Source organism: Humulus lupulus, chromosome 6 (genome assembly GCF_963169125.1).
Source record: "Humulus lupulus chromosome 6, drHumLupu1.1, whole genome shotgun sequence".
Taxonomy (NCBI): domain Eukaryota; kingdom Viridiplantae; phylum Streptophyta; class Magnoliopsida; order Rosales; family Cannabaceae; genus Humulus; species Humulus lupulus.
In genome coordinates, this window is record NC_084798.1 from 90439115 (window position 1) to 90511203 (window position 72089).

The 72089-nt window shown below is 40.2% G+C and overlaps 1 protein-coding gene and 1 non-coding gene across 2 annotated transcripts; one reads left to right on the forward strand and one right to left on the reverse strand.

Moving 5' to 3' along the window:
• Positions 1-9579: 9579 nt before the first annotated feature.
• LOC133787343 (small nucleolar RNA R71) lies at positions 9580-9686 on the reverse strand. Its single transcript, XR_009872371.1, has one exon. It is a non-coding gene; the product is annotated as a small nucleolar RNA R71 (small nucleolar RNA).
• Positions 9687-10350: 664 nt separating this feature from the next.
• LOC133785289 (uncharacterized) lies at positions 10351-14094 on the forward strand. Its single transcript, XM_062224540.1, has 3 exons — positions 10351-10614; positions 10798-11367; positions 14002-14094. Exons 1-3 carry the CDS (start codon positions 10351-10353, stop codon positions 14092-14094), a joined length of 927 nt encoding a protein of 308 aa, XP_062080524.1.
• The last annotated feature ends 57995 nt before the right edge of the window (positions 14095-72089 follow it).

The window sequence follows — 72089 nt, forward strand, 5'->3', positions numbered from 1 at the left end:
TTTCAGGAAATGTGCCCACCTGTTACACCCAAGTATGGACACGTGTCGTCTTGGGATTGCATGTTAAGAATACTAAAGTATCAATTTTCTGCACATGAATTTTCACATTCTCCTTTTTGCTGCCATTTTTTGAAAGCAAACATGGCCCATTGGATCACACTTGTTTCAAAGGCCTAGATTAACCTCCCAATGCCACCTTTTTGCCTATTTAATCCTCCAGTCGTCTCCTCCAACCTCAGTTTTACACCTTCATCTTTCATAAAAGAAACTTAAACTAGAGCCCAAACTTTTGCATGCTTTCTGAGAAGAAATGAAGGGAAATTTCAAGAATCTCCCAATTCCCCACTCAATCTCCTTTCAAAAACAAGTTTATGAGGATCTCCTTGCATCGATACTACCAGTCGGCTCTTCGATTTCCTCATCAACCTCATACATGTAAGTTCTCTGATCTTTTCTTTGTGCTTTTATAAAACTTTAACTGGTTCTTGAAAATTTCTAGGAAGAAAAAGTGTTCTAATCCATTAATTTAGCATAAAAATTGTAAAAAAAGAGATTTTTAGGTAAACTTTTAGGAAAAATGGTACATTTTTCTATGTTTTGAAAGGGTTACGTGAAAGTTTCGTATAGAGTAAGGAATAGGGTTCAGAAATAGGGTTTAGGTGCATGTTTCCCAATGACAGTCCCTATTTGGGTAACTTCCCCCCTTCCCTTGAAAATCAGGATTAGTCTTATTAGAATTAACTTCCCACTCCGCACATAGGACTACCCTTGATGCCCGAACTTGTAACAGCTGGGTTTGGTCATTCGAGTTTTCTCGCTCATTTTGATTCTTCAGTCTTGAATTTTTGAGCTTTGACAATTTTTATTTCTTTTATCTCGAGCTTTCAAGCTCAGGTTTTCAAAACTTTCCTTATCCTCATTATTTTCCAAGTAAAGGTTCCTCACCTTTTCTTTCTTGTTAGATGTCGCAGCCTTCAGTGAATTAGTGGGGACCTGAGCTTGCAATCCTATACCACCCACATTTTCCTCGAGTTGAATCTCCATTCACTCGAAACCAGCACCTAATATAGGAGCATGAGGGACGTCTCCATCAAGAAGACATTCGAACACACTTTCGACGTCAAATCATCGAGGTCGAAGAGAGCAAATGAAGGATATTGCAATTTGCCGCATACCCAGGTCTAGACCTCGAGTTCCGTCCAATCCCTTTAGATCCACACCAAAAAGTTACCATAGCCTATACCCCAGGTCAACTTTCTTTCAAGTTCATGGCTAACTCATCGAGCCAAAATCCTTCAAATGTGTAACGTCCCTAAAATGCTAAAAGGCTTAGTGCTTTGACTAGTGTGCGGGAGGGCATATTTGTAATTTTGGCCCGTTGAGGTCATGAATGTGATTATATGTGTTAAATGAGTAAGACCACATTATTATGTGGATATATTTGTAGTATTCAGCTTGAGGCGATCCTGGTGAGCAAATTAGTGGAATAGTCACAACTGGGTCTAATACCCGGCTCAGGGTGAGCCTAGGGGTATTTTGGGAAACTTAACGTATATTTGGGATTTATCGGGTAACGGGTAATTATTTGGTGATTAATTGGGCGTGCCAGGATTAGTTGGGAATCTATAGGGCTACTTGAGGTTTAGTGGGAAAATGGTGGTAAAGACGGTTTTTCCTTTGGTGGTGTTAGAAAGGTTGAGGATAAGTTTAAAGGCATTTTTGTCTTTTGTGTTGAGGGATAAACCTAAGGAAGACACTAGAAGCCACTTAGTTTTTTCCTCTGAAGTCTCTCAGCTCTCTCTCTTTCTCGTTTTCTCTCCTCTTCTTAGTGCCTTGGTCAGTTTGATTTTATGGGAAGGAAAGAGCTTGGGAATATGTGGATTCAAGCTAGAATTAGAGCAAGGATCTGCTCAAGGTCATGATTCATAGCTGGGGTAAGATCTAAACCATGATTTCATCAAGTTCTTGGTCTGGTTTCTTGAGTGTTTTGGTGTTGAGCTCAAGGAGTTAAGGTTGAATTGAGATGATGATTTTGGGTTTATGTACTGCTCTCAGTGTAGTAAAGATGTTTTGGGGCTTAATTTTGGGTATAGCTATTATTTAGGATGGATTTTTGGTGAATTGGGTTTAGGGAAAACATAGGAAATGCCCCAGAATTTCTGGGTTTTGGGCTTGAGCCGCGACCCTTTTTTTTAGACGCAACGTCTCATGTGTGCCAGGAGGCTGGGGGCCTCTGAAGTTTTGCCCAGGCACTGCGATGCAGGCAGGGCGCGCTGTGGCTCATGTTCCCCAGGAGAGAGCCGTGAGGCTCTCTGACTTGTAGCGCACCATTAGGGGCTGGGCCACGACTTAAATATGGATTAAGGGCTAGAACAAGGTTTTATGCTCAAGGATCCTACTACCCGATTTAGTAAATTCGAAGTCCCGGAGGCTAGTATATTATTATAAAGCTTTTAATTGGTTTAGGTTTTAATGGTTATCCATTATCGCTGTGTGACTAGGGTTACCGTTAACGCTCAGAATTAAGGATCGTGCTCGAGACCGTCTCACACCTTCATCTCGGGACTCGAGGTAAGAAAATTGCACTCGGGTTGTGAATGGGGTTTAGACCCTTGTTAATGAGTATGTTATGGTTGTGAATATATCTATATATGAGAATATCTAGATAGGCATGCTTGTATAGGTTGCCTCTGATTGCTTGATGTGCATTGCATATATGTGATTATATCTATTTTGAAGGTCGGCCTAAGGGTGCAGGGAGCCGATAGCAAGCGTGCAGAACGCAGCCTGGCCTAAGCATGCCGGGGTCGGCTATATGACCAGAGGACTCGGCCTAAAGGCATCAGGCCTAAATATTATACAATAAACATAATTGTTGTTTGTACTTAACTAATCTATTGATTGATACGAATGGTCTATGCGTTTTTTTGAGCTGAACATTACCATTAAGCTTATTGCTTATATTTTGCTATTGATTGAACTTATTGATCTAAGTTTAGTGTGCATATACTGTTGCTTATTTGTACTTGTTGAATTAAGTTTTCTTGCTGAGCCTTGGCTCACAGGTGCTATGTGGTACAAGTAAGGGAAAGGGAAAGTTGGACCAGCCGTGAGTTGGAGAGCTTTAGGGGTGGTGTGTACATCAGCAACTGCTCGATTGCCACACTCGAGGGATTGACAGAAACTAGAGCCAAGTGTATTTTGCCACTTAGGCTAGCTTCAGCTGTAATTATTTTGAGGGTTGTAATTGCCTTGTAAACACCCTTTTAGGATCCCGTGTACAAACTCTTACATTTTAATGAAAACAACTATTCTACGATCAAAATCTTTTAACCCTAATCCTATAGTTGACCTTAGTAACACATTTATGTCCAAATGACTTGATTAGCAAGTCTTGCACTATTTAAAATACACAGTGTAATGGTCTTGCCCATCCAGGGCGTTACAAAATGCCCCTCCTCTCTCTTTTATCCCCACTCTCCCAGGCGAGTTCTTCGAGGTAGATTTGTACAAGAGTACCATTTGTACCACATGACATATATCAGATATTCTGTCTTGTCACGACTTAAAACTATCCGGGGAGCTCATTTGTTGAGCCCCTAAAGTTGATGAAAAAAGCTGCTACGCTCTGAGTGAGGATGACCCTAAGAGAAAGGTTAAGCTCGTGACCTGGAGTCGCGAGCTGGGGCACTCCTGCCCGTGAATGCATATTTTAGGAAATTCACCAACTATGTCGGTATAGCCCCCTTCCAACTCCAAACCAACTCCTACAGAGTTCTAGCGACAGTGAAGCCACTCTATCACGAGATGAAATGGGAAGACCCTTCCCCATAAGAGATCATGTACCTCTTCTGCCTGAAGAGTAACCCCACACGGGCAAAACGGGGAGACAGATTCTACTATCTCTCCAATTGGGCTCAGGAAAAGAGGTTGTTCGAAGATATTCCCAACCATCCTCCTAACTTCAAGAGGCTATTCTTCTGGAAAAGCCGCTTGAAAAATCCAAATTTCTCTCATTCCATTGACCTCGTAAGTTTTCTATCTAAAACAGTTTTTACTTCTCTTACTTTTAAAGGTCGAACGCTCACACCTTTTTGTCCTTTTCATCTAACTATGATTGGCCCAAACGTACTCAAGACATGGTCGATCGAAGGGAAAAGATGCTGAAGCTCCCTTATGGCCAACGATTCCTCCTCTATCTCTTGCGCGAGGATAAGCTGTGCCTTTACAAGCTCATTGATGAGAACGAGTCCACTGATGACTCCTCCATCCGCAAGTATGCTCGATGGGACAACGTCCCTCTACGTCGGCCTCCTCATCCTTCGAAGAAAAAGAAGGATTCGAGCTTGAGGCTAGCAGAGCCTTCTAGGTCAGGTAGCGAAGCCCAAGACGAAGTGTCTCCAAGCTCATTAGGAGGTAAAGTTATGTTAGATATGTCCATGTGGTCTCCAACCCTCTTAAAATACAAGCCCTATGTCCCCGATCTCTTTAAAAATTCCCAAAACAACTTTTTTACTTGGTCGAGTGTAGATTTTAGGATTCATAGAGATGATAATTGGCTAGGTAAATTCCAAACCATGTATATTTTAAACGAGGTGTGGGAAGGGATGGCGGTCCAATACAAAACCAACGAATATAGGAATTTGTCTAGGTTATCCCCCACCTATTGAGAGGGTACTCCCTTAGAATCTTCAGAAGACAAGGGAATTTCCCGGTCCCTAAGCTCAAGCTTGAAGGAATCTTCCAGTTAGCTTTCCATACTAATCGTTCTTGATCTCGTTGCGGTAACCAGTTACTAATAAATTTTTTCTTGTTTTTCAGGTGATATGGACACATATCTCAACTGTATCCTCGAGATGCCACCCAAGGCCCAAGGTAGCAAGTGGGGCCGCAGATCCTCGAAGAAGGATGCTCCTTCTTCTAAAGCCGCAAAGGTTACTAAGGACCCTCCTTTGGAGACCTTGAAGGCTACCCCCAGCGAGCTAAAGACCAGGACACCTTCTCCCCAAAGAAGAAAAATCCACCTCCTCCTCCCCTCCCCAGTAATGTCCTTACTAGGGATAAAGGTAAAAAAATTATGGAGGACATATGCAAGATTACCCTTTGGAAAATGAGGCTGGAGCCTTAGGAGCCAACCTGTGCTCCGACTTGCTGTCGCGGATTGGCCAGTCATGCAGTAACCTCGACAATAATGTGTGGAAGTTCCTGAGGGGAGACAACACCACGAATCTCTTCAACCAATCTCTGGAGTCTGCTCTACATACTTACCTTTTTATTTTAACAGTTATTTTTCTATTGGCTAACTGTTATTGTTTTACCTTTTAGGCTTTCCTTGGATTTATGCGTCAGTGCTCCCTCTGTCTTCGAAGGTCGCGAGCGGCGAGAAATTGATCAATGATGCCCACCAAGCTCGAATACAAGCTGAGGACAACCTGAAAGAAGCTAAGGGAGCCCAGCCCCAAGTTGAAAATTCACTCAAAGAGGCCATGGTCGAGGACGTTCTCAAGGACATGCAGGACAGGCTTACCTCGTTCGAGGCTGAAGCCAACCATTTGAAGGCAGAGCTTGATACAAAGATAGCCGATTTCGATGTTGCCAAGGCTGAGCTTGCCAACAACACCGTAGAGATCGAGCGCCTTAAAGAGGAGAAGAGTGTCGCATACGAAATCCTTAAGGATGAGAAGAAACATATTCTCAAGGAATTCATTGCCAAGAAAGAGTGGGCCACCGACGGAGCCATGTACTGAATGTGGTCACTTAACCATGAGATTGACACCTTATTTGTGATGGACAAGGAAGAGGAGTTTTTGACCAAGTGGAAGGCTCAGTTGGCTGAAGAAGAGGCGATCGTGGGCACCACCATGGAGGCAGAAGGCTGGGAAGAAAAAGGGGAATAGGCCGAGGCTGCTCCTGCCAACCAAGAATGATTTATCTGTTTTACAAGGGTTGCGTCCCTTATCAATTTTTTGTAATATACTTTTAATTAAGGCCATTTGGGCCGAGACAATTTATATTGTGGCTCAAGCTTGAGCTATTTTATTATCTTATTTGAATGCTCGTGTATTTTAATAGTAGTTTTATGCTTAAATTTCTTTCTCGAAATCTTTATGAACATTATCTACATGTAACCTCCGCCCTGTCATTATGCATCATATTCTAGGATTAAAATATTTCGAGCATATTATTGAGTACTTGCAGTCGTATTTGTTTTTCTGTGCAAATACCCTTTCGTGCTTAGGTTTGAACTTCTATATATTCATAAATAGTTCATTCAACTGCACAATTTCGACCTCATTATATTCAAGTTTGAATACTACTTTTACCATGTATTTTTGCGTTAAAAATGCTTATCAGCGTGTAGTCTTGTTAGCCTAGTTATTTCTTGCTTAAATATAGTAACTTTTTCTCTTCCTCAAGTATGGCCTCAAGGTTGTGAGGTTGAAAATTTTTGCAAAAAATTCTAGCCCTGTATCGACTTATGAATTTCGTTGGTTTATCTAGAGTTCCAACTATTAATTGTGTCAAATAGTTTTTGCTGGTTTGTTCTAGACTTGTTGAATTCGTGTTTGGTTAGTAATCCATCCACTGTAATTTTATTTTTATTGATGTTATATTTTCAAGCCAATGGTATGATTGTATACCACTTATGCCCCCTTAATCTCCAATGATTGTAAAATCATAGGTTATTGAATTTTGTGAGCTTACATAAAATATAACAATTAAAGAAAATAAGAAATAACACTTTATTAACGAAAAGCACAATGTAAATACAAGCTTGGTTACAAATAAATAAACATCATTCCTACATTACTGGTAATAAGGTTGTAGATGTTCACCATTCACAGCTCTTGGAACCAATTCTCCATTCATTCTTGCTAGTTTATACACACCAGGTCGAATGATGGATTCAATTTGGTAAGGTCCATCCCACTTAGGCTCGAGCACGCCTATAGAGGGGTCTCGTGTGGCCAAAAACACACGCCTAAGCACCAAATCTCCCAATCCAAAGTGTCTTTCTTGAACCCTCTTATTGAAGTATTGTGTGGCCCTTTGTTAGCATGCAACATTTATAAGCCGGGCTTCTTCTCGTTTTTCTTCAATTAGACCTAGGGTTTCCTCGAGCTGAGATTGGTTTGAGGTTGGATGTATGCTTCGCATCTGATTGTCACAATTTTGACCTCAATGGGCAACATTGCTTCACAGCCGTAAGCTAGGGAGAAGGGGGTATGTCTAGTTGAGGTTCGAGCTGTTGTTCTGTAAGCCCATAGGACTTGTGGTATTTCTTCTGGCCATTTTCCTTTAGCTTCTTCGAGCCTTTTATTAATGGAGCTCTTTAAATTCCTTTTCATGGCTTCAATTTGGCCATTTTCTTGTGGATGAGCCACTGAGGAGAAACTCTTAATTATCCCATTTTTCTTGCAGAACTGTGTAAAAATCTCGCTATCGAACCGGGTTCCATTGTCTAAGAAAATTTTCCTTGGTATCTGTTGAGTCTAGTTTTTGTCATGTTTAGGTGTTGTTTTAAGTAGTCTTTTATTTCGTTTTTCTTTCATTTAGTGCGGGTTTATGCTTTGTTTGTTTGTCTTTTTTAATATCAAGAAGAATTGAGAACTTGGAGGAAAATGTCAAAGAAAGGGAAGAAATAACCAAGTTTTTCAACATATTTTGAGAAAGGATGGATCTCAACATAAATTGGAAGTGTTGGTGAATTTTTGGGATGAAAACTTGAAAAATTGAGAAATCCCTTAAGAGCCACGGCATGAGCAAAGTAGAGCCGCGGCTAGGTGGTGAAACAGAACCACTGTTTTGAAGGAGATCCATAGGCTGCGGCATGGCTAGAGAAGGCCACGGCATAGATGGGCATCAACCCAGAATTCGTCGACACGGGCCGCGGCATGGTTGACTAGGGCCGCGGCATGGAAAGAACAATTCGCCCAGGAATTTAGACACGGGCCGCGGCATGGTGTACGTAGAGCCGCGGCCCGCCTCTCTTAAAAATTGAATCCTAGGTTTTTATAAGGCGAAAAAAGAGAGAGAAGAGAGGACCGTACGAACTGGGGAGAAGTTCTTGCTTGAAGGCTGAAGGCTTGGAGTATTTTTACATGTTTTTCTTCAACTTCCTGATGTTATCTTTAATTTTTGTTGGGATTAGCATTATGATTATGAACTAATTTTCTGTTTAGGATGTTTAATTGAATCACTTGAATCCCTATTATGAACTAATGCAATTTCAATTCTCTTCTTCTTCAATCTTCTTCAATTCCATATAACCTGTTCTTATAGACTGATTATTGATTGGCCATCTATAGTCATATATATATATATGTTTTTAAGTCAAAATCTGAGAAGTGAGATTTGAATCTGCTGTGGTTATATTGGACATAATTCTAATTTGGAACGAAAGTATCTGAATTAATTGTGTAACTGTTTATTAAGTTGTCAAGATTAATGCTACCTTTGTGGTTCAATTTACCATAGAAATATAGGAAATTGTCACCTAGGTTGAGTTTATAATTCATAGTATGATTATAGGCTGCTGTATCAACTTGTTAATTGAATTAGGAAAAAAGAAGAAGAACTCATACTCTGCATTAGGGAATAATAGGGAGGATAGTTGATGAGATTAAATATCCTAATTATTTCTTCAGTGGTTAATTTAAAAGTTTTACTATTAGTTGTTATTCCATTTAATTTTCAATTATTGTTTTCGCACTTTATAGTTTCTTTTGCTGTGTTTACAAAAATCAAGAATTTTAATTTATCAAATAGAAAGAAATTAATTGACTGGTAATTGATAAATCAGTCCTTGAGGACGATACTTGGTTTTTACCATTTTATTACAAATTGCGACTGTGTGCACTTGCCTAGCAAAAATATCGCAACAAGTTTTTGGCGTCGTTGCCGGGGACTGAAAATAATTATCAATATCAGTCTAATTAATTTTTGTTCTAATTTGATTTTAATTTCTCTTGTTTCTAATCTGTTTAGTTGCTTAATTTGTCTATCTCAGGTGAATTTTGGTATATGCGTGGCAGAAGAGGATAAGACAGTCTTGTTCCTTTGAATCCTAAGATTGAAAAGTCTTGCAAGCAAATCAGAAAGAACAAGAGGGAGGCCCAGAAATCTGTGAAGATGGCACAGAATGATGGGGATGGCAGGAATGTTCTAATTCCTGGAATTGTACAAGGGGGTCAGGCTCAGAACAATGCTGAGAGGAGCTTGAGAGATTATGTACTGCCCACTCTGACGAGAGTACAAAACAGTATACGCCCACTAGCTGTAGAGGCTAACAACTTTGAAATCAAGCCAGCTATTCTACAAATGGTGCAATCCTCTGTTCAATTTAATGGGTTGCCTTCTGAAGATCCTCACACCCATTTGTCTAATTTTTTGGAGCTGTGTGGAACTTTTAGATATAATGGGGTGAGTGATGACGCAATTAAACTTAGGCTTTTCCCATTTTCTCTGAGGGACAGAGCTAAAAGTTGGCTGAACTCGTTGCAACCAAACTCTATTGTCACCTGGCAAGATCTAGCTCAGAAGTTTTTGTCAAAATTCTTCCCTCCGTCCAAAGCTGCTAAATTGAGGGGAGAGATCAATAATTTTTGCCAGAATGATAGAGAGTCATTGTATGAAGCTTGGGAACGGTTTAAGGAACTCTTGAGAAGATGTCCTCATCATGGCGTTGAACAGTGGATGCTAGTACAGAATTTTTACAATGGTTTATGTCCTACAACCAGAACCATTATTGATGCTGCAACGGGTGGTACTTTTATGAGCAAGAGTGCAACCGGTGCTTATGAGCTGCTGGAGGACATGGCCACAAACAATCATCAGTGGTTTGAGGAAAGATCATCAGGGGTCAGAAAGGTGGCTGGGGTGCATGAGCTGGATGCAATCACTGCTCTAACAGCACAAGTAGCCTCCTTGACGAAACAGTTACAACAAAGCACTGTATCTGCTAATGCGGTTCAAATGGCAGCTAGGTGTGAAATCTGTGGTGGTCCTCACTCTTTTGACCAGTGTCCTACAAGTATTAATAATAACATTCCGATGGATCAAGCTCAGGTTCAAGCGGTGGGAAACTTTCAAAGGCCACTCAATAATCCATTCTCCAATACTTACAATCTTGGGTGGCGAAATCACCCTAATTTTTCTTGGAGAAATAATCAGGGCCAGCAACCTCAGTTTCAGGGTCAATTTCAGAATAATATGCCTCAGCCACCAATGCATCAAGCCTCTTCATCACAACAACCTAGGCCTCAACAATCAATGAATCAAGCTCCACCTGAAAGGCCTAATGAATTGCAAGCTGCATTATTGACCCTCACCAACACTCAAACTCAGTTTATGACAGAAACTCGCTCTTCCATCAGGAATCTTGAGATGCAAGTTGGTCAATTGGAAAATATGTTACAAAGTAGGCCTCAAGGAAATTTGCCAAGTAATATAGAGGTGAATCCTAAAGAGCAGTGCAATGCAATCTCTTTGAGGAGTGGGAAGAAGTTGGAAGAGCCAGTCAAGAAGTCTATACCTGCACCAAAATTTGAAGTTGAGAATGAGGGTAAGGTAGAAGAGGAGGTTATTGAAGACCTTGAGAAGAATCAGTCACCAGTGAGTTATGAGCACCACATCAAGATTCCATATCCTCAGCGACTTCAAAAGAAGACTCTTGACAAACAATTTTCGAAGTTTCTAGATATTTTTCGAAAACTTCACATTAACATACCTTTTGCCGAGGCACTTGAACAAATGCCAAGTTATGTGAAGTTTATGAAGGAAATACTGTCGTGGAAGAGGAAGATGGAGGATTATGAGATGGTGGCGCTCATTGAAGAGTGCAGTGCCATTCTGCAAAGAAAGCTTCCTCAGAAACTGAGAGATCCTGGGAGTTTCACAATACCCTGCACTATTGGGAATTTTGAGAGTATGAATGCTCTATGTGATTTGGGGGCAATCATTAATCTAATGCCGCTTTCTGTGTTCAGAAGATTGAAGCTTGGGGAAGCAAGACCTACAACAGTGACTCTTCAGTTGGCAGACAGATCAATAGCACATCCTCGGGGTATTATTGATGATGTTTTGGTAAAAGTGGACAAGTTCATCTTCCCAGCAGACTTTATTGTACTTGATGTGGAGGAGGATGCCAACGTCCCAATCATTCTTGGAAGACAATTCTTAGCCACAGGACGAGCTTTAATCGATGTACAGAAGGGGGAGTTAAGGTTGCGAGTCCAAAATGAGGAAATAAGTTTTAATGTTTTTACAGCAACTGAAATTCCTACCTGTTGTAGAGTTGACGTGGTGAATGATTGTCAAGATTCAACTGTTAAAAGGAAGAAGAAGACCAAAGAACGATTTCGAACAGTTCGACGTTGTAACGCCCTGGATAGCCAAGACCGTTACACTGTGTGTTTATTAAGTGCCAGACTTGCTAATCAAGTCATTTAATTAAAATCGTGTTGCAGAAGCTACAAAGGTACTAGGGTTAAAAGCGTTTTGGTCTCAAAAGCCACACTTTTCATTAAGAAACATTATCTGATTACATGGGATCCCAAAAATACAAGTTTAAAGATTGTTTATAAAAGTTGTAAGACTCAGATACAATAACCAGCCATACTAAGGCAAAACAAGCAGTTATGTAGTCCATGTCCTGGTCCATTCCTCGATCGTGGTGATCGAACAGCTGGCTATGTACATTTCACCTTGGTGCTCTCCACCTCAGGCTTGGTCCAGCTTGCCCTTGCCTTTACCTGCACCACGTAGCACCCGTGAGCCAAGGCCCAGTAAGAAAACACAATATCAACAGAGCATAAGCAATTATCAGACAAGTCAATATCTCACGTTGCACCACATAGCCTCAGTCAAATAACCATTCAATATAGTCAAGTATTCCACACACTAGGCATATCGACTCATAACATGCGCAGTTTATAAACGATAACCAGGGCTAGCGCTCACAGGCTGCTCCCACTGTTATCCCAGTGTTCATGGCTCCCAGTGGCCAAATCGCGCTCTATGCGCTAATAGTATGTACGACACCCTTAGGCCGCTTTTACATGTCCCATGGCGTGATACCAACATTGACACGGTACAATTCACGGGAGCACTTAGTCCCATCACAATCACATAACCGGGTGCAGTTTTCTTACCTTTCAATTCAATAGCTTTGATCCCTCGACTCCTTGAGCACGATCTCCCTCGAGCCCTAGCGCTCACCTAATCAAAATCGTGAGTCAAAGTCATTATCAATCCCCAAGCTCAAAACCTAGTCTCGGGGCCAATCCCGAGCCCCCGGGAAGTCCTAGTTCCACCAAACAAGGTGGTGGAACCAAACCCCAAACCTTAGGTCAAAAACCCTTGCAAATAACCTCAAAATCCCCTTCAGGAAGCAGGGTAGTGCTACAACGCTCTTGGGAGGGCGCTACAGCGCTACAAGCAGAAGCCAGAAGCCCTTCAGCAAAATGGCCTAGCGCTACAGCGCCCAAAGACTAGCGCTGTAGCGCTAGTCACAGGCAGTCCAGCACCAAAATTTCTCTTCTGCGATTTTCTCGAACCAACCTCAACCAAACCTCTTCCAACTCTTACCTAAACTTAAAATCAACCTCATAAACATACTCCACTCTTCCCAAGCACCCCAAACATCTAAAACCTAAGCACATGCATCCATAAACTCAGAATTCACCATAGCCACTCCTAAGCTCTAAAACTCAGTAAAAACCAGCTGATCATCAAAGTTTAGAGTTTAGACCTTATACCTTTGATAGAATTTTGACTACAAGCTGCCTCTAGACTCCTTTTTCTTGCTCCTCCTTAACCTTTTCCCTGAATTTCCCAAAGTCCCCATCAAATTCCACTCATACACCACAGTTCATAAACCAAACCAACAACTGAAGAGATTGTAGAACCTTACCTCAAGTGATGACCTAATCTTGCTAAACCTCTGTCAATTCCTCAGTCTTAGGTTAGGATCCTTGATGCCTAGTTAATCCCAGCTCTCCTCTGAGCTTTACTCCAGAAATCCTCAAGAAACAAGTGAAGGAAGCACAAACCGACCTAGAGAATTCTCTCTGTTTCCTCTCCTTTCTTTTCCTTTCCTTTTCCTTCTTTTCAAACTTCTGTAATATTCTACAAATCCCGCTAACATAAAGCCCCAGTAATACCCATCCTTAAAAGCCAAATGACCATTATGCCCTCCCTATTAATTCTAATCCTTTAGTCCACTTAAGGGCATTTTAGTCATTTTACCCAATTCCCGCTAATTCCTCGAGTGTCTCTAATATTTCCCGCTTAATTCCCGATACCTAATTAATCACCAGTAACATCCCTCAATATCAAAATAGACCCCAGTATATTCACTAAATTCCCATTTATACCCCTGAGCTCACTAGGATCGTCTCGAGTCACAGATCACAGATTTATCCACATAATAATGTGGCCTCGCCAATTATCACATATATCAAAGCAATTATGCCCATAATGGCCAAAATTACGATTATGCCCTTCTAACCTAATCTGGGCCTATATGCATACTAACACACATAGTCATGCATCTCAAATACTCAAGTAATCATATAACATGCTTTAAATCATAATCATGCATCTTAATCATTAAAACCACACATAGTCTCCGTTATGCCCTCCAGGCACACTAATCAAGGCCCTTAAGCCTTATTAGTGAATTTGGGTCGTTACAGACGTCGTATGAAAAGATTATTGTGTGGCAAGTTTGAAGGTTTCGATGACATTGGGGATAATTTCAATATTCTCAACAGGAGAAGGGAATTCCCCTCGTATGACACGATGGCTCTCAAGGATGAAAGGGGTGGACTTGACCCAAGTTAAAGGTGTAGAGAGTTCAACGTCCGGCTAAATGACGTTAACGACAGCGCTTTTGGGAGGCATCCCATTCTTTTAGTTGTTTTGCTTTAGTTTTGAACAATTTTTAAGTGTTGTTTTGGTTTTTATTATTTTGGACAATTTTTGGATTAATTTTGTAAGTTAAACCGTGAAAAGTGTGAGAATTACTTCACTCCTCCGTCTCAGTACTCTCCATACCAGTGGCCACCACCGCCACCTCCTCCGCCATACTGATGTGGCGTCAGGTAAGTTCTCTTCCTTTGTTCTTTTCTTTATCACATTGGGGACAATGTGCATCTTTAGTTTGGGGGGGAGCTTATTTTGTTTTATTTTTATTTTGTGCGTTGTTCAGTTTAGCTTTTAGTCTCTTGTGTTATTTTTTGTGGTTGTTTAGTGTAACTGTTAAGCCATCATTCTTGTCTGTTGTTGCTTTGTCTTTGCCCGTGAAAAGGAAATTGAATTCAACTGTGTGCTTGGGTCAATTGTTTTAGAGTTTAATTTAAAGGTTTTGTGGGAAATTTTTAATATGTTTTGAAAATGCAATATTTTGGATTTTATTATATATGTTTGACTAGGGTTGGTGGTATGACAATTTGAATTTGATAGAACTTGCATTATTTGGCCTTTGAGGCAAAATCCTTGATGACATGCGTTTTGAAAAGTGATTTAGGCAATTTTATTGGATCGATTGTGCTTTTCAAGCCAACCTTGATTTAATTTTCCCTAGATACCCTCTTTGAGCCTAAAAATCTACCTTTTATTGTTAAACACCTGTTTTGAGCTTAACCGAATACTTTATTATTTTTCAGTTCCTAGATTTGTACCATGAGCTTATAAAATATAAAAGGGGATTGATTTATAATGGGTGTTACTCTTGTGTATTGGTGTTGGCAATAGAAAAAAAATCAAGAAAAGATTGAGAAAGAAAAAAAGAAAAAAAAAGGAGATTTGAGAGAAACTACTTTTCTTTTGATGTTCCCATTAAAATGCATAAGTTTGGGGGAAATGTAGTATAAAAAAAAAAAATCTAGTGTTTAAATTTCTCAATCTTTGGAAATAAAGAGGATCTTTGGGTTGTGTTAAATTGTGTTGTGAATATCAAGATTGGGTGTAAAGTTTATATGCTTATGGTAATGTTGAGCCTAAATGACAATTTCATCTACCCTTGCCTAAGCCTAACGCTATAACCCGTGAAGGTCCTTTTGATTTCAAAACACGTGTTATTGACATTAGTGGAGAAGGTTAAGTAATGCAAGCATATTGAAAAATTGGTTTGTGGAATTGTCTGGAATGAGTTGAGCATATATGATAGAGTCCAAGTGTTATAGTCATTTTCGTGATATATTATTGATTTCCCTAATTGAACTTTACAAATTGGACTTTAAGGCAATTGAGATGAAATTCTGGTTATTAATATTGCAATTGAGATTTCATGAGTTTTGGCAAAGCAGTGTAGATGGTAATGATGGTTTAGCTTATTCGTGTTGTGTTTGTTTCTTTTTGTTAGTTTAACTTGGTCTTTACTCGAGGGCGAGTAAAGCTTAAGTTTGGGGGAGTTTGTTGAGTCTAGTTTTTGTCATGTTTAGGTGTTGTTTTAAGTAGTCTTTTATTTCGTTTTTCTTTCATTTAGTGCGGGTTTATGCTTTGTTTGTTTGTCTTTTTTAATATCAGGAAGAATTGAGAACTTGGAGGAAAATGTTAAAGAAAGGGAAGAAATAACCAAGTTTTTCAACATATTTTGAGAAAGGATGGATCTCAACATAAATTGGAAGTGTTGGTGAATTTTTGGGATGAAAACTTGAAAAATTGAGAAATCCCTTAAGAGCCACAGCATGAGCAAAGTAGAGTCGCGGCTAGGTGGTGAAACAGAACCACTGTTTTGAAGGAGATCCACAGGCCGCGGCATGGCTAGAGAAGGCCACGACATAGATGGGCATCAACCCAGAATTCGTCGACACGGGCCGCGACATGGTTGACTAGGGCCGCGGCATGGAAAGAATAATTCGCCCAGGAATTTAGACACGGGCCGCGGCATGGTGTACGTAGAGCCGCGGCCCGCCTCTCTTAAAAATTGAATCCTAGGTTTTTATAAGGCGAAAAAAGAGAGAGAAGAGAGGACGTACGAACTGGGGAGAAGTTCTTGCTTGAAGGCTGAAGGCTTGGAGTATTTTTACATGTTTTTCTTCTACTTCCTGATGTTATCTTTAATTTTTGTTGGGATTAGCATTATGATTATGAACTAATTTTCTGTTTAGGATGTTTAATTGAATAACTTGAATCCCTATTATGAACTAATGCAATTTCAATTCTCTTCTTCTTCAATCTTCTTCAATTCCATATAACCTGTTCTTATAGACTGATTATTGATTGGCCATCTATAGTCATATATATATATATGTTTTTAAGACAAAATCTGAGAAGTGAGATTTGAATCTGCTGTGGTTATATTGGACATAATTCTAATTTGGAACGAAAGTATCTTAATTAATTGTGTAACTGTTTATTAAGTTGTCAAGATTAATGCTACCTTTGTGGTTCAATTTACCATAGAAATATAGGAAATTGTCACCTAGGTTGAGTTTATAATTCATAGTATGATTATAGGCTGCTGTATCAACTTGTTAATTGAATTAGGCAAAAAGAAGAAAAACTCATACTCTGCATTAGGGAATAATAGGGAGGATAGTTGATGAGATTAAATATCCTAATTGTTTCTTCAGTGGTTAAATTAAAAGTTTTACTATTAGTTGTTATTCCATTTAATTTTCAATTATTGTTTCCGCACTTTATAGTTTCTTTTGCTGTGTTTACAAAAATCAAGAATTTTAATTTATCAAATAGAAAGAGAAATTAATTGACTGGTAATTGATAAATCAGTCCTTGAGGACGATACTTGGTTTTTACCATTTTATTACAAATTGCGACTGTGTGCACTTGCATAGCAAAAATATCGCAACAATATCCCATCTTTGAAAATTATATTCTTTACCACAAAGTCCAAGACTTTCTTCGAGGTGATTGTGGCCAGAGGTTCGGCCTCAGTCCATTTGGTGAAGTAATCAACTACAACTACAACATATTTGACTCCTCCTTTTCCTGGGGGTAGTGATCCTATAAGGTCGATCATCCATACTTCGAATGGCCATGGGGAATTCATCATGGTGAGCTCGGTTGATGGAGCTCATGGGATTGAAGCAAATCGTTGACATTTATCATAGCGTTTGACATACTCGAACGAATCTACTTTTACTATAGGCCAGAAGTATCCTTGCCTAATTACATTCTTTGATAGACTATGCCTCCCGGTGTGATCTCCGCAAAATCCTTCATGGATTTCTTCTAAAATTTTCCTAGCCTCAGGTGGAGTTACACATCTTAATAACGACATAGAATATCCTCTTTTGTAAAATCTCCCCTCCAAGATAGTGTATCTTGGTATATTGTACATTGATTTTCTAGCCTTGTTCTGGTCTGCTGGGAGGTTCCCGATTTCAAGGTAGTCTATTATGGGCGTCATCCAGGTAGGCTGTGAGTCTATCATATCGAATCAACTTTGTCAGGAACAATTATGCTCGGTTATGGTAAAAATTCAACTAGTACCACATTAAATGTATCAACTTCCTTGGTTGTTGCGAGTCGAGCTAGTGCATCTACATTCAAATTGTTTTCTCGCAGAACTTGCTCAATCGCATAGAACTCGAATTATTCCACTATCGCTTTGAATTTTTCTGAGTATGCTGCTATTTTAGTTCCCCGAGACCGGTATTCTCCTAGGACCTGGTTGACAACCAATTAGGAGTCACTATAGTAGTGAATGGCCTTTGCTTTTAGCTCGAAAGCTATTCGAAGCCCTGCTAATAGTACCTCGTCTTCAGCCTTGTTATTTGAGGCCTCGAAGCCAAAACTTAAGGTTGAGTGAGACCTGTTTTATGACAGGGTAATTAGGATAATGCCTGCCCTTGACCCGTTGTCGTTAGAAGAACCATCGACGTAAAGTCTCCACAGCTCGCGGGATGGGGTTGCGACTTCCTCATTGGCGATTCTAGTGCATTTGACTATGAAATCTGCTAAGGCCTCTCATTTTATCGTTGTTCTCAGGTGATACGTGATCTCAAACTACCCAAATTCGACTGCTCATTTCAATAGTCTTCCAGATGCGTCAAGTTTAGACAATACTTATCTCAATGGTTGATCAGTCAACACGTGCACGGGGTGTGCTTGGAAGTAGGATCAAAGTTTTTGAGATGCATGTGTTAAGCACAAGGCTAGCTTTTCCATCAATGGATACCTCGACTGTGCCCCCAGTAACCTTTTTCTAACATAATAGACAGGTTTTTGTACACTTCTATCCTCCCGAACAATTACTGAACTAATTTCATGCTCAGACGTAGCGATGTACAAGTACAATATTTCCCCATGTGACTAGTTTGGATAAGATAGGTGGCTAAGCAAGATGTTTTTTAAGAGCTTGAAAAGCGAGCTTGCACCCATTTGACCATTCAAACTTTTTCCCCCTTCTCAAAAGATTAAAGAATGGAAGACATCTATCTATAGATTTTGATATGAATTTACTTAAAGTCGTCATTTTTCGAATTAAACTCTGGACATCTTTATGCTTTTGAGGTAAAGGCATGTCAATTAAAGCCTTTATCTTATTCGAGTATGCCTCGATGCTCCGAGCGTTTACTATAAATCCGAGAAACTTTCCCGAGGATACTCCGAATGAGCATTTTTGCGTGTTGAGTCTCATGTTGTATTTTCAAAGTACAACGAAACACTCGGCGAGACCGTCAACATGGTTGCAATTGCGTTTGGACTTGACTAGCATATCGTCCACATACACTTCCATGTTGTTTCTTATATGCTCAGTAAACATTCTATTTACCAGTTTTTGATACGTAGCCTCGACATTCTTGAGCCTGAAGGGCATCACATTGTAACAATACAACCCTTTATCAGTCATGAAGCTCGTGTGCTCCCGGTCGGGTGCATGCATGGCTATATGGTTATATCCAGAATATGCGTCCATGAATGACATGATTTCATGACCCGAGGTTGCGTCCACGAGTTGATCAATTCGAGGCAGGGAAAAAAAATTTGTTGGACATGCCTTGTTGAGGTACGAATAATCAATGCAAGTGCGCCACTAGGTTGGCTATCCAATCTAAGTAGAAGGCATCTTTGATAAACCAATTTTCTTTTAGTCTTTTGACCTCCTCTTTCAAGGCCTTCTTCCTCTCTTCATCGAGGAGCCTTCTTTTCTGTTGTTTTGGAGGGAAGCTTTTGTCGATGTTCAATGCATGGCTAATAATATTGGGGCTGATCCCAATCAAATCTGAATGTGACCATGCGAATACATCCTGATTTTTCCTTAGGAAGTGAATTAATTGCTATCTTGCGTCCTTTGGGAGGTTCTTCCCAATCATCAATACCTTGGTGGTGTCCTTCTCTTTGAGCTGAATGTCTTCGGACTCTTCAATAGGCCTGAGATTGGCCCTATCCTCCTCTACCCTTGGGTCGATCTCCTGTTCGACCTTGTATATTGCCTCGCTTAATTCCTCAATAATTACCAGTGCCTGCGTACTAGCTTGACTCTTACCCCTCATTGAGATGTTATAGCATTCTTGAGTGGCTAACTGGTCTCTTTTCAGTGTCCCAATGTCGATGGGCATTAGGAATTTTATGGCCAAGTGCCTAACAGATGTAACTACCCCCAGCCCAATCATGGTTGGTCTCCCAAGTAGTACATTGTAGGCGGAAGGGGTGTCTACCACAATGAACTCCATTATCTTGGTTATTGAGATCAGATAGTCTCCCAAGGTCATTGGAATCCATACAATGTTGTCGCGCATGCCTTTAGCTCTCAAACGGATAATCCCATTTTCTCTAAGGTTTCCTTATAGAGGATGTTGAGCGAGCTCCTATTATCGATTAAGACTCAACGCACCCTCTTATTGGCGAGTTGAAAGGTTATGACCAGAGGGTCATTATGAGGAAATTGGATGTGCGAGCCTTCCTCTTCGGTGAAGTAATGGGTTGGGACTCAACCCTTTGTTGTTTCAAAGATCGTGGTTCAGGCTCATAGGGAGATCCATCCCCTGTTCTGAGCTCCTGTACATACCTCTTTTGGGCATTCCTGCCCGATCATGCAATGTGTGGTTGTCCCGCGATGGTTATTACATCTTCTTCATGGATTGGGGGAGGTTGATTTTCTTCCCTTGCATGTGGGGCCACAGATTGTTGGGCAGGATGGGATAGAGCTACCTTCTGTCCAAGCATAGTTTGGGCTAGATTTTGATTTCAGACATACTGCCCGAGGTAGCCTCTCGAGATCAATCCTTCGATCTCATATTTTAACTGTATGCATTCATTAGTGTTATGACCTACATCCCTATGACATCTGCAAAACTTTTTTGAATCCCTTTTGGATTTCTGGTTTCGCATCGCATCAGGTCGCCTGAAAGGAACCTGGTTTTCATTCGCAACAAATATATTTTCCCGAGTATTTGTGAGCTCGGTATAAACTATATAAATGGAGAAGTATTTTTCTCCTTTATTTTTCTTACCCCCGTCATCTTCTGAATTACTCCATTCATTCTTCTTTCTTTTAGAAGGGTTATCTCCTGAGGGTCATGCCGTGGAGGGCGTAGCTGAGGTAGTGGCTGAGTTAACATTTATCTTTGTAGTTATTACGGGCGGAGGAGTTAGTTTGAGTGACAACTTTGCCTCTTCTACATTGACAAACCTTTGAGCCCAAGTATTGAACTCGGCTATCGACCTCACATGCTTCCTCTGCATATCGTCCCAAAGGGGACTCCCTGGCAATACTCTAGCCCATACTGGCATGAGATAACCACTGTCATCGACACTGCGAGCTCACGCCACTTCTATATTGAATCTTTCCAAGTAGCCTTTCAATGACTCACCCGGCTGCTGCGTGAAATTGGTCAATGCGGATGCCTCAGGATTGATGCTCTTCAAAGCTTAGAACTATTTTTTGAATTTTGTGGACAATTTTTCCCATGAAGAGATCGAATGTCTTTGAAATTTTTCGAACCAATTCTTTGCCAGTATAGTGAGTGCGGTCGGGAAAAGCATACACCTGAGCTCATACCCGAAGGTACCAGCCCGCATTACCGTATTGAATGTACTCATGCGGCTGCCTAGGTCGGCAGTCCCATCGTAGGGTGCCACTTGTGGTATTTTGAAACCATTAGGAAACAATGTATTTGAGATATGGGGGGAAAAAGGCTAGAGCTCCTCATCGGAATCGTAAGCCTTTTCTTTATTTTTCCCATCTTGAAGGATCCTAAATGCTTACTCCAACTGGTTGATCCTTTCTTGGACCAAATCCACCGCAGGGGGGCTTGCACTACTGGCAGCTGGTTATTGTTCGTGAGAACTCTAGCTCCCTGTCGCAATATAGGATTATATTGATTTTCATATACTGGTTGTAGGGGCTCTCTCCGGGTATTTAGCTATGTTCGCAGGTCCGGGTTTGGATGATTAGATTGCCCCCGATTTTGATTTAGGTGATCTTGAAGATCAGGATACTCATTTTAATAATACTTGTAACTTTTAGGCTTAGTGTTATACACATTCACCGACATGCTATAATCCTGACTTCCACCAAGGAAGCTGACGTTCCTCTCTGGCCATTGCTGTTGTGGGACTCAATTACAAGGTGGATTTTCCATGTGTACCCTCATTGCAGTCATTCGTGACCTTGACATATGACTCATAGATGGTTGTGGTTGTCTATGTCCTTGATGAGCTTCTCATGGGGCCTCGCGTTCACCCCTTTGCTCAGGCCAAGCTTGATGGCTCCTGTCTCGATTCTCACTTTGAGCATTTCGAGAAGGCCTCTGAGGAGCCCTCTTTCCTACTAGGTTTCCATTGGGAACTTGCTGGGATACACCCCGTGTCAGAGAGGGATGTCTTATTGGAGAAGGGAGGATGCCTGATTGGGGAGGGTGGTAGCCTCCCATTATTCGGCCTGGTAGGCTCAGGGTTAGCCCTGCCAGGCTCTTGGTTATCACTTCGAGCTATTGAGGGAGCTTGATTATTCCTAGGTTTTGTATGAACACTCCCTATTAGGTTGTTCCTAACAGGGTTCTGAGAAGTCTCCCGAGGTCGATTTTTTCTAGAATTTTCCCTAAGTCTCGGTTGAGCCTGTTTGGGCCCATTGTTTGGCCATCTTGGCAGCCGTACTCCCCGAGGTTGCCCCTGGTCCTCCGAGGTGGTGCCTAGACTTCAGCAGCTTGCCTTGCCATCTCCTCATTTAGACGTGTAGCTCCGGCTAGCTGTTCACGCAATCTACAATTTTCGAGCTCCACTATTGGCACGTATCATTCAGGACTATAGTATAAATCCTCATCAGACCTAGGATTATGACTAGGTCATCTTCTAGAAGATTATGACTAGGTCATCTTCTAGAAGATGATGAGGCACTCTCCTCATCGAGGCTCTGGTCCACAATGGGTTGTTTACCAGGCCTTCGAGGATTGTCCTCAATTTGTGGAGTACACTCCTCAGGGATTTGAGGTAAAGGTCACCCACTAGTTCCAGGGATGTTTAAGGCGGCCATCATTGTTACGCATGAGGTTTTATACTAAACAGTCGGAAGAATTGCTTAATGCTTTCAACGAAAGCACCAAGCTGTTGACACCATTCTTCGTCAACTTAATTATGTAGAGCAATACAAAATTAATTAAGAAGAAAATAAAAGACAGATTTTTAACATGGTTCAGCAGTTAAAATCTGCCTACGTCCACGAGTCACTGTTATTATGAACTCTAATCGAAAGCTTTAGGTGAAAGCAATTTTCCAAAGTCTTTCCCAGTAAAAAATTGCGCGTGAGTACAAATGACCAGATCCAGGCAGTTTAAAGACCTAGTTACAAGAATATCTTCCCCCTAGTTTAGGGAAGTCACAACATATATTCAAATTCAAATAAATATTTGAATAATGATCATAATACAACTTTAAATGCATTATTTAAATAAAGATCCCATAAAATTAGGGATTTGACATACGATCTTAACTAATCCCAAAGGAATAGGGATTTCCTAACATCTTTTTAGTGTGGTAAACGCGTCATCGAGCTTGAACATTGATTCAACATGATTTTCAGATCATTCCTAACCTCGAGCTCATCATTCCAGTTGTCAACATCTTAGTACTAGATGAGTCTGTCGAGCTCATTTCCTGGGGAAGATGATTGCCTTCAAGCTTACAACTTATGCTCACAAGTGTATGATGTGGCTGTGACATTCCAGGATAATTTGCACAAGTATAATGTGGAAATACATTTATTTCAAGCCCATGCCTTTACGAGCCTACATTTCGAGGTTGTTTACTTAATCTCGAAATTTGGGTGTAACAGGCTGTAACCTCGTAAATGGGCCCCGTGTGATACGCATGGGCCCACCACCTCCTTAATTACAAGAATGTATATTTACTATCATTTATATACCATTAATTGTGAATGTTTGTAATAAATCCCCATTAAGGGGATTAATTTTCCTCCACCATCTATAAATAGGGCTAGAGCGCACATTGTAAATGATCCAATTTTTTTGTATTCAGAGCATTTCTAGAAAGATGGCTGAACTCCATAGAAGCTTGAAACCCTCAAGCTTCCCAAATCCCAATACAAGTGACTTGTGGACTAGGGTTAATTAATAACTTGAACCACGTAAAATTTGTGTGTTTCTTCTTGAATTTTCTTTAAGCTTTAGTAATTAGTTGATAGAGAAAAAGACAGTCAACATTTTGGTATTTTCATTGAGAGCTTGAAGAAAGCATTGAAGATCCAGAAATGGTGAGTACCAGACAGAACGTTACTGATAAGATTCCTCCTCCCACTGTCGCTGAGGGAGGAGAACCCAACCGAATACCTCCACCAGCTAACCCAAAGGTGGCCCAAGACGACGATTACAATGAAGACGATGAATATGACGGCGAGGAAGGAGGCGAGTACTATGAGAGTGAATACTCTCAATCATTTAACACAAAGGAACCACCAGAAGTGGTGGCCTTCAAGGGTCAAATCACCTCTCAACAACAAAAAAATAGAGGCCCATGAGGGGAATATCGCAGCCTTGCTGGAGGTGGTTAGCACCATGAAGGCCACTTTGGTGGCTCAAGGGCTGCAAGTGGACCCGCATGGCGAAGTACCACCTAGGAAACCAGCTGGCGTATTACCCGTGCACCCAGCTAGAGGGCTACATGCTCCACCAGTGGGTGTGCTTCCCTAGCACCCCACTAACATGGTGCAAGATCTGCTAGCTAGAATGCCACCTGTGCCTCAAGATCGTGGCAAGGGAAAGGTCGAAGAAGAGCCCTCTCAAGAGAGAAAGTGGACTCGTTGAGCTTCCAAGCCAATTCATGTCTCAAGGAAGGCCCACGAACCTCAAGGTCATGGTGCTCGAGGACATCGCCAAGCCACTAGCGCTGGCGGAGCCCAAGGCCTCTCGTCCAGTCGTGCCGCAGTTGACCACGCCAAGCCTTGAGGTGGTGTCCCTTTAGCACCTCGCCAGCCCCAAAGGAACCCCAGATAAGGAGCTAATATGAGAAGCATCTTCGCTAATCGAGGAAAAGGAATTAACATCTCAATTAATAACGACTATGCTGATTCCGAGGGCAAAACAGAAGTAGGATACCCTAAAGACAGTGGTCGCCACAGGGCACAGCCTGAACTGGGAGATGAGTTGAATGCTCGCAAGAATAGAGAAGCTCTTGAGAACCTCCCTGGGAGACAACAACAACCAGACCTCCGAGAAAATCTTAAGGCTTAGAGGAGAGAAGTCATGCCCGACCCGATGGCACGTTCGGTACAGAGTGCCAACAAAGATTAGGACCCTCTCTGAGCGGAGTTTGAGAGTTTAAAAAGGATAATGTTGAAGATGGCCAGAAGACAAGGCCAAGACTCTGGCTCAAAGGATGAAGATGGGGAGCATTGTGATCCCCACATTATAGAAGCCCCATTGCCTCGAGGCTTCAATAAGAAATACATCACTCCATATAGTGGAGGAATAGACCCAACTGACCATCTCTTGAAGTTCAATCGATTGATGTTGATACATTGTGCACCAAGGACGCCAAATGCCATGTCTTCCTATTGACCTTGACGGGACCAGCAGAAGAGTGGTTTAAGAAGCATTAACCAAGCTCCATCCACTACTGGCAACAACTCTCCACCTCCTTCCGCAGAAAATTCATAGCTTCTCGGGAGATGAATTTCGAGGTCAACACTTTGGCCAATATAAAGCAAGGAACTCTCAAGACCTTTAAGGCTTACATTAAGTGTTTTAAGGAGGAAGCAACCAAGTGGCCCCTCCTCAGGGCCCAAGCCAAGTGCCTATGGCACCACAACAACAAGAAGCCCATGGACCTCCCCCAGTGAATGAGAGAGTAGGGACTAACTATGGAGGACCCCACCTAGGGGTACATCAAGGTGCTCGCACAATTGATATGCATGGGCCCTGAACCATGATGATGAAGTGTTGGTGCTATCCCATCTCCCAGCACAAATGCCTCAGATGACGGACCAAATCATCACCTTCTTCTAGGACGATGCTTGGAGAGTACACTTTCCTAACCATGATACTTTGGTGATCGAGAGCCAGATTTTTAATAAGATGGTTACTTGGATCCTAGTGGACAATGGGAGTTCTACGAACATCCTGGTCAAGTCAACCTTACAGATGATTGGGTTGAACACAAGTGACCTTTTAACGTGCACCTTCACTCTTTACGGGTTCTTGGGTGAAGGTTTGATACCAATGGGGCAGATCAAGCTTCTAGTGACACTTGGAGAAGTGCCTCGCCAGGCTTTCAAGTACTGCACCTTTGTGGTCGTTGACTGTTCCTCTGCCTACAATGCCATCATGGGTTGTCCGACCCTAGTAGGTTTTGGGGCAGTCACTTCTATTCGACACTTATGCATGAAGTTTCCCACTGAGGTGAGAATAGGCACTGTCTACACAGACCGAAAAGAGGCCCCAAGTGCTATAACATGTCACTAAAGCATCCAGTGATGGTTCTCAAAGCAGTAGCTCCCAAGCAACCTCCTCTAGAGGAGATGGAGGTTTAGGCTGTTCAGTAAGAGAGGGAGTTCAATGAGTTGGACCCCAGGGTTGGAGATGAGAGGGTTATCGAGCCCTTGGAGGAAGCTGAGGAAGTCATCCTCGACAACTCCAACCCTGAAAGAAAAAAAAATGGTCGGGAATAACTGATAACTCTACAAAATAGAGTTATTTTACCACTTTTTATGTGCTAGTTGTTGCTTGATTCTTGAGTTTTTAATTGATTTATTAAGTTTTTAAGTAATTTTGAATTTATTAGGTTTATTTTAATTTTATAGATTTTTGTGTATTTTAATAGTTATATTATAGTAAAATGTTATAGTTTAATTATTTAAAATTAATATTGTTAAGTTAGGAGTAAAAAGATGTAATTTTGAGCTTAAATGTTTAAATAAATTAAGTTTTAATTAATATTTACATGGAAATTTTGTTGTATATTTTATTATTGAAAATATTTAGTTTTAATTTAATTTATGTTTGTTTTATAGGGAATTTTTTGTAATTTATTTGCTCTTGAAAAGCAAGGAAAATGAAGGAAAATGTGGCATTTTCAAAGAAAAGAAAAGAAGAAAAAATGGCATTTTTCCAAATGTCCAGCAGCCTCCACGGCCCAAGCCACTTGGCCCACGCTAGAGCCCAGCTCCTCTCCCAGCCTTTGGGCGCGCCTACTACAGCACCAGGCCCAGCCCGTTTCTATCCTTCAGCACCTCCTAAAGTTCACGCACCAAGCTGCCTTCTCTTGCCCCCAGCCGAAGCTCCTTCACCAACATCACCCAGCCAGCTGTCAACCGCCTGGCACATCACAAGACCACCAGCAGCTGCCCCTCACGCCTGCCTCCAAGTCCAACCGAAGCCTTCCTTCAGCAGCTACCCAACACACCTTAGGCCCAATGCCTAACTCCTCACCCACGCCCAGCATTTGCCCGCCACCAAAAGCCACAAAGAATTTTTTTCTTAAGCCCATAAAAATGCCACAATGTACTCTTGTCCCCTATGTTCAAAAATGCCACTTTTTACTCCACTTTCTACACATTTTACCCCAAAACATCATTATTACACCCTATAATTTACCCTTATTTGTCATATTATAATTAATTAATTTAATTTAATCAATCTAATTATTTAAATTGATTATTTTAATGCCCATTTTTGGCTATAAATAAGGGACTTTAGGGATAATTTTGAGGAGAGGTTACCATACCACAAATTCTACACATTTCAAAACCTCTCTATTCTCTTCATCTTCTTCTTCTTTTTGGTTATTTTTCTATGTATTTTTAGAGGAACAATTTGGGGGTTCATCCTCCAAATTTTCCTATTTATGTTTGTAATTTTTAGTTTGTATTTGCTATCCTAGTTATGTGTTTCTAATCTTTTTAAGATTATTAAGGTGATGATGAAACAATATGTAACTAGATAGTAGTTGTCTTGTATGTTGATTTCCCATTTTGTGCAACAAAGTTTATGGAATTTTCTTCTTCAAATATCTTCTTTCATCTTAAATATCATGTATTTTGGATTGTTAGCACATATTTACACTTTGTTCTTCATTAGTGCAAAAACATAATATTCTTTGTGTAAGATGTGTCATTAAATTGTACACATCCATGCTTAGAACAAAAAATTATGTTTTTCCTTATAAATAATGTTCATTGATTTATTTGTTATTTCATTAGATTGATTTACACTAAATGCTTTGAAATTATAATTTTGAAGAGTGAAGAAAAATCTTATCTTTTTAGAACTAATTTGTGTTTAAAATTATAAATCTATTTGGAAAATGATAGTTTGATTTATTTTGACTATCACTAAAACTTGGGAATCAATGTACTTATAAATATTATTGAACTTATATTTTGTGGATTCTAATCCTTAATAATCTTATTTTACCATCTTGTTTACAATTATTAATTTAGTAATATATATTGTCTTTAATTTCTATATTATTGTCTTTTATTTTATTTTCATTATTAAAAAATCTCATAAATCTTTGGAGCTAGGTTAGAATTTAGTACTTTTGATTTAAAATAGTTTTCTTTTTTATTTTAGACAACTCCTTTGGGTTCGATCTCGTGCTTACACGAACACTATATTCCATGTACGATTCGTGCGCTTGCGATTATAAATTTTTAAAACATACCCGTTTTGGGTCCATCAATAACCTCAAGGCCGAGGTTCGAGAATCTTTGATGAAATTTCTCAAGGAGAACCATGATATCTTTGCCTGGTCCCACGCAGACATGATGGGCATTGATCCCCATATAATCTGCCGGCTTGAATATGGATCCAAACGTTGCCTCGGTGCAATAGAAAAGAACAACAATAGACCCGACCAGGGCGGAGGTCAACAAGCTTTTTGCGAATGGCTTCATTCGAGAAGCCCAATATAATAAATGGTTGTCAAACCTAGTGCTGGTACCAAAACCTAATGGTACCTAGAGAATGTGTATCGACTTCTCCGACCTCAACAAGGCTTGCCTAAAGGATTGCTTTCCTTTGCCAAAGATTGACCAGATGGTCGATGCTATCTCCGGGTATGAGCTCTTGTTCGTCATGGATGCTTACTCGGGGTACAACCAAATCTCCATGCATGTCACAGACCAGGAGCACACCAGCTTTTGAACAGACAAAGGCATCTATTGTGACAAGGTGATGCATTTCGGTCTCAAGAACGATAGTCCTGTGTATCAAAGACTAGTAAAAAAAATGTTAAAAAAACAGCTTGGTCGGACACATGGAGGTTTACATGGATGGCATGTTGGTTAAGTAAAGGATAACACTCGACCACGTGAAAGATTTGGTAGAAGCATTCTCAATCCTTCGTAGGTTCGGGATGAAGTTGAATCCCAAGAAATGCATTTTTGGAGTAGCTTCTGGGAAGTTCTTAGGATTTATTGTGAGCACTTGAGGAATAGAGGCAAATCCTAAGAATACCAGAGCCTTGATCAAGATGCCATCCCCCAAAAAGCACAATGATGTGCAAAGTCTTGTTGGTCGCATTGTAGCTCTCAGCCTCTTTGTCTCCAAGGCCACCGATAAGTGCGTTCCATTCTTCAACACCCTCCAAGGATGCCAAAGGTTTGAATGGACGGAGGAGTGCAAACAGGCATTCCAGTAGTTGAAGGCCCACATGGCACACCCTCCAATATTGTTTAAGCATGTAGACGAAGAACCCCTCCTCCTCTACATGACTATCTCTAAGAACACCATAAGTGTTTCCTTAGTCCGCGAGAAAGGCCGTGTCTAGCACCCTGTCTATTATGTAAGCAAAAGACTCCTCGGAGTGGAGCCTAGGTATCCGCTCATGGAGAAACTGATTCTCTCCAAAATCTCGAATGGTCCAACAAATCGAGGGCTTAACTTTCCTTTCTTTCCAAATATTTTAAATCATTTCATAGGCAAAACACGTAGGAATACATGATTTCCCACTTGGAACACAACGTGCCTATGTTTAGGATCAACATATCTCTTTTGTCGATCTTGTGAGGCAATCATGCAAGCTCTTATCTTGGTGATAGATTCATTTGCTTCTCGTACCACCTCCGGACCTAAATACTTACTTTCGCCCATCTCATCCCAATGAATCGGTGATCTAAATTTCCTTCCGTAGAGCATCTCGTATGGTGCTACCCCAATAGTCGACTAATAATTTTTGTTATACAAGAACTCTATCAACGTAATTTACTTCCTCCATAATCCACCGAAGTCCAACACACACACTCTAAGCATGTCTTCCAGAATCTATACTGTTCGTTCCGCCTGCCCATCTGTCTAAGGGTGGAATGTTGTATTGAATTTCAATTTAGTACCCATCGTTTTTGGTAACCCTTCCTAGAGCTTACCCGTGAATTTCAGGTCTCTATCCGAAATAATCGACTTTCGAACTCCATGAAGTCTCACAATTTCCTACACATAAAGCTCTTCATACTGTTCTGCTGTATACACTGTACTGATAGGTATAAAGTGCGTCGATTTTGTGAATCTATTAATGATCACCCAGACTGAATCGTGTTGCTTTGTGGTCTTAGGTAACCCCACCACAAAGTCCATACCAATCTTTTCCCATTACCATTTAGGAATATTTAACGGTTGTAACAAACTAGACGGTCTTTGGTGCTCCGCTTTGACTTGCTGGCACGTGAGGCACCTTGTGGCATAATCCACTACGTCATTCTCCATTCTATGCCATCAATATAACATCTTCAAGTCTTGATACATTTTTTCGTAGTCCCTGGATGTAAAGAGTAAGGAGTAGTATCCACCTCATCAAGAATCTCCTTCTTAACCTCTAAATCAGCTGGCACACATATTTGTCCCTTATATCTCACCGTTCCACTATTATTGAGAGTAAAATATTTGCTATTCTCGTCTCAAATTCCTTGTTTATTCTTTTGTATTTGCAAATCCTCATTGTGTCCTTTAATTATTTCTAACAAAGTCGAATTTAGAGTCAAGTTTGCTAATCCCCCCATGATCAACTCTATACCTACTCATTCTATTTCTTTCATCAATTTGATGGATATATTTCTTATAGCCACTGCTTTCCCTTGGCTTCTGTGACTTAGGGCATCGACTACCACATTCACCTTCCCCAGATGATACAATATTTCACAGTCGTAATCCTTGACTAATTCCAACCACTGTCGTTGCCTCATACTGAACTCCTTTAGAGTAAAGAAGTATTTCAAGCTCTTATGGTCCATATAGATCTCACATTTCTCCCCATATAGATAGTGTAACCATATCTTCAATGCAAACACTATAGCTGCCAATCTAATTCATGTGTCGAGTAACGTTGCTCATACTCCTTCAACTGTTGTAACGCCCTACTACCTTAGAGCCGTTACTAAGTGAGTTTAAAACAGGAATTGTGCATTTAATTGACTCAAAGTGGTTTCTAAAACCAAAAGTGTGATTAAACCAGAGTTTGAGGCTGTATTCTTTTAAAATGTTTAACTTCATTGAAAGCGTTAAATATAAAACATCTGGGATCCCAAATTAAGGTTTACAAAATATTTACAACTCAAAATAGGTTTACACTTGATCAGCTATCAAAAGAATGGTTAAATACAGCCATATACAAAATGCCCCCAACCAAAGCAGTCAGGCAGGCCAAACATGTACGCGCCGCCCCCACGCTCTCCATACTCATGGCCGGTTGACTGACTCCTTGCTTTTACCTGCCACACGGAGCACCCGTGAGCCGAAGCCCAGCAAGAAAACCCAAATAACACATAACATATGCAAATCATATAGCTGACATAATTTACTGATAAATAGGAAAAACCATCATGATAAATAAGTACGGCCATGCCGCCCCAGAGGCCTTACCAAAGCCTGGGGTTTCGGTTCTCACCGCGAGGATAACTCATGTATCCCTTGGGTCCCACCCTGAATATAAGCATCCCATGTGCTGAGTGTTACTTTCGGCCCCACGGCCGTACTCGACCTATGCCGCTCTCGGCCCATGCCGTTCATTACATTGTAATCACACATATAGCACATTCGAAATAATCATTCACACAAATCATGATTCATTTAAGATTAAACATTTGCACATAATACAATCTCGGGCCATGCCCTACAATCACACAGTGGGGGCCATGCCCTAATCTCGGGTGTTATGGTTTTCTTACCTGTATTCCGTGCTTTCCGATGCACCACGGTCACGAGCACGAGCACGGTCCACTAGCACGAGCCTCTCCGAAATCCTAGTCACAACACACATAAAACACTTTTAATACTAACCAAGCCCAAAACCACTTCCCGGGACCAATCCCGTACTCCCGGGACCTCTAAAACCTTAAAACAACACCCCGGAGGCATCCCCCGAACCCCCGGAGCTAAGACCTAAAATTGCCAAAAAAAACTATCCTGAAAATTTCCTTGTGCTGCGGCACAACTTCCTTGTGCCGCGGCACCCAACAGACAGAAGCTCCCCCGCCGCGGCACACAAAAACCCTGCCGCGGCACACCTTCGCAGGCCCAGAATTCTGGGTTTTTTCTGCAATTTTCTCGAGCTTTAACCTCTCCAAATCACCCCAAACCAGTACCTAAGTCTCAAAACTCAAATCCAAACCTCAAATGAACAATCTAACACCCTACAAACACTAGGATCAAGGCCAAAACATCAACACACCCAAGATCCACACCATTGACCTCAAATTCAGCAACCCAAACCAAAACCCATGAAAATCTTAACTCAAGCATTAAATTCCTCAACCAACACAGAAAACAAACTTAAATAAGCATAAGATCCTTACCTCAAGAGTAGAATCCACCCTAAAAGTTTCCTTGATCTCCTCCTAAGCTTCCCACTTCAGCCCCTTCTACACCTCTTCTTCTTCCTTCTTCTTGCCCTAGCCTTTCTCTCCTCTTCTTTTCCTTCTCTTCTAATTTTATCAAAACCACAAGTGAACCCAAATGCCCAAACCGTACCCCCTAAATCCCAGCTGCAAAATGTCTATTACCCTAGCCAAAAGACCATTTTACCCCTTCTTCATAACCCTTCCTAACTAAACCTTCAAGGGCACCTAAGTCCTTTCACTTTTATTTCATTTCTACCATTTTCTATCTAAAACTTGTTACCCAAAGCAGTTACAAACAGTTACCCAGGTTAATCAATTACCAACAACTAACCACTCATTCTCAACTCAACTTTATAAGATTCCCGAAGTACCCCTAGGCTCTTCCCGAGCCGGGTACAACATCCCGTTGTGACTTTTAGGCTAATTGGCTCACTAGGACCGTCTCGATGCGTGCATCCTGATAATAACACCACACTCACATGGCACAATTCACATAGTACAATTATCACAGATATGCCCTAACATGGCCAGATTACAATCATGCTCATTCTAAGACAATCAGGTCTACATGCATACTAATTCACATAGTCATGCATCTCAAATAATCAAATAATCACATAACGTGCAATAATTGTAATCATGCATTAAGCTCAATAAAGACACACACCAAATCCCATTATGCCCTCCAGGCATACTACTCCAGGCCCTAAGCCTTAACACTGAATTTGGGTCGTTACAACTGTCTAGATGCATATGCGATCACCTTCTCTGCTTGCATCAATACACAACCCAATCCTTGTTTCGACGCGTCACAATATACTACAAACTTTTCATTATCTGTAGGCAGACTTAATACAGGTGCCATAATAAGCCTATCTTTCAACTTCTGAAAGCTCCGGTCACAATCCTTAGTCCATACAAACTTGATGCCATTTCTGGTCAATTCTATCAATGGTGTGGAAATCTTTGAAAATTCTTCTACAAACTTCCGATAATATCCTGCCAATCCAAGGAAACTTCTTACCTCTGAAGCATTCTTTGGTTGTGGCCAGTCATTTACAACTTTGATCTTTACTGGGTCGACCTTTATACCATCCTTGCTAACGATGTCTCCTAAGAATGCCACTTGTGTCAGCCAAAATTCACACTTCTTCAATTTCACATACAACTGGTGTTCCCTCAACCTATGAAGTGCCAACCGTAGATGTTCTTCGTGTTCCTTTTTTGTTTGTGAATAGATTATAATATAATCTTTAAATACTATCACGAACTTATCCAAGTAGTCCTTGAAGACTTTATTCATGAGATCCATAAATGCTGCAATGGCATAGGTAAGTCCAAAAGAAATCACCAGAAATTCATAATTGTCGTACCTAGTACGGAATGTTGTCTTTGGAATATCCTCCTCCTTCACCCTTAACTGGTGGTACCCCGATCTCAAGTCTATCTTTGAGACACCATCTTTCATTGGAGTTGATAAAAAAGATCGTCTATCCTTAGCAAAGGGTATTTGTTCTTGATGGTGACCTTGTTAAGTTCCCTATAATGAATGCACATAAGCATGGATCCGTCCTTCTACTTTAAGAATGACACCTATGCTCCCCATGGTGAGTAACTTGGCCTAATAAAACCTAGGTTAAGTAGTTCCTATAGTTGAACATTTAACTCTTTCAATTCAGCTGGCGTCATTCTATACGGTGCTTTCGAGATTGGTGTTGTTTCCGGTGCTAGTTCAATCGTGAGCTCAATATCTCGTTGTGGTTGCAATTCTAGTAAATCTTCCAGAAATACATCAAATTATTCACGTACTATTATGGTGTCTACTGGTCTATGCGTTCTAGTTTTTGCCATGTTGACCACACTAGCCCAAAATCCCATGCATTCATGCTATAACATCTTCCCAGCTTCTAATGCTGAAATGATTGGAATTCGTAGTCCCGTTGCTATCCCCACGAACTCAAAAGGCTCCTCTCCGTCAGGCTTAAACACTACCATTTTCTTCTAACAATCGATGGTAGCATTGTACTTTGTCAGCCAATCCATCCGGAGGATTACATCAAAATCAGTCAAGTCTACAAATAGCTCCCTACCATCTACCCTTAAAGCAAGGCTCTAATCCACTTCCTAGATATTACCACCTCCCTGGTTGGTAACATGGTCTCAAACCCATTAGCATGCATCTCATAAGGTCTATTAAATCTATTCACTATTCTCTTAGTAACAAATGAATGAGTGGCGCCAGAATTAATTAAAACATGTCAATCAATTCTATCGATAAAAATCTGACCTGAGACCACAGAAGTGCTTGCTTCATCTTGAGGCTCGGTGAGAGCGAACACACGTGTTGGAACCGGATTATCGTCCTTCTTATGCTGCTCTTTGACCCCTTCCTGAATCTTCTGTGGTCAGTTCCTCTTAATGTGTCCTTCCTTACCACAACCGTAACACGAATTTGCCCAACATTCACCTTGGTGGTGCTTTTTACACTTCTCGCACTCTGGGTACTATACCCATTCCTTGTTCCCATTGCGATTGTTTCTTTTATTATCCCTGGACCTTTTATCATGGCTTGAATGCGTCGCATGATCAATCCCTTTTCTCTTTTGGTCATTGGAGTTATTATTCTAGGTGTCATTCTTTCTAGCCTCTCTCTTAGCAACACCTTCTTTCCAAATTATGTCTTCCATTCTCTCAGCAGTGAGGGCCCTTTCTAGAACCTGAGCATATGTACTATTGCCCCCTACTGACACAATCTCTACGTCCCTAGCTGTCATAGGCTTTAAGCCTCAAAAGAACCAGTCTACTCTGGCTGCGTTAGTTGGCACTAGATCTGCTATGAACTTGGCAAGTCTGTCAAACTTTAATGCGTACTTTGTCACCGTCATATTTCCCTAGGTTAAGGTAGCAAACTCATCCACCTTTGATACCCCGTACCGCATCATTGTAGTACTTGGCATTAAATGATTGCTGAAATTCTATCCAGGTCACTGTAGTAACATCTCTTGCCTGAGAGATCACTTCCCACCAAATCCTTGCGTCATCTCTCAACATGTAAGTTGCACAGGCTACCTTATAGTTTCCTTCGACTTGCATGAAGTGCAGAATTGACCCCATCATACTCATCCATTGTTCAACCTTCAATGGATCAACCCTCCCTTCGAACATTCTAGAGGATGTTGCTTCCTGAATCTTTCATACAATGGCTCCAAATGATTGCTAGCTTCAAAAATAGCTACAATCAGTGCTAAAGTTTTTTGCATGTCTTTGGATAATGGTTTTGGCTAAGCTTGTTGCTGCCTCATCTGTCTCAGTTTCTTAACTCTTTGGCTTGCTTCCTCATGTCTTCTTGCATGGAAATAAACTACGCTTCAACCTTTTGATAGTTAGTTAGAGGTTCTGCATTGCGCCTAGTTCCCCCATTAGTTGGTCAAGGGTTGCCATTGTGGTTAGCTCGCATATTAGGCCTTGTAGCAGGTTGATTTCCAAGGTTTCGGTTAACCCCAATGTTCCTTCGTACTGATCTCCTAGGAAGCATGATTTCAGTTCATTCCTGAAACCAACAATGTATCTTAGTGCAACTTTTCCAAATTAGGAACCATAACATGCTTTTAATCCATCAAATAACTAATATCCATTTATTCATAAGGCCAATACATCCATCATTCACAAAGTTCATAAACCAAAGTAAGGAAATAAATTAGACTAAAGCCAATCCGCATAGAGCGAAACGTCTACAATCACATTTTATGCATAGGAAAAGAACTTTTGAGCTTATCTAACAACTCTAAAAAAATTTCTTGATCAAATGATTCGTTATCCATCTCGAACCCTTGTTGTCTTGTGAAAGCCATAAGTGTACATTTGTACTTAGCAGCTTCCAAGGCCTTGTCTTCTACTTGCTTCCATACAACTTGAAGTTCTTCCTGTATCCTTCTTGAGGAAATCGTATCTCATAAATACTTTTTACTTCTTCTTACAACTTAACAATCCTCCTTCCCAGACCACGCCTTGAATGTGTTGATTGACCATCACACAATGGTCCACTAACTTTTAGATGCTCCATTCCGTGAAACGCAGCATCCTTATCCTTCGTACTTTCCTTATCCTTCTTGCTAGCTTCCTTCTTTGAGACTTGTTCAAGCGAACCTTAGGAACTCTAAGCACACAAGCCATACTAGCTACTCTATACATGTAGATAAGGCACTAAAACACATAAGACAAATAGGCACATAACCAAAACAAACTAAAGTAAAGCTTATAGTGCAATAAGTCGAGCTTGTCTTCAGCAGCGAAAGTACATGTCAGGATAGTCTATAGGAAACAAAATCTAGCTTTGATACCAACTGTAATGCCCTAATTTCTTGAAATGTTAACTAACTCTTACAATAATTAGTTTTGAAATAAAACCCCATTTAATAGAAATCCAACGTGAATTACAACCAAACATTTAAAAGAAAGAAACTCCAGAGTTTCGTAGTTATCGTAAATAAAGTAAAATAAAGCAAACTTTTAATCCCAACAATAAAACTAAAAAAATACAGCATTGAAAACTCTTAATAAATTCCTCTAGTAGACCTGAACCCTTATGGTCATTAAATCCTTGACATGTACGCCCTCCACCAAAGCTCTCCAACTTATTTCATTGTAACCACATCTTTTCCTTTACCTGCAGCACATAGTACCCATAAGACAAAGCCCAGCAAGAAAAGCCGTGTAGGATACAACCCCATAACCTTAACTAGGAATTTAAATCGATAACTTAGAAACACAATTGAAAAGAATTATATCATAAACACCACATTAAGTAAAATATCGTAGCCCAAATAAAGTTGGACAAGTTTAGTGAGCACATAATAAGATAAACATGAAATTTTCAATATTTCGTAAGCATGCAATTTCACAACGTAGACATGCATTTTAAAACGTCAACACGCCACACAATTATCACATATACATATAAATCACATAAATCACAAATAAACGTAAGCTATTTAACATAATCATACACTAACATGTTCAAACATAATCATAAATGTTACCATATATTACAAATTCTACCATAAAGAGTATGTCAAGCGTACATCCTACGTGCATGTGTCCACTCTTCTTACCTCAAAAGAAGCAGCGATCCACACACTCTAATGCGTCTCTTCAAGTATCCTTAGCGAGCCTAAACATGTCACATAACATCAAAGTTTTAAAACCTCAAACCAAACCAACCATATTAAAATACACTCATATCCCTTTAAGGCTAATTAATCCCCACAATATCCTTAAGAAAGTCTTAAAACTCTATTGCATAAAGCCCCAACCAAAAGGTACCAATTTATATCTAAAGAGTGCATTAAAATCCCCAAAATACTGGTTTCTGGGCAACTGGTGCGGTCGTGCTAGTGCCTGGGCGCGATCACGCTCACAGAGCACTCGGGCTAATCATCCATGTAGCACGGTCGCACCAGGGCTAGGAGCGGTCACACTAGGTCCTTATTCTAGAAATCGCAGATACGATTTTCAAACTTAGAAATCGAGCCAAATCGCACAATCCTATTTTGAACCCCTACCAAATAAATCCTAACATTTTTCTAACCTTAATAACTCGTAATAACTCCACTCTAAACATGCAAACAACCTAAAATTCCCATCTAACACAATTGATAACCCATTTTACCTTCAAACCTAGATCTGACATAAAACTTAAACAATAAATTTTGAACACTTACCGATCAAAATTCCAGCCAGAAAGCTTAGATCCTTGCTCCTTGTGAGATCTCCTAACCCTCCAAAATTCATATCAATGCTCTCCTCCAAAAACTTTGGCTTCAAGACTCAGATCAAGAACAAGAGAATTTGTAACGCCCTGGATAGCCAAGACCGTTACACTGTGTGTTTATAAAGGTGTTAGACTTGCTAATCAAGTCATTTAATTAAAAATGTATTACTAAAACTATAGTGCAACTAGGGTTAAAAGATTTTGGTCTCAAAAGCCGCATTTCTTATAAATAAACATTTTCTGTTTAGACGGGATCCCAAAAACAATAAGATTAAACCATTTACAGAGATTCAAGATTTAAATACAATAATTAGCCACTCTAAGGCAAAACAGACTGTTAGGCATTCCTTGTCCTGGTCCATTCCTCGGCCATAGCGGCTGAACAACTGACTATGTACATTCAGCCCCGCAGCTCTCCATCTCAGTATTGGTCCAACTTGCCTTTGCCTTTACCTGCACCACGTAGCACCCATGAGCCAAGGCCCAGCAAGAAAACACAATAACAGAGCATAAACAATCAACAGACAATCCAATATCTCATATCACATAAACATGTTCTCAACAGTTTAAGCATCCATGATAACCAAGTATTCAACATACCAAACATATCATTTCATAACAATAATCAATTCAAAAATGATAACTATGGTTAGCGCCCTTAGGCCGCACACTCTGTTTATCCCACTGACTCCGGCCCGCTTAAACCGAGCTCAATGAATATTAAGCTGTCCTCGGCTACCAGTGGCCAAGCCGCGCCCTATGCACTAATGTTGTATACGGCACCCTTAGGTCGTTTATCACATGTCCCATGGCATAATACCATCTTTGACATTATGCAGATATGGGGAGCACTTAGTCCCATCACAAACACATAACCAGGTGCATTTTTCTTACCTTTAAATTCGCTAGCTTTGTTCACTTTGATCCTTGAGAACGATCCCTCTTGATCCCTAGCGCACACCTAGTCACAACCATAGATCAGAATCATCACCAAACCTCAAGTCCAAAACCTAGCCTCCGGACCAATCCCGAGCCCTTGGGAAGCCCTAATTCCACCAAACGGGGTGGTGGAATTGAACCACGAACCCCCGGGAAAAAACCCTTGAAAATAATTCAAAAACCCCTTCGGTATGGTTTAATGGCGGGAATAGTAGGCCGGGAGGGCCATACTTGTTTAATTATGCCATTAAATGATAAAATGCATGTATATGTGGATTATATTATAATATGATGTTAAATGCATGCATGTGTGTCCATATTTGTTATTACAGGGGTGTGATGGTAATTTGGCCCGTTGAGGGTAAATTGTTTATTTGTATGCATGCCGGTAATATATTTTGAGACCACATTATAATGTGGGTTTGTTTGAGCCATTCGACATGAGACGATCTAGGATTGATGATTAGCAGTTTAGTCACAACAGGTTTAAGATCGGGGCTTGGGTTGAGTCTCGGGGTGATTTTAATGATTAGAGTGTTACCGGGTATTAAAGGGTAACGAGATGTGAATTATTGGTGTTTGAGTTTATCGAGAATAGCGGGAATTGGAGAGCGTTAATTATGATTAACGAGATAGGTGGAAAATACCAGATATGCCCTTGGGAGCCTTTAGAAACTTTAAATTGACCTAGGGGTAAAATGGTCATTTCACCCCTAGGATAGATATAAGCCATTTTTGGCTGAGGTTGAGGTAGAAAAACAGAGCACGTTTGAGAGCATTCCTGTATCATTTTCTCTTCAATTTTCTTTGTGATTTTTGAATCAATCTTGAGGATTCAAGCTTGGGAAGCAAGCCTTGGAAGATTGGGAGTGTGTTCCTCCATTGAAGGGCTTCATAAGCTGAGCTTTGGGTAAGTTTCTAACCATAGAATTCCTTGGTTTGCTCTGTTTTAGCTTTGTTTTCCAGCTGTGATTTCTAGGTTGAGACTTTGGTATTGTTGGGGGTTTTGGCTAGGGTTCCTATGGTTGGGATGTTTGGGGTATGTTAAGATGGTTTTTGGGTTCATTTGGCATCAAAAATGGGTTGTGGAAGCTTTGGAATCAGGTGGGAATCGAAGGAGATGAAGAAAGGCATTTCAGGGCATTTCAGTGCTGGAGGTAGCGCTATAGCGCCCACTTTAGGGCGCTACAACGCTACTCAGGAGGCAGATGGGCGTGTTGGGGGTTCTGAGTATAGCGCTGGGGCGCTAGGGGTTGAGTGCTGTAGCGCTACTCTGTTCCTTCAAAGTCCCGTTTTGAGTGTTTTTAAGGGTTTTTGACTTGGGGTTTCAATCCTTAAGGCCCGGGATCGAATCTACTCACCGTGTGGGCATGTTTCGAGGTCCCGAGAGTGGTGCTTAGGTTAAAAACCTATCCATGTTGATTCTCATTAATTGAGGTTATAATTGGTTGTGATTAGGTGACTGCTAAGGAATCAAAAGTCGATCGTTCTCAGGAGTCGTTCTTGTTATTATTTCTCGCTTGAACCAGAGGTAAGAAAACTGCACCCCGAATGTGACATGCATGGTTATTCATGAGGCATGTTGGTTGTATAAATGTTGGCATGAATTGATTGTGTAATACTTAGAAAATGTTGCTCACTTGTGCTTGGTGCTGACTCATTAGTCAGATTTGGCAAAGGTGCTAGTATCAACTGTGAAGCTGTGACTTATTAGTCAAGTTCGGCAGTGGTACTGGGCACTGGTCACATTGGGCTGACTCATTAGTCAGGACGGCCTTAGCGTGTTCAACGCAAGCCAATAAAGATTAGATCTAATCGACTTTCTGCATTGAATGACTCAAAGAGCATTAATGCCAGACTGACCTCAAGTTCGAGGAGCATTATAAGCGCTTGAAGGCTAGTGGCTTACCTAGCAGCCACTCTTCCACTTGAAATAGTGACTTGCTTGTTAGTCACACAGTATGGTTTACCAGAACCTGTTGAAGGCTAGTGGCTTACCTAGCAGCCACTCTTCCATTCGAATTAGTGACCTGTTTGTCAGTCACTCAGTATGGTTTATCAGAACCTCAAGTGATATTCACTCATTTGTCTGAAAGCTTTAAGCTCAGTGTGGTTATAATGATAATAATTTGATGATGTTTACATATAATGTTATGTATTCTTGCTGGGATTTGGCTCATGGGTGCTATGTGGTGCAGGTAAAGGAAAAGAAAAGCTCACCCAGCCTTGAGTGGAGAGCTTAGGTGGTGATGTGTACATATGCGGCCGCTTGACCACCATGGCCAAGGAGTTCTCAGAGGAGCTAGGGGGTTTACCTTATTTTTGCCGCTTAGGTCGGCAGGGTTTATGATTTTGGAACAGTAGTGACCATTTTGAGTTGTAAATAAATTGTAAATGTTCTTGTGGGCCCACGAATAATTTTATGTATCAATAAAATATATCCTTTCCTTTTTATTGGTTTTCACCTTAACCTGTTAATAATACCTAGAACACGTTTTAACCAAAGGACTCAGGCAATGAGTCAAATTTCCGGTTCACCGTTCACCGTAACTTTTCTGGGGTAACCAGGGCGTTACATTTATGCTATGCAACCGGGAACCACTGAGATGTATCAAGATCTCAAAAGATACTTTTGGTGGGTAGGAATGAAGAAAAATGAAGCGAAATATGTGGCACACTATTTGAAGTGTCAGCAAACCAAGGTGGAGCATTAGCGACCTGCATAGTTATTGCAGTAACTAGAGATCCCTGAGTGGAAATGGGAAATGGTCACCATGGACTTTCTTACCGAGTTACCACACACTCTGGAGGGGCACAATGCAATCTGGGTTATCATGGATAGACTGAAAAAATTGGCTCATTTTTTACCCATTAAGACAACAGACAGTGCAGATAAGTTGGCAGACTTGTACATTACTGAGATAGTGCGATTACATGGGGTTCCCATCTCCATAGTGTCTGATCGTAACATACGATTTACATCAGTGTTTTGGAAGAGAATGCAAATGAGATTGGGAATTAAACTCAAGTTTAGTACTGCTTTCCACCCACAGACGGATGGCCAGAGCGAATGAATAATTCAAACCTTGGAAGATATGGTTAGAGCTTGCGTGCTAGATTTTCAAGGTTCGTGAAGTGTAAAACTTCCATTAATTGAGTTTGCCTACAACAATAGCTATCATGACTCGATAAAAATTTCTCTGTATGAGGCACTATACAGAAGGAAGTGTCGATCTCCAATCCACTGGCATGAGACTGGTGAGAGGAAATTCTTGGGATCAAAAGAGATGGACCAAGCTACGAAGGACATTAGGTCAATTCGTTAGAGGCTACAGACCTCTATTGATCGGCAACGCAAATATGCTGATCGTCGACGGAGACCTTTAGAATTTGAAGTTGGGGACTAGGTATTGTTAAATATAGCTCCACCGAGGGGAGCTATGAGGTTTGGGAAAAAGGGCAAGTTGTGCCCTAGGTACGTATGACCGTTTGAGGTTCTGGAACGCATTGGAAAGGCAGCTTACCGACTTGCCCTTCTGCCGTGTTCTCTAGAGTTCACGATGTATTCCATGTGTCAACCTTAAGGAAGTACATGAACGACCCCACTCATGCGCTAAGCTATGAGGAAAAAACGGTCGCAATTCTGGATCGGAAAGACAAGGTGTTAATGTAATGCCCCACATCACTATGGCTGCTATTGCCTAGTCCTTAGCTATTCCATCTAGGACATCCCCTCTAATTTTTCTGATTTGTGGGCCACTAAACTGTTTTCCTTTGATCCTCTCTAAAAGAGTAAACGGAAGCTTAACACTTTCCAACTAGCCCACTAGTAACTCTATTCTAGCTCTGGTCATATTCTTCAACTAACGTGATGCGTAGGCAATCACCTTTTCAATTCTTAGAAGTTGTTCTCACCCCTATCTAACCATGCAAACTTCTAATTTTTGCGTGTCAGTTTTGTTAATGAGGTAACCATCCTTGAGAATACTTCCACTAACACACGTAATACCTTGCCAATCCAAGGAAAATCCTGATCTCTGAGGCTTTCCTTGGCCTTGGCCAATCTTTGACTAAGAGTATACCAAAATATCGTCAATAGAGACAATCATAAATCGATTTAGAAATTCCTTGAACACCCTATCCATCAAATCCATAAGTGTTTTTGGGGCATTAGTCAATCCAAATGACATAATTAAGAACTCATAATACCCATATCTCATACAAAATTAGTCTTCAGTATATCCTTCTCCCTAATCCTCAGTTGGTCATAACCAGATCGAAGATCTATCTTGGAGAATACCGTCTACCCTGTAATTACACCTTTAATTCCTCTATTGTAGCGTCTCGAAATTTTACTTAGCTAGATAGTAGTAGCAGTAGCTTGCAGTATTTTAGTTTTCATGATTATTGGTTCAAGCTGGGATTTAGTTGGAAACTCGTAGAAATAGTTATGGATTTTATAAGTTTAACCTATAGTTTAGAAATATTAATTTTAACATAAGGTTTGATTAATATAGCTGATCCTAGAAATACTATTTATTATAACCTAAGGTTTAGATAGAATAATTAAGAACGTGACACTTGTCACATTCATGTTTATTAAAGATTTTAGACGAATAAATTAATAAATGATAGATCTAAAAGGTCTAGAACCTTCCAACAACTGTTAGAATGACGTTTTACTCACTCAAAGTTGTTTTAACAAACTTCAAGTGTGCTGAAAATGTGCAAAAATGTAATGCCCCGAAATCCCTAATGCAAATTAATGGCTGGATTAGTAAGTTGGGAGGGCCATAACTGTTTAATTATGCCATTAAATGATTATATGCATGTTTATGTGAATTATATTATAATATGATGTTATATGCAGGTCCACATTTGATTGTTAGGGTGTTTTGGTAATTTGGCCCGTTGAGGGCATATTTGTGTATTTTGGAGCATATTGTGAGTTATGGATGAGATCCCATTATTATGGAGATATATTCGAGCTATTTGGCATGAGACGGTCTTATATTATTAATTAGGGGTTTTGTCATAACGAGGTCTTTTATTGGGATATTGAGTAATGAGAGGGTTTATTTGATGATAAATTGGGAGTTTTTGAGATCAGGAGAAAATTCTGGGAGTTTTGACTATAATGTCCCCGGGGGTGTTTTCAGGACCCCGAGCACTAGGTTTTATTTGAGGTTACTTAAGCTTGAAGTAGCTTGTTAGATAGAACCGTACGTTAGAAAATACTTTCTCTCTTCCCGTTAGTTCATTTTACCGTTCGAGGCAATTTTGAAGAAATCTTGAGTTCTAGGAGTCGGAATCAAGCGAGGATCGAGGCATAGCAATCCTAGGAAAGATTATAAGCTTCTTGACCGAAGGATTTGACGAGAGACAACCCAATCAAAGGTAATCTAAGTCTTAAGTTTTGAGTTTTTAGAGTTTCTAAGCGTTGAGTTGGATTTTGTGAATCGTTGAGTTTTTGGTTCATTTGAGCCTCGGGATTTGATGGTTTTGGATCATTGGGGAGTTTGGGAACTTTGATTTTTTGATTTGGAAGTGTTTAGGTATGTTTTTGGAGGTTTTGGGATGAAGAAGATCGAGTTCTTGGCTGGTTCTGGGTTGGGGGCCATGGCCCTGTTCTTGGGCGCCGTGGCCCAAGCTCTTAGAAGCAGCTAGAGGCTTTTGGCCTGTGCTGGGCACCGCAGCCCTGAGTAAGGGGCATCGCAGCCCTTGCTCATGATGTGGCTGGGGGCTGCGACTCAAGCTTCTAGGGCCGCGACTCTTGGGTGGTTTTGAGGCCGTTTGAGTGTTTTGACCTCGGGAACATGGTTTTAGGCCTCGGGATTGTTCCTACTACCTAGATTAGTAAGGTTCGATGTTCTAGAGGCCAGATCTTGGTTCGAGAACCTTTGTTATTAATTTTATTGATGGTGTCCCATATTTGGTTATGACTAGGTGACTGCTAAAGGGCTAAAAGTCAGATCGTTCTCAAGGGTCGTTCTTTTATTCATTCTCGCTCAAATCAGATGTAAGAATACTGCACCATGTGTATATGACATGCATGATTGTCATTGAGGCATGTGGATTGTTAAATGTGGAAATTGATTGCATATTAAATGCTTAGTAGAGCTTGTTTATTTGTGTATGGCACTGATTAGTCAGGGATGCCACTGGACGCATATTATTGACCTGTGAGTCAAAAACGGCATAAGCGTCCTGAACGCAGGGCCGATAAAAGATTATATCTAATCAATATCAGCGTTGAATGACTCTAGGAGCATTAATGCTGGACCGACCCTAAGGTCGATGAAACTTATAAGCGCTTGATTAGTCTAAGACTAGTTACTCAGAGCCAGGGCCAAAGGCCTAGGTGACTGCTTATCACATGGCTAGGGAGCGGAATCCCATGGTTGTGACTCTATGGTCACGAGGTAGGTTATGTTGGTGACTAGTCATCAAGCACCTATCTTGTTTAAGCTAGTGAAGGGATCACTTATTTGTAAAGCCCGGTGACCCTATTGTCACATGGCTAGAGGGAAAGGAACCCACCTTAGTGACTTTTGCGACTGTCACTCATCTGTTTTGGACTGAAAGTCCTGAATGATTATTATGATCATTGTTGATATTATATTCATGCTATATTGTGTTTTCTTGCTGGGCTTTGGCTCATGGGTGCTATGTGGTGGAGGTAAAGGGAAAGAAAAGCTCATCCAGCCTTGAGTGGAGAGCTTAGGTGGTGCTGTGTACATATGCGGCCGCTTGACCACCACGACCAAGGAGTTCTCAGAGGAACTAGTGGGTTTACCCTATTTTTGCCGCTTAGGTCGGCGGATTGTAAATTTGAAACAGTAATGACCATTTTGAGTTATAAATAACTTGTAAATGTTTTTGATGGGCCCATGAATAGTTTTATGTTCTAAATAAAATATATCCTTTCTTTTTAATTGGTTTTCGACCTTAGCATGTTAATAATACCTAGAAGCACGTTTTTAACCAAAGAACTCGGGTAGCGAGTTAAATTTCCATTTCACCGTTCATCGTAACTATTCTGGGGTAACCAGTGCGTTACAACTTGGTATCAAAGTGTGCCAAGGTTAGGGTTCCTATAGACTGGCTGGGCATGTACACTCACCATTGAAGTTAAGCTGAACTCATGGTTTGATAACTATTTATGTAGTTATATGTATAACTGCTTAAATATAGTATATATGCTTTACCTGTATGCATGAGACACCATGTTAAACCTGTGCCCTGAATAATACATTCTCAGCAACCATGTGCTAAATAGTACTAGAATTGCTGGAACATACTTATTAGTATTGTTGATTGTGAACTATTATGTGATACATGCTAAGCGCTAAATGCTATAAACATGTATCTACTTGTATAAATGTATGACTGTGGAATATGATAATTGTTTGCTTGCTCTTGGACCGTAAGGCGGCAAGAGGTTTAGTTATTACTAACTGACTGGCCGTATTGACCATTGTTTCAACAAGGTATCGGTGATAAGAATGAATCCAGGGCAGACAGATATGTCAGCTGGCCAGAGTGATCAAGGCCAGAATAATAACAATCAGGGTCAAGAAAATGACCAAGGATAGATTCCACAGCCAGCTCCTGTAAACTGGGAACAAATGATTAGTGATCTGCAGGCTACAGTGTTGAGACAGGGAGAAGAGCTTCTTCTCCTGAGACAATAGCAAGCACCTGCAGTGGCCAGTGTATCAGAGGCACCTCCTGTGTCGGTGCTAGCAGCTGGGCAGCTGCCTGAGGTTGGAAATAAATGGGAGCCTCTCTATGAAAGGTTCAGGAAGCAGCAACCTCTAGTTTTGAGGGAAGTGCAGCATCTGCCAAGGCAGAGCAGTGGATGAGTATGATTACCACCATCCTGGATTTCATGAGGGTGACTGGTAATGAGAGGGTGGCCTATGCCACTTATATGTTTCGGGAGGATGCCCGAATTTGGTGGGAGGTTATTACCCAGACAAGAAATGTTAATGCCCTGAGTTGGGAAGAGTTTCAGACTCTGTTCAACAAGAAATATTATAATGATGCCATCAGGGCGGCAAAGGCTGAGGAGTTCATTAGGCGACTTTAGGGAGGTTTGTCAGTCACTGAGTATGCCTTGAAATTTGATCGTTTGGCAAAATTTTCCATGGAGCTGGTGCCCACTGAGGGGACTGGAAGAGAGAGATTTCTTCAGGGGCTACAGCCCATATTAGCCCGTGATGTACGTATTACCACTGTGGCTGGGGTTACTACCTATGCACAGGTGGTTGAGAAGGCACTCACAACTGAGAGTGCAGAGAACAAGATCTGGCGAGATAGTGCAGCTAGAAAGGAGTTCAGGAGGATAGGTCCTCCATTTGTGGGTTCAAGTAGGGGTGGAGGCCTCTGTGAGCAGAAGAGGAAGGTTCCTGATACCTTCCCAGTTCCAGGTCCTGATAAGCGACCCCATGGTATTTCAATGGGTCGTCCAGGTGGTAATGAAGCCTGGAAGTCTTATCCTGAATGCCCTAGATGTAAGAGGCGTCATTTGGGAGAGTGTAGGACAAGGGCCTGCTTCTCGTGTGGAGCAGTGGGCCATCTTAGAAAGGATTGCCCTAAGGAAAGAAAAGAAGAACCCAGAAAAGCGGACATCTCGGCCCCAGCTTGAGTGTTCGCATTGACACAAGCAAAAGCTGAGGCTTTTCCCTCAGTAGTTACAGGTCAGCTTCTTAGTGCTGGAACCCCTTATAATGTTTTGATTGATTCTGGTGCTACACTTTCTTTTGTTGCTAATAGTATTATTGATAGACAGTGTAGACCCTGTGATTTTTATGCTGTGGGGTTTGGAACTTTGTTATCCACTGGGGAGTTAGTGGTATCCAGGAGATGGGTCAGAGTTTTGCCAGTGATAGTGGAGAGCAGAGAGTTGTCAGTGGATTTGATAGAGTTGGTTATGACTGACTTTGATATGATATTGGGTTTGGATTGGTTGGCAAAGTATGGGGCAACCATTGATTGCAGAAGGAAGATGGTCACCTTTGAGCCTGAAGGTGAGGATCTTTTTGTGTTTGTTGGTACTGTGCATGGACCTCGCATACCTATGATTTCTGTTTTGAGGGCTAGGGATCTTTTCCAAGGAGGTTGCATTGGATTCTTGGCCAGTTTGGTTGATACCACTCAGGTCGTGCCAGTGAGACCAGAAGAGACTAGACTTGTTTGTGAGTTCCTGGATGTATTTCCAGAAGATTTGATAGGGTTGCCACCGTACAGAGAAATAGAGTTCGTGATAGAACTGGCACCAGGGATGGAGCCAGTGTCTAGAGCACCTTACAGAATGGCCCCAGCTGAGTTGAAAGAATTAAAAGTGCAGTTGCAAGAACTGTTGGATTTGGGTTTTATCAGACCTAGTTTCTCACCTTGGGGTGCGCCAGTTCTATTTGTGAAAAAGAAGGATGGTTCTCTGAGGATGTGTATTGATTACAGAGAACTGAATAAGCTAACAATCAAGAATAAGTTTCCTTTGCCAAGGATAGATGATATGTTTGATCAGTTGCAAGGTAAGAAGGTATTCTCAAAGATTGACCTTCGTTCTGGTTATCATCAGTTGAGGGTCAAGGAGGGAGACATACCGAAGACTGCTTTTCGTACCAGGTATGGGCATTATGAGTTCTTAGTTATGTCATTTGGATTGACTAATGCCCCTGCTGCTTTTATGGATCTGATGAACAGAGTGTTCAAGGATTATCTGGACCAGTTTGTGATTGTCTTCATCGAAGATATTCTGGTATATTCTCAGTCTGAGTTAGAATATGAGCAGCATATGAGGTTGGTTCTATAGAGACTGAGGGAACAAAGATTGTTTGCAAATTTCAAGAAATGCGAGTTCTGGTTATCTCAGGTATCCTTTCTTGGGCACATTGTTAGTAAGGAGGGGATTAAGGTAGATCCAGCGAAGATTGAAGCGGTTAGAGATTGGCCAAGGCCAAAGAATGGTTATGAGGTTAGAAGTTTCCTTGGATTGGCAGGTTATTATAGGCATTTCGTGGAAGGGTTCTCAAAGATTGCTACTGCATTGACTGAGCTGACATGCAAGAATCTGAAATTTGTGTGGTCAGATAAATGTGAGAAGAACTTCCAGGAACTGAAGCAAAGATTGATTACAGCTCTGATTCTGAGTCTCCTGATAGATCAGGAGAAGTTTGTGATTTATTGGGATGCTTCTCATCAGGGTTTGGGCTGTGTTCTGATGTATTCAGAGAAGGTAATTGCTTATGCTTCTCGTCAGTTGAAGGAGTATGAAAAGAGATATCCCACTCATGATCTAGAGTTGGCGGCTGTGGTCTTTGCTTTAAAGATATGGAGGCATTATCTTTATGGAGAGAAGTGTGAGATCTATACAGACCACAAGAGCTTGAAATACTTCTTCACTCAGAAAGACTTGAATATGAGACAAAGACGTTGGCTGGAGTTAGTAAAAGATTATGATTGTGAGATTTTGTATCATCCAGGAAAGGCCAACGTGGTAGCTGATGCTTTAAGCCTGAAGGGTCCGGGACAGATTTATGGTATGAGGCTGATAGCCAGAGAGTTAGCAGATGATATGACCAGAGCTGGTATAGAGTTACTGGTGGGCCAGTTGGCTAATATTTTGCTACAGTATACACTTTTGGAGAGAATCAAGGAGGGTCAGTTGAGTGACCCACAACTGATGAAGATCAGAGAGGATGTTTTGGCTGGAGCATCCAGAGATTATACAATGTCTGAGTTAGGCTTGTTGAGATACAAGGGGCAGATATGTGTTCCGTTAGACACTTCTTTGAGGTGAGAGATTCTGGATGAATCTCATATTACACCTTACTATTTGCATCCAGGCACCATGAAGATGTATCAGGATGTGTGATCGTTGTATTGGTGGCCAGGGATGAAGAGAGATGTAGTAGAGTATGTGGCTAAGTGCTTGACATGTCAGTAGGTCAAGGCTGAGCATTAGAGGCCGGCAGGGTTATTACAGCCTCTGGATATTCCAGAGTGGAAGTGGGAGGACATCACGATGGATTTCATGGTGGGCTTACCTAGGACTGTTGGTAAGCATGATTCTATTTTGGTGATAGTGGATTGCTACATCAAGTCAGCTCACTTCTTGCCAGTGAGGACTACATATACAGTTGATCAGTATGTAGATCTCTATGTGAGAGAGATCGTGCGCCTTCATGGAGTGCCTAGGTCGATCGTGTCAGGTCGGTACCCCACTTTTACTTCCAAGTTCTGGGGGAGTTTACAGAAGGCCATGGGTACACAATTGAAGTTCAGTACTGCTTATCATCCTCAGGCAGATGGGAAATTTGAGAGGACGATCCAGATATTGGAAGACATGCTTCGAGCATGTGTGCTGGACTTTGGTGGATCTTGGAGTAAGTATCTACCTTTGATAGAGTTTTCCTACAACAACAGTTATCAGTCTACCATTGGAGTTGCACCTTATGAGATGTTGTATGGTAGGAAGTGCAGATCTCCCATTCATTGGGATGAGACAGGTGAAAGGAGATACTTGGGTCCTGAGGCAGTTTAGAGGACCAGTGAGGCCATTGAGAAGATTACAGCTCGGATGCTCGCTTCTCAGAGTAGACAGCAGAGCTATCTAGATCCCAAGCGCTGGAATGTGGAGTTCCAAGTGAGAGACTGTGTCTTCCTTAGAGTCTCGCCAGGGAAAGGGGTGAGAAGGTTTGGGAAGAAGGGAAAGCTGAGCCCTAGGTTTGTTGGTCCATTTGAGATCCTGGAGAGGATTGGTCAGGTGGCTTACAGGTTGGCTTTGCTACCGGATTTTTCGGCCGTGCATAATGTGCTTCATGTTTCAGCTCTTCGGAGGTATGTGTCTGATGTGAATCATATTTTGAGTTATAAATATCTAGAGCTTGAGGCAGATCTCTTCTTTGAGGATCAACCAGTCTAGATACTTGACAGAAAGGATGAGGTCCTCAGGAATAAGATGATACATTTGGTTAAGGTATTGTGGAGGAACAACAAGGTCGAGGAAGCGACCTGGGAGCTGGAGACAGATATGCAGAATCAATATCCCGAGCTGTTCAGGAATATTTCGAGGACGAAATTTCTGTAAGGAGGGGATAGTTGTAATGCCCCGAAATCCCTTATGCGATTTTATGGCTGGATTAGTAGGCTGGGAGGGCCATAACTGTATAATTATGCCATTAAATGATTATATGCATGTTTATGTGAATTATATTATAATATGATGTTATATGCAGGTCCACATTTGATTGTTAGGGTGTTTTGGTAATTTGGCCCGTTGAGGGCATATTTGTGTCTTTTGGCGCATATTGTGAGTTATGGATGAGATCCCATTATTATGGAGATATATTCGAGCTATCCGGCATGAGATGGTCTTAAATTATTAATTAGCGGTTTTGTCATACGAGGTCTTTTATTGGGATATTGAGTAATGAGAGGGTTTATTTGATGATAAATTGGGAGTTTTTGAGATCAGGAGAAAATTCTGGGAGTTTTGACTATAATGTCCCCGGGGGTGTTTTTGGGACCCCGAGCACTAGGTTTTATTTGAGGTTACTTAAGCTTGAAGTAGCTAGTCAGATAGAACCGTACGTTAGAAAATACTTTCTCTCTTCCCGTTAGTTCATTTTACCGTTCGAGTCAATTTCGAAGAAATCTTGAGTTCTAGGAGTCGGAATCAAGTGAGGATCGAGGCATAACAATCCTAGGAAATATTATAAGCTTCTTGACCAAAGGATTTGACGAGAAACAACCCAATCAAAGGTAATATAAGTCTTAAGTTTTGAGTTTTTAGAGTTTCTAAGCGTTGAGTTGGATTTTGTGAATCGTTGAGTTTTTGGTTCGTTTGAGCCTTAGGATTTGATAGTTTTGGATCATTGGGGAGTTTGGGAACTTTGATTTTTGGATTTGGAAGTGTTTAGGTATGTTTTTGGAGGGTTTGGGATGAAGAAGATCGAGTTCTTGGCTGGTTCTGGGTGGGGGGCCGCGACCCTGTTCTTGGGCGTCACGACCCAAGCTCGAAGAAGCAGCTGGAGGCTTTTGGCCTGTGCTGGGCACCGCGACCCTGAGTAAGGGGCGTCGCGGCCCTTGCTCCTGATGTGGCTAGGGGCCATGGCTCAAGCTTCTAGGGTCGCGGCTCTTGGGTGGTTTTGAGGCCGTTTGAGTGTTTTGACCTCGGGAACTTGGTTTTAGGCCTCGAGATTATTCCTACTACCCAGATTAGTGAGGTTCGATGTTCTGGAGGCTAGATCTTGGTTCGGGAACCTTTCTTATTAATTTTATTGATGGTATCCCATATTTGGTTATGACTAGGTGACCGCTAAAGGGCTAAAAGTCAGATCGTTCTCAAGGGTTGTTCTTTTATTCATTCTCGCTCGAATCAGAGGTAAGAAAACTGCACCCTATGTATATGACATGCATGATTGTCGTTGAGGCATGTGGGTTGTTAAATGTGAACATTGATTGCATATTATGCTTAGTAGAGCTTGCTTACTTTTGTATGGCACTGATTAGTCAGGGATGCCACTGGTCACATATTACTGACTTGAGAGTCAGAAACGGCATAAGCGTCCTGAACGCAGGGCCGATAAAAGATTAGATCTAATCGATATCAGCGTTGAATGACTCTAGGAGCATTAATGCTGGACCGACCCTAAGGTCGATGAAACTTATAAGCGCTTGACTAGTCTAAGACTAGTTACTCAGAGCCAGGGGCCGATACATCGCCTAAGGTTGATACGGAAAACACGTCGACTTTGCACGAACAAAACAACGAAGGCACGAGACAAAGGGGTGGGTGATATTTCGCCTAGGGGGGGCGATATATCGGCTCTTTTAGGGTATTTTTGAAACGTTGTGGAACCGAATTAGAAATAGCCTCAACAACCTAGACTTGCTCTTGAAAATTTTTGTAACGCCCTAATCTCCAGGGATCGTTACGGTGTGCATTTTAAACAGTGCTAAACTTGCTAATCAAGTCATTTGGCAATAAAAGTGTAACTAAGTATGATTAGCAGTTTAGGGTTAAAATTTTTGGTTAAGATATAACGCTTCACTAAAACGTTTACCATATACATTGGGATCCCAAAAATATAATTTAAAGGTTAATTACAACAAAATATTTACAACCATCCGGCCTAAGCGGCAAAATAGGGTTTAACCCTAGTTCCTCTTTCAACCCTCGGCCGTGGCGGTCGAGCAGCCGCATATGTACAAATCGTCACCTAAGCTCTCCAACTCAAGGGTGGTCCACCTTTCTTTTTCCTTTACCTGCACCACATAGCACCCGTGAGCCGTAATACATGTCATCAAATCATAATGTGCATGCCTAGCAATAATAGCCTTAATAACGCATGCAAATAAGTTCATATAATGATGGTTGTGGGTCCTGCCCTCTTGTATGAATGACCATCAAGTCAATCCTAAACAGATGAGTGATTTACACTTGAGGTTTCAATAACCATGCTGGGGCTTATAGCCCTAATTAAATGTGATCTACACCCTTAGATGAGTGACTGATGAGCAAGTCACTAACATGGGATTTGCACCCTTAGATGAGTGACTGATGAGCAAGTCACTAACATGGAATCTGCACCCTTAGATGAGTGACTGAGGAGCAAGTCACTAACATGGGATCTGTACCCTTAGATGAGTGATTGATGAGCAAGTCACTAACATATACCAAATGAGTGACTAAGGAGTCACTTGTGTGGGTTCCTTACCCTTAGCAATGTGACGATACAGTCACCTGGGCCTTCTGGCCCTGACTCTGAGTAACTAGCCATAGACTAGACAAGCGCTTATAGTTTTCATCGAACTTAATGTCGGTCCGGAATTAATGCTTATGATGAGTCATTCAATGCAGATGTCGATTAGATCTAATCTTTTTGGCTCTGTGTTCATGACACTTATGCCGCTCCTAACTCATAGGTCAATAACACACGACCAATGCTCAATACTACTGTCGAACTTGACTAGTAAGTCACAGCTTCACAGTCAGTTCTGACACCATTGTCGATTCTGACTAGTAAGTCAGTGCCACACACAAGTAAGCAATGCTTCCAGGCATATATCATATGTTAAATATCCAAATGTAGGGCATTCCACATGCTTACTTAACAATTTCTAGCATAATTAGGATCATGCACAAACACAGAGACTCAAGCTTTAATTAATCTCATATTCAACATTCACGGCATGCTCTAACCACATGTTTCTCGTGCATCTTGTGCATCACATGCATCACATGCATCACATACTGGGTGTAGTTTTCTTACCTCTGGTTTGAGCGAGAAATAACAATTGAACGACCCTTGAGAGTGATCGATCCTTTAATTCCTTAGCGGTCACCTAGTCATAACCAAATACAATCTCCAATTAATGAAATCAACAATAAAAGGGTCTTGACCTAAACCTCACTCCTGGGACCCCGAATTGTACCCAAACGGTGAGTAGATTCGATCTTGAGCCTTAGGAATTGAAACCCCGAGCCAAAAACCCTTAAAAACACCCAAACACAGAAATCTGAAGAAACAGGGTAGCGCTACGCCCCTAGCGCTCCATCGCTTTAGGCAGATCAGAACCCTCCTGGCTAGCGCTATAGTGCCCCCTTGTGGGCGCTGTAGCGCTACAACCAGGCAGAAATGCCCTGGTTCTTCTCCCCTTCGACTCCACCATTTCCAACCTGAACCAAAATCTTCCAAACCTCATTTTCAATCCCAATTGAACCCAAAAACCATCTACATATGTCCTAGGCATCACAACCCAAGTAACCATAGCCAAAACTTCCATCAAATTCTCAACATTCCAACTCAAAAACCAAACTGAAAACCAGAATGAAAATAGAGCAAGAACTAAGATTTTAATGGCCAGAAACTCACCTCAATCTCAGCTTAGGATCCTCTTCAATGGTGGAACACAACCCTAGCTTATCAAAGCTTGGTTCCCAAAAGAAGCTTCAAAATCCAAGGAGAAATGGAGAGGAAATGATGATCGGTTGAAGAAGGAGGAAGTGCTCTATTTTGGTTACTTCCACAGCCATCTAATGGCTAATATATATCCTTTAGGGTGAAAAGACAATAATACCCTTAGGTCATTTCAAAACCTCTTAAGGCCACCAAAGGCAAAACCATCCTTTCCCACCTATCTCGTGAATCATAATTAACACCCTCCAATTCCCGTTATTCTCAATATTCTCAAATGCTAATAAATCATGTCCCATTAACCTTTAATTCCCGGCAATGCTCTAATCACCAAATTACCCCTAGACTCACCCGAGCCCCGAAACTAATCTCATTATGACCAGAACGATAACTTGCATTCAAAGATCGTCACATGCCGAATGGCTCAAACAAATCCACATATAATGTGGTATTATTCATAATTCACCTACATGCATGAAAATACACAATTACGCCCTCAACGGGCCAAATTACCAAAATGCCCTTATAATTAAAAATAGACCCATATGCATGCATTTATAATCATATTGTAATATAATTCACATAAACATGCATATAATTATTTAATGGCATAATAAATCAATTATGGCCCTCCCAACCTCCTAATCAAGGTCCTAAACCTTATTAGGAATTTTGGGGCATTACAGTTTTTGACCGAGTTCTGGGCATCTGTTGCACAGATAATTCAAATTTATTTTATTAATATTCATTTATTTATTCTTTTTAAAAGGGTTAGTTTCACTCCTTGAAATTTATAAATAGGACCTTTCACTCAGCCATTTCATTCATCATTCAATTATTCTTCAGAGCCTCCAAGCTGCTAAGTTTATTCTAGAGAGAAAACACTAGGGTTTTGGGATTAAAAGCTTTCCAATCTAAGCTTTATAAACACTTGGGAAGTAAGATAGAGTGATTTTTGGTATTGAGGTGTAGATCGAAGTTCTAGCCTATCAAGGTATTCTTATCGTTAGATTTAGTTCATTATAGTTCTTTTTATTCTTTCATTTTCTTCTAGATCCTAACTTGTTATATGGCTTTTGGTTAGGTGTTTAAGTTTCTTGAAACTTAAGGTTTTTGGTAAGTTTCTATCTTGATGGTTTAGATATCCTTTTCATCTCTATTCCTTTTGAAACTTATGATTCTTACTGTTTGATTTTAGGAGTTTTCCATCCCGTTTTTGTCTCCAATATCCCAGTTTTTAGTAAGGAAAATAGGTTAGATTGTATGTGTTATGATATGTTTATATGCTATGTTATGTTTATGTATATGTATGGTGTAGTCACTTGGGTTACATAGTTGCATAGATAGCAAATAAATCCCAAGATTTTTTATCATTACCGTAGATTAGAGTTATGACTGAACCTACTTCGATTAGTAGACAGAGGACCTAGATGGTTTATCATATACTATTTTTTGATCTAACCTACCTCTATTAGTAGACAGAGGACCTAGATGGTTTATAATATACTATTTTGTGATCTAACCTACCTCGATTAGTAGACAAAGGACCTAGATGGTTTTATCATATACTACGGTAATGAGTTAATGGCCATTAATATTGTAGTCCTATGTTTATATGATATATGTTTTACGTCATATGTTTTATAGTATATGTTTTTAGTCTTATGATGTATGTTATGTTTTAGTAGATTTCCCTTGCTGGGCATTAGGCTCATTCCTTTTTATTTTAGATGGTGCAGGAAAATAAGCTTGGAAGGCGGGATGGGTTCATGGCAGCTTTGGCATGTGTATTAGGGATGGACTGCTGGAAGATTGAGGATGAAGCTTATATTTTTTAGTCTTTTCAATTTATGTATTTATTTTCCGCATTTAGTATTTGAACAATTAAATAAAAGTTTTGTTTTCTTATGATTTTATGTAACAATAATGGGATCCCGTATTTTGGATTTTTATAATAAAGTTTTATTATTTTATGCATGTGTTCCAAAATAATAGCTATGTCTTAATAGTTTTTAATGGTCCGAGGTCTTAGAATTAGTCTAGGCATTATATCCAGCTCTGCTAGAGCCATCCTACAAGGTTACCTAGACACCAACTCTATCCCTGTCGCCAATTCAATCACAAACTATATTTCCCTGTACAGAGGTAACCTTGGTAGATCTTCTGGGAACATATCCAGAAACTCACAGACTAGTCTGGTCTGTCCTGGTCCCACTAGTACGACCTAAGTTGTATCCACCACACTAGCTAGGAATCCGATGCTTCCCCCTGCAATAGGTCTCTAGCTCTATGTACAGATATCATAGGTATACGGGGTCCATGCATAGTGCCTACGAATACAAAGGGATCCTCACCCTCAGGCTCAAAGGTTACCATCTTATTCTTGCAATTTATTGTCGCCCCATATCTGGATAACCAGTCCATACCCAGGATCATATTGAAGTCGGTCATAACCAACTCTATCAGGTCAACTGACAACTCTCTACCATCCACTGCCTCTGGTAGTGACCTGACCCATCTCTTAGAAACTACTAACTCCCCAATAGGCAACAAAGTTCCAAAATCCACTACATAATATCCCCATGGTTTGCACAACCTATCAATCACCCTACTAGATACAAGGGAAAGTGTAGCCCCATAACCAATCAAAATAGTATAGAGGGTCCCAACACTAGAAAGTTGACCTGTAACCACCGAGGGACTAGCCTCGGCCTCTGCCTAAGTCAGGGTGAACATCTAAGCTGGCGTCAGGCTGTCCACCTTCCTTAGTTCTTCTTTCTTTATTCTCGGGCAATCTTTCCTCAAGTGTCCCACAATTCTGTAGATGAAGCAAGCCTTCGCCCGACATTCCCCAATGTGATACTTCTTGACCAAGTATACTGTGGGAAAAAATCTCCAGGTCTCACCGCCACCATGGTAGCCTATCAGTATGCCTCATGGCCTCCTATCTGGCCCTGGAGCTGAAAACGTATCTAGAGTCTTTCTCTTTTGGTCACTAGGGCCTTTGCCCCTACAAAAGCCTGTAAATGGAAGTCCTAACCTCCTAAAATCCCTTCTGGCCGTACTCTCATGCCATATCTCGTTCTCTGCACTCTCAGCTCTGAGCGCCTTCTCAACAACCTTTGCATAAGTAGTCACTCCTGGCACAGTAGTGATGCGAACATCTCGGGCTATCATAGATTGTAGTCCCTAGAGAAACCTCTCCCTTCTGGTCCCATCAAGTGGCACCAGATCCCCGAAAAACATTGCCAATCTGTCGAACTTCAAAGCATAATCGGTCATTGTCATGTCACCTTGAAGTAACTTACTGAACTCTTTAGCCTTCACAGCTTTGACTGCGCCATTGTAGTATTTCTCGTTGAATAGAGTTCTGAATTCTTCCCATTGCATACTGTTTACTGCCCTGGTCAGGGATACCACCTCCCACTATAACCGGGCCTCCTCTCGAAACATGTAAGTGTCGCAGGCCCTTGTCTCGTTATCACCTACCCTCCTAAAACCCAGAATGGTGGTTATCATAGGCATCCACTTTTCAGTCTTCAGTGGGTTTGAGCTACCCTAAAAAACTGGAGGGTGTTGTTTCTTGAACCTCTCATGTAGGGGTTCCCATCTATCTCCCCTGCCTAGGGCTACACTATCACTAGTACCCCTAGCTGTATCACTGTTGGTACTGCGGGTGGTAGGTTCCCTATTGGAACCTGATGCTGTCTCAAGAGGTGGATCTCATCCTCCTACCTCTGCAACCTAGCTTGTATATCAGCAAGCAACTGCTGCCACTTCTCTGGAGCTAGCGATGGGGCCTGGCCTTGGTCATTCTCTTCCTTGGCCTATATCTCTTGGCCAACCAACCTCTTTGACCTTTAAGGAAGAATATTGACAACTGGCTCACTTCGCAGTGATCAATTCGACCGTTAGGTAGGTAATAACTATACCTCTTGCTGCCTGACGGTCCAAGACCAAACAAACAAACAGATGCATTGCTAATAAGCATGCCAACACATAATATATTCAACCATGGTGCTAATAAGAACTTCCTGATATTCATTAGTAAATAGAAATGCTAATATGCATTTCTGACATTCATAAGCAATAACGATACAAATGAGAATGTTCAAGAATTTTTACATATATAGCAATGCTAATAAACACATTCCTTAATCCATGCCAATATTAACAGTGCTAACAAGCATTTCCTGACCTATACGCAATTAACAACACTAATAAACAATTTAATAACTTTCCATACAACAATCATGCTAATAAGCAAGTGAATTTATATTCATGCTCAATTAGGGTGCTAATAAGCACATTTTTCCTAGTATTCATAACAGTAATAGTGCTAATAAGCACATCCCTTATCATACGCACAATAGTCAAGGGCCAGGCCCTATCAGTATAACTCATTCTTCCTAATAAAGCATGCAAATAAGACATTCCTATATCAATTAAGAAGGTAAGATGAATTAACATAAATAGTTACCGAACCCTAAGTCGAGCTTGTCTTAAGCGGTGAGTGTACATGCCCAGCCAATATTAAGGAACACATAAACCTAAACCGCTCTGATACCATTTGTAACACATTACGCCAGTCGAAGAATATGACCAGAGCTGAAATAGAGTTACTGGTGAGCCAGAGGGCCAACGTTAAACACTATTTAAACTACACAGTGTAACAGTTTTGGATTAAGAGGACGTTACTATTAAAAAACAAAACAATACCTTTGGTAAAGGTGCTGTGGTGTAACCACAGCATTGAAGAGGCGACCTGGGAGACAGAAGCCAAGATGCGGGAGCAGTATCCCCATCTATTTTGAGTTTTGGAGATGAAACTTTTATAAATTGTAGGTATTGTTACATTCCGTGTTTTGAACACCAATTAGTAGCCGGCTGGAGCCGGTGAAGAATTATGTGAAATATTATTTTGATAAATGATACTATATGAATTTGCAATGATTAGTGAATTTTATAGCAGCTGTACTGATCCGGTAAAGGATCTAGCTTTATGCGAAGTGTTGACTTGTGAAATTGGCCAACGTTCGTATGTACAATATACAACACCTTTTGAACAAAATAAATATAACAAACAACAGAGTACAAATATCTTAAACAAACACACAAAAATTTTATAGTTGTTTATCCCTGTTCTGATGAATAGTAATATCTTAATCCACTGAACTTTTAGTATTGAATCACTCGATAGACAATTACACTGTTGAACAAAAGTATTCACTTGTTACTAATTTGCCCACAGTTTCTCCCAAAATATTCCTCCGATCCCTTTCAATGAAGCCCTGGGCCCTATATTTATAGTACCTAGGGGTTGTTACATGATCAGTAGTACTAGGATCGTGGTTTGGTACACGATTATTAGGTAGTGGAGATAGGTGTCCACCTACCCATGATTATGAGATCGTGGGTCTTCTTGTTGTTTCTCTAGATCATGGTAGATAATGCACGATTGAAACCTTTGGGGAAATGGTATGTCTAGATTGGTCTATGAGACTTAGGTGCTAGGCTCGACGACCCTTTAGAGCTTGGGTGCTAGGCCTGTGTTCTTCTGGGTGCTAGGCCTGTTGATCTCAGTCTGAACGAGCGTAAGTTTTACCCGTTTTTGGGAGTGTAGGACAACCACCCTATGGAGGATAGGGTGGACCGACCACCCGAGGGGTTCTTTGGCATGTTGGGCCGACCACCCCTAGGGGTTGGGTTCAGGTCAACCACCCCTAGGGGTTAGGGCTAAGCCGACCACCCCTAGGGTGTTTTTGAACATCTCAGGCCGACCACCCTTAGGGGTTGGGGTAAAGTCGAACACCCCTAAGGGCTAGGGCTAGGTCGACCATCCTTAGGGGTTTTAGGCCTGGTCGACTTTCCTATAGGTCCTGGACCTATCTTTTTTGCTCATCGATCTTTTTATAATACTTCATCGTTTTTCCCTGATTTGTGATGCCACGTGTGGCTTTCTAATCGCCACGTCATCCTTGGATTTTTGAAGGATAACATTTGCCCCCCAAGTTTATTGTAATGTGTTCAACATTACGGTAAACTTGATCTTGGCCCAAGAAACATATCGTAGCAGTATTTTAACAGCCAAGTCCCTCGGGACATTACGTAGTACTTTTATCAACTATCGATAATTTTCTCAGCACGAATTTTTCAAGGATAATTGGTAATTCCTAAAAATAACTAGATTTTTCAAGGAAAATTAATTTTCTAAAAATCTAGTATATTTTTCAAGGAAATTTTATGTCTTAAAAATCTAGTATATTTTTCAAGGTGCTTGAAGTCCTAAAAATACAAAATATTTTTCAAGGATATTAATTCCTAAAAATACAAAATATATTTCAAGGAATTTTAATTCCTAAAAATATAAGATATTTTTCAATAAATTTGAATTCCTAAGAATACAAGATATTTTTCAAGGAATTTGAAATTTTAACCATACCATATATTTTTCAAGGAAATTTGAATTCCTAAAATAAGTAGGGCCTCACTTCTCACTTCCTTGCTCTGTGCGCCTCACCCATAGGAGTCTCCCAGCCTGATTTCTCCAATTCTTTATCAAACTCAGATCTTTATTTGGGTAAGTACTTTCTCCTAATCCTTACATCATTTAATTTAAATGTGTTTAGATTTTGAAGAAATACTTTGAATCTTTGAGGAATCTGTTTGAATCTTCTTGTTTTGTTTTATTTTGATCCAAAATAATTGAATTGTTTGAATCAAGCCTACAATTTTCCTAGAATTTCCTTAGCCTGGATGATTTCCAGGGTTACAAACCCTAGCACATGCAATTTCAGGTTTGTGAAACCCTAGGATAGGCGATTTCCAAGGATGTAAAACCCTAGGCCGACCACCTCTTTAAGATCCATTAGCCTGACGATTTCTAGGATTCCAAACCCTAGCATAGGCGATTTCCAGGGATGTCCATTCCCTCATGGGACGACCGCTACACCCTTGGGCGACTTCCAGGGATCCAGGGTGGTCGACCCAAGCATAATCCGACTACTTGGGACCATAATTTTTTTTCTCTTTTCTTACTGATCTCTTTGGGGGCTTCCTTGTATTGTACAATCTATTAGAGACTTAAACTTTAGTCCTCCGACATTTTTCTGAGGTTTGCATCCCTGGGGTGGTCGCCCTAAGGTGGTAGGCCGACCACGTATGCTCCTTCTTTCATGTTTTGTAATCTTAGGGACTCAGGGTGTCGGCCCAAGCTTATTTCCACTAGGCTGACCCCCCTTTAAGACTTCGATCAATTTTTCCAAATCTAGGGGAGTCCTATGGTGGTTGGCCTGAGCTTGGTCTCACTGGGCCGACCTCCTATATAGACTTTTTCCCTTGATTTCTTAATTTTTACTCCTTAGTTCATGGATATGCCCCCAACTATTGGCTTCATTATGTTCACGTACTAACTTTACTCTTTATTTTTCCTTTGTTGCAGATGTCCAACTCCTCTTCCCCAAATAAGTCTGTAAGTGAGCGTACTCCACAGGCGTTCTTGGAAAGGTGTAGCTCAATGGCGAGAGAAAAACAGACATCTCGGCAAGCTTCTGAAGATAATCCTCTTATTGCCCGACACATCACCAAGGCTCTTCGTCTGACTCTTCTCAGATCTCTTCTCAGCATAATACTTCCCATAGCTCTCAGGGCACATCCCAGCAAAGTCATTCTTCTCAGCGAAGTCTACCTAGTCAGCGAGAGTCCTTTCAATGCCCTTGGCATCGGGATAGTAGTCGGGTTCCCCATCACTCTTCTTCTCAGAAAGAACATACCGAGGGCTTTCAGTGCCAGGCTACTCATCCTTTGGAGTGTTCTATTCACAGGTTCCAACGGACACGCTCTGCCATCAAGTCCGGTGCCCTACTTCCTCTTCATCCATACTTCCTAAGTGTGGCAGATTATTTTGGTCCAACTTTCATTTGAAGCTTGAAGTTGGCCGCCATGAGGTGCTGGACCTTAGGCGAGTTATTGGCGCTAGGAATGCGGGCATTTCTTTGAAAGATGAAGAGATCAACACTCTTCGTAGTATCGTGGAGCTTAAACACTAGGAAGTGATCGATTTGACTCTCCGGATAACCCAGATGGAGGGGAAACTAGCCGATCAGCTCCAACAGTCTAAAGTTGAGAAATAGAAGTTGATTGATGACATGGAACAACTGCGGAAGGATGCTCTTGTCGAGAAGGAGCAAGAGGTCAAGGCAGTCTGGGACAAGGCTCGAGAGGAGTATTCAGAGATAGCTTTCTCTTACTTCTACTTGATCTGGAAGTCCAACAAAGATTTGAACTTGGATTTCTTTCTCGAGAAGACGCGAGCGAAGGAGCTTACGAAGTGTCTGGCTCGTGAGGCTACCGATGCTCAGGGTGGTCTTTCAGATGATACTCCTCGCCCTAGTTAGTCTTCTTTTGGTCTTTTACCCTGTCTTTCCTTTCATGCCATTGGTGGGGCACCTTGTACTTGACAAATTTTACATATGACATTTTATGCCTTTATGCTTTTTTGTTATGAGTACTCAGTGTATTGATTGAAAATTTTTATTTCCAATGCTTACTAAGTATATCAACTCACAACCCTCATTGGTTCAGGTATCAGTATACTCTGAACACATGTATTTAACGTGCCATACTAACCTTACTCTTTTATGTTTTTCATGCTAAAAACCATGGTAATGTGAGTAGTATGATACTTCACCAAGCACCATGAACAAAATAGGTCAGGTTGATCACCCCATGGGTGATAGGTCGACCACCAATGCCTTTTTTGTTTTTGTTTTTTGCACTTTCGAAACATATGTTGAACAAATGTCCTAGAAAAACTTGTGCTTGCTTAGTACTTAAGGTCACACCCTCATTGCGTGTGTATACCCCGATCGGTATGTACTATATGCCCCCCAAGTGATCATGGGTTTAAAATCCTTGGTCACTTGCTACTTGACCATGCCTTGCTTCGAGCGTTTAGACACATAGTACTATCCTTTTCACCCAATGATGCAAGCAGCAAATGCTCGTCTCTCATTGGTAGTCAGGTGATGGTTTCATACTCAGTAGTAATGATACCTATACATAGATGTAGACTGTGTAGCAAGTGTCGATCACGATCTACATAATCTCTCGTGTACTCGTTATAATGATTGTAGACAGAAGTGTCTAAGTTGGACTGATAGGGTCTAGATGGGCTAATCGAGCCTATAACGAGTCTTAGATCAAATTATTGATTGGTCCCTCAAGGACCAGATTCAATTATGATCTGATGATGGCGACTGGTCTTCTGACTAGACTTTTTTTGATCGTATGGGTCGATAGGTTCCTCAAGAACCAGGATCGAATATGATCAAATAATGGCGACGGGTCCTCAGACCAGTCTCTTTTGTGGATCATATAGGTCGTTAGGTTCCTCAAGAACCAAAATTAAACATGATTAAATAAGTTGGCGACAAGATCCTTGTCTTGTTTGGATCGTATGGGTCAATAGGTTCCTCAAGAACCAAGATCGAACATGATCCATAAATTTGGCGACAAGGTCCTAGGACCTGTCTCTCATTTGGATTGTATGGGTCGATAGGCTCCTCAAGAACCAAGATCAAACATGATCCATAATTTGGCGACAAGGTCCTAGGACCTGTCTCTCTATTGGATCGTATGGGTCGATAGGCTCCTCAAGAACCAAGATCGTGTTAGGGTTTTATGTCCTAATTAAAACCCAATTTCTTTGTAATCTCATTTTATTATCAATAAAAGAATAGAAATCATTTTTTGACTTGGTCAATCACTTTGCTCACATGTTTTATTTTCATGATTATTTGTTTAATATAAACTTCTATTAAATCCCGAGCATATAACTAATCATATTTATAGTGACGTAATTATAGTGGAATATAAATATGATCATATGTTCAAAATAAGTTAGTCCTAAGATTAGTCAGTGCATAGGATTTACACTGACTTGCCAATCTACGATATGATCTACTTACACATTGTGGTGTTATGTTCTTTCCAGAACATTAGTAAAGTAGATAAGATCGGATGTATTTGTTACATTGGACTGGACCGATATTGACATTTGATAGGATAAGTAAACATACCGTTATTATCTATTCTAGTCATATCATATAGTTGACCATAGGTCAATTCAATCTCAATTCTGAGCGGTTAGTATTCTAACTGATTGTATTATTTGAGTTCTTTGACTTGTTCGTTACCAGCTTACCTTATGGACTAACCCATACTTACATCTTGGGAACTCGATAGTATAATTGAGTGGGAGTGTTAATCATAGATATGCACATCTCTAGTTTCTGATGAAGAAGTGAAACGATGATTTCCTTTTAGTTTGGTTCAAGGTGCTAAATGATAGAGATCTCAATTCAGTAATTAAATTAGTTTACTGAAATATCTACAAGGAACTAAGTGTTTTAAGGATAAAATACAATGATGGGTAAAACGGTATTTTAGTCCCATCTCATTGTAGACCATCTATAAAGGTTTGAGTGACAATTATGGTTGTAACAATGGATAAATTAATAGCGTATCTATATTTGTTATAGAGCGTTCTATGAATTCAAGAGTGCAATTCTGAGTCTTTAATGGAGTCACAAGGAATTAATAAGTTATTAAATTTATTTGTTAGATTTATGATAACTTATTGGAGCTTGATTTCATAGCCCCATGGTCCCCACTGTACCTTGGATAAAATCATCTAGATAGTCTCAATTAATTGATTTAATTATCAATTAGAATTATCTAAGTTGACTAGGTCAATTTAGAGAAGAAAAAAGAAATTATGGCAGATTTATTAATTAAGATAAATTAATATCCAAATTAATAAATAAGTTTAAATGATGGTTCGAATTATAAATAATTAATTTGATAAAGGATTTAAATAATTATTTAATTAATTAAATCAATAGAAATAATGTAAGCCTTGATTTTAAGTCCAATGGGCTTATAATCAAATGGGAAATTTCACGGGCCTAAAGCCCATGATAATTTCGACCTAGGGTTGTTAATTGACTATTATTTTATTGATTTTTTAATTAAATTCAATGGCCTAATTGAGTCTATAAAAGGAGTGCTAAGTGGGAGATGAAAATAGAAGTTTAGAAGTCACAAGACGACATACATTGGTTTTCTGATAGTTTTTAGATTATCTCTAAACACAAGTCTTTTTCTAAGCTTCTTCTTTATTTTCTCTTCTTCTCTCTGTATCTATCTCATCTGTTGAGAATTGCCCACTCTAGTCTAGGTGATTCTAAGGATACTTTGGAAGACTGTGAAGATTATAGAAGATCAGTTTAGTTTCTTGGTAATACTCTGAAACAGAAAGGATACAAGGGTTAGAGAAACTGAAGGAAGGACTCATTCAGTCCGTTGCGTATACTATAAGTATTCTTATCATTGTTTCTCTTTCATTTCAATTTTAGAAAAAAGTTCTAGGTTATCTCATATTAATTTGTTTAATATTAGATCTACATGAAAATAAATAAAGATCATTTATAAGTTTTCCAACAACTGGCCTCAGAGCCTTTGTAATCTTTATTTTCATTCATATACATGTTAAAAATTGGATTATTTGATGTGTGTGAATAATATGATGATTTTCATACTTTTATGAAACATATTGATTTTATGTGATACTTAGCAGTTTTTAGGTTATTTTGTTGTGTTTTCTATGCTATTAATTTTTATATATGCTTTATTTTGTGTAAAACATGGTAAAAATTAATTAGAAAACGTTTGTGGTTTGAAAAATTGCACAAACTTTTTTTTTTCGGAAAAATTTGGTCTGGCTGCCATTTCATGCGCACTCGCGTGCGTCACCTCCTGGGCGTGCGCACCAGCGCACGGGTCACCCAACCACTGCGCGCGCGCATGCACGCACTGCCTTAACATCCGCACGCGTATCCTCGGCCACCACCTGCGCGCCCCGTGCGCGCACCCCGCGCCCTGCGCGCGCACGCCCAGCCATCAGCAGCCAGGTGAACAGTACCCGTGACAGATACTATTCATGAAAAAATTTATTTATTTTTTTAAATTAAAAAATGAAAAATTGTGAAAATTGATTATTTATAATCAAAGCCAAAAATATTAGATTTGTTTTTGCATTTAAAAATGTTTTTTAAAATAATATATTTTTTTCAGTTGAGATTTAAATAATTAGATATTTTCTACAAAGATTCAAATTCAAATTTAAAAATAGACTAACAACTTAAATCTTCTAAAATATTAAAATATTAGAATTAAGATATGAGATATTTTCTTTTAAATACTTGATATGTTTTATTAAATCTTTATTTCAAAATATAAGTATTTTTTTATTCTATAGTTTTTAATATTTAAATTATTTGAAAGTTGTTAGTTAGATATTTTCAAGGATATTTGAATTTGTTTAACTCTTTTAAGATATTTTAGGGTTGTTATAACTATTAATATTTTATTTTTTAAAATGGTTAAAATATTAGCTTATTGTTGTAACAACACAATATATTTTGTTGAAAAACAATTATGATATTGATTTTAAAATTTAAAATTGGTTAAAATTTGAAAAATATCAATTTTTTTCAACCAATTAATAAAATATTTTTTTAATAAATAGGATTTAAATTAACTTTGATTAATTGTTGATAAATCCTATTTAAATTAAATTAATATATATTTTTTCAAATTAACCTAAATCAAGTTGATTGTTGATAAATGAGATTTAAGTTAACTATTATTAATTGTTGATAAATTTCATTTAAATTGACTTATTTTTCTAAAAATTTAATTAATTTGATTTTTTTTTTATAAATTCTACATAATTAATTGTGGTATTTTTGCATAAATTCATAGACTTGCTCATATAGTAACATGATTAGGCCCATCCAATTATAACATATCTGTTTGCACTATATGTGGTATTTTTGCAATTGAGCTTAGATGCATATAATGGCCCATATGTTTGTTAGATATATGGTTGTTGCCAAATAAAATATTCATAAAATGATAGGTTTTATTTGAGCCTATTAGAAAATGTAAAGTTTAAATTCCTCTCTTGTGGGTGATTCCACTTGTGAAGACCTATTTGCTTTACATGACTATAGTGGGCCTAATCAATTAATAAAACGAAGGTTTAAATTCCTGTCTTTTGGACCTTGTATGGAAGATTGGGGGCCTTTGTAGTGGGAACGACATACTGGACCCAGCCCTCCTCCATACAAACCCAATTGTTAAGGCCCATTTACCTGAGTTGGACTTAATTGTATAGGTTTATTATATTAGTTAAACCTAAATATTGATTAGCAACAAATTTAATTAAAATTGTTTCAATGTGACACTTTAGAATTAATAGGAAATTATAGGACTTTGGTTTTAAAAATTCTAATCTTACAATTGTTTGGAGAACCAGTCATTAATTATTGAAATATAATAAAAATACTATTTTTTTAAATTTTATAATGAGTTTATTTTAAGAATTATATTTGATCTCCACCGTTTGTTTAACAAAGTCAATAGCTTAATGGGGCCTCGAGACGCTTTGATTCGTCCCCCTACGGAAGGTGTTCATTAGTTATTTTGAGAAGGTTAAGTTTCAAAAGACAGATAATTATAGGTCAAATTCTACTAGACTCACCCCTATGGTAACTACTAGTACTAAATCTGTGATTATCGAAATCGTGGGTCTAGCTCATAAAATAAGAGAATTTGTATTCTTATTTTGATCGAATACTAGGTTGTTAATAATGGTGTCCATTATTAAATAGGTTTACCACTTTATTTAACTAGTGGTATTTTTGACTCTCGCCAACCGGGACAGGGATATCATAGATTAGTTAAAAACTTAAAGAAATAGAGATATGATTATTTTGGTATTTTTTTCTCATATCTTACATATTTTGGTATATGTTGTGCTATTTCTTGAAATCTTTTGAATATGAGTTTTATTGAGAAAATATGATTGATTTCTATTTTATTGATAATTTGTAGTATTAAGTTAAGTAGTGTGTGTGTCTACTCCCATCCTTTCTCAACTTTCGATGGAGAAACTCACTGGAGAAAACTTCCTTAATTGGAAGTAGAATATCAACATAGAGTTGATTGGTGACAACTTGACAACTCCGAATTCGTCATGATTGGGGAATCCCCAGAATGAGCACCGTGTCCGCACGTTCGTGATGGCACCATAAATGCTTGGATAGCACAGTCTCCGCACATACGTGATGACACCGTGAATGATCGAGTGGCACCGTGTCCGCATGTTTGTGACCAACTCAACTATGGTCTGACGCAGCTCATGAACGGGCTTCAGATTTTAGAGCCTATCATGGGTGGACCTAGTACAGGAGGAGAAAATAAGACTACTATTGTTGCTGCTGATTCAGCTAAGACTGAGGCTAACCAATCTTCGTCTTCGAAAACTGGAAACAAGAGGAAAGGTGGAAAAATAACAACCCCAAGCCTGCAAAGGCTGCAAAGACGAGTGCACAACCAAATGCACAGATGCCTAAGGGGAAGAACAAGAAAAACAAGAAAGGTAAAGGTAAATGTTTTCACTGCAAAGAGAAGGGGCATTGGTTCAAGTTTCTAGTAGCGAAAAAAAGGTAATGATTATGGTTCATTTATCTTAGAAACATGTGTGTTAGAGAATGATAAATCTGTTTGGATTATGGATTCTGGATCTACCAACTGTGTTTGCAACTCTTTACAGCTTCTTGAATCGTGGGAGGAAGTGGACGAAGGCGGCTTAAAGCTTAGAGTTGGGAACAGAGTGTTCATTGCGGTCCAAGCTAGAGGAAGAGCTCATCTGAAGTTCGGAAATAAATTTTTAATTTTAAATGATGTATTTCTTATTCCGGATTTTTGTAGAAATTTAATTTAAGTTTCCATGTTGCAGTTAGAACAATTTTCTATGACTTTCACATGTTCTAATATATCTATTTCTTTCAATGGATCACAATTGTGAATGGCATGTTTGGAAAATAGACTTTAGATTCTGTGACCTAACGAACCCCTCGCTCTTAACAATGATTTATTCAAAGTAACTAAGCCTAGGACCAATAAACTTCAAAAGACTGATAACGATAATATGACGTATTTATGGCACTTGAGACTAGGTCACATTAGCTATGATAGGATTCAAAGACTTACAAAGGATGGACGTTTGAGGGAACTCACCTTAGGTGAATTACCTATCTGTGAATCTTGTCTAGAAGGCAAACTGACCAAGCGTCCATTCTTTGCAAAGGGTGATAGGGCAAAAGAACTACTTGGACTTGTTCATTCAGATGTTTTTGGTCCTTTGAATGTACAAGCCAGGGGTGGTTTTGAGTATTTCGTCACTTTCATTAACGATTACTCTTGATATTTATGTCTTTACCTAATGCATGAGAAATTAGAAACATTTTCAAAGTTTCTGAAATTCCTAGCGATTGCTCAGAACCAATTAGGTAAAACGTTAAAGATCCTGTGATCTGATAGGGGTGGAGAATATTTGGATATGCAGTTCCAAGATCATTTAACTGAACTTGGGATTTTATCACAATTTACTGCCCCAGGTACTTCACAACAAAATGGTGTAGCGGAACGCCAAAACAGAACTTTATTGGAAATGGTTAGATGCATGCTTAGTTACTCAACTCTACCAACTTCGTTCTGGGGACATGCAATTGAAACCACGAACGACATTCTCAATGTCATGCCACCTTTAGAATGCTAGAATGGCCATGAACCTAGTTTACATCATTATAGAATCTGGGGGTGTCCTGCCCTGTCATGAGGAAAAAGGAAGAAAAACTAGAACCGCGAACTGAAGTTTGCGTGTTTGTTGGCTATCCTAAAGGTTCTCGGGGGTGGACTTTTCTATAGTCATTCAGAAAAGAAAGTGTTTACTTCTACGAATGCTACTTTTCTGGAAAATGATTATGCCCAAAACTTCAAACCACGTAGTAAAGTAGTTTTAGAGGAGATGGTTAGAGAATTGACTCCAACCAATGTTCCATCGCCATCAACGCGAGTTGAGATGAAATTCCCACTCTTCATGTCCAACCAATGCAAGTCGATTTAAATGAAGAAATTACCACTGTTCCTAAGCAAACAGTCACAGAGCCTTGTCGTAGTGGGAGGGTTTCTAGGAACCCAGTTCGCTATGGTTTGGATAGTGAAACCAATATAGTTGTTGGTGACACTAGTGATGATGATCCATTGTCTTTCAAATAGGAAATGGCTAGCCTTGAAAAGGAACTATGGCTCGAAACCATGAAACAGGAAATGGAGTCCATGTACTCAAATTCCGTTTGGATCTTGTGGAAGCACCTAGTGACTTTAGGGCCATTAGGTGCAAGTGGATCTACAAGAAGAAACGAGGTGCTTATGGAAATATCAAGACTTATAAAGCTTGATTAGTGGCAAAAGGTTATACCCAAAGAGAAGGTGTGGACTATGAGGAAACTTTTAGTCTGGTAGCGATGCTCAAATCCATTCGCATCCTCCTATCCATAGCAGTCGCTCTCGACTATGAGATCTGGAAAATGGACGTCAAGATAACTTTTCTTAATGGAAAGCTTGACGAAGTCATTTATACGGATCAACCAGAAGGATTTAAAGTAGCTGGACAAGAAGGAAAAGTTTGCAAGTTGAATAGGTCCATCTATGGACTTAAGCAAGCTTCTTGTTCCTGGAATCTCAGGTTTGATGAAATAATCAAAACCTATGGCTTTGAACAAAATATTGATGAGCCTTGTGTTTACCAACTGAAGGAAAATCAAATAGTGGTATTCCTGGTTCTTTATGTAGACGATATCTTACTCATTGGAAACAATGTTAGGAAATTATCAGATGTGAAGAATTGACTGAGCACTCAATTCTAGATGAAGGATTTGGGTGAAGCAAGTTATGTTCTAGCTATCCTAATCATTAGGGATAGAAAGAACAAACTCTTAGCTCTATCTCAAGCAGCTTACATTGATGAAGTGCTTGAACATTTCTCAATGACAAAGTCCAAGAAAGGACGTTTACCGTCCCGCCATGGAATTCATCTTTCAAAGAAGCAGTCTCTCCATACACCTGAAGAGGAAGATGCAATGAGATAAGTACCTTACACATCTATAGTTGGAAGTCTGATGTATGCCGTGTTATGTACTAGACCAGATATTTTCTATGCAGTGGGAGTAGTGAGCAGGTATCAGTAAAACCCAGGACCGGAACATTGGATAGCAGTTAAGCA

Bases quoted from the DNA above. Each gene is read 5' to 3' on its own strand.
- LOC133785289 (XM_062224540.1), top strand. From the start codon at position 10,351: ATGACAGAAACTCGCTCTTCCATCAGGAATCTTGAGATGCAAGTTGGT. The intron at 10,615-10,797 runs GTGAGTTATGAG...CTGTCGTGGAAG, and splicing joins TTGAGAAGAATCAGTCACCA to AGGAAGATGGAGGATTATGA. The intron at 11,368-14,001 runs GTTCGACGTTGT...TAATTTTGTAAG, and splicing joins CCAAAGAACGATTTCGAACA to TTAAACCGTGAAAAGTGTGA.